The sequence below is a fragment of the Limulus polyphemus genome, unplaced genomic scaffold (genome assembly GCF_000517525.1).
Source record: "Limulus polyphemus unplaced genomic scaffold, Limulus_polyphemus-2.1.2 Scaffold1855, whole genome shotgun sequence".
In the NCBI taxonomy this organism is placed as follows: Eukaryota; Metazoa; Arthropoda; class Merostomata; order Xiphosura; family Limulidae; genus Limulus; species Limulus polyphemus.
The window spans coordinates 121,541-188,776 of NW_013667465.1; the positions used below are offsets into that span (position 1 = coordinate 121,541).

The 67,236-nt window shown below is 33.1% G+C and overlaps 1 protein-coding gene across 12 annotated transcripts; it reads left to right on the forward strand.

Moving 5' to 3' along the window:
- The first annotated feature begins 14,196 nt into the window (after nt 1-14,196).
- On the forward strand, nt 14,197-32,598 carry LOC106465170. 12 transcript variants are annotated; one of them, XR_002611911.1, is made up of 4 exons: nt 19,610-19,709; nt 20,423-20,484; nt 21,450-21,486; nt 30,564-32,598. XR_002611911.1 is itself a non-coding variant. In XM_022393006.1 (2 exons), exons 1-2 carry the CDS (start codon nt 14,469-14,471, stop codon nt 30,582-30,584), a joined length of 2,877 nt encoding a protein of 958 aa, XP_022248714.1. In that variant the 5' UTR covers nt 14,197-14,468; the 3' UTR covers nt 30,585-32,598. The 12 variants fall into 12 exon arrangements, 2 of the variants coding, with proteins under 2 accessions (XP_022248714.1, XP_013780821.1); XR_002611912.1 differs by lacking the exon at nt 19,610-19,709 and adding an exon at nt 19,741-19,823; XR_001291183.2 differs by lacking the exon at nt 21,450-21,486 and having other exon boundaries at nt 30,559-32,598.
- Nucleotides 32,599-67,236: the final 34,638 nt, after the last annotated feature.

A 67,236-nucleotide genomic window follows, 5' to 3' on the forward strand; every position in this document is an offset into this window, starting at 1 on the left:
AAATAATTCGTCCTGTCAATTGAGTTCTAAAGTAACTGAATTAGCATGTGTGGACTTTTGACAAGAAAAATAATTATTTAAAGCTTTAGTGTAAAGAATTTTTGTACATATTGTGGATTGTGTACATAACAAGTGAATTGTGTGCTGTCCGTTTATTGTTCGAATTTATCGCCAACAAGTCACAGCCATCTAGTATTTGTTGTATTAATGAGAAATCAAGGATTGAGTCAGTTGAGTGCCAGTTAGACAATGAGAGTTCTTGCATTTGTGATCCAGTTAGAGTTAGATAACAAAACTTAGTGTGTTTGTGATTGAAATTCTGCAAGTAAGTTTTACTTATAGGAAATAGAAAATGAGAATGCATTTATTTGAGACTAATTTAGTGCCCCAGTGATATAATGGTAAGTCTGAGGACTTATAACACCAAAAACTAAGTTTTAATATTCATGGTGGACGCAGCACAAATAGCTCGCTGTATAGTTTTGTGCTTAACAAGGAACAATCAGACTCGGTTAATTAGTCATCGTATTTGTTATTGGTTGATTAGCGAGGAATTCTACAATTTAGTACAAGTATATAATTAAGTTTTGCATGCATTAGTTTCAGAATATTTGTTGAAACGTTATTTGTGAAGTTAGTCTGACATGTGAACGTAATTTATATCAAATTGTATTATCTTGAAGATTTTCAGTTGGGTGCATTCATCAAGAGTTTATCATTTTCAAGCAGTTCGAGTAGTATCTGTTGTGTGTCAGAGGTTGGTACAGTAGTGAATAGGTTGGAGACATCGTATCTGATCATTGTGTCTTGTGATGTTCTTGTGGATACTAAAATGGACTGAGTTCTTAAAATGTGAAAATGTTTTACTTATTAATTGTAATATTACTACCAGATATCTTATTAACAGATGGCATAGTGAATCTTTGCAGTTAACTACAAGACAAAGAGGCTAGCCTTGTTTGTGAATCTTAGGTAAACTAGATGTGTGAGGTGGCGTTGTGGTGCACTTGTATTTGTTTGATGTTTCTGTTCCAACTTCTTACTGACGTTCCTTGGCGAGTTGGTTAAGTCCCCCTCCCTTTCTGCTAGCTATTGTGTTAGAACTCGTCTTCTGTAGAAGCCATGTTCAGCTAGAATTTGTAACCTGTTAGTTTATTCTTCTTTGTCCATTATCACAGTGGCATAACCTTTGTATGTTGGTAGAATTTTTATAGTTTTGTCTTTAAGTTTCTAAGGAAATGTTTTATGCTAGGTTGACATCGTAATAAGGTTTATATTTCATGTCTTTCTAGGCTGTTGACTTTCTTTTCATTCTGATCTTTTTCTTCTTCTCCTGGTAGGTTGTAAATTATAACCGTCTATGGTTGTAGGTGTATATTTAGGGTGTATATTTTGCTATGTGGTGGAACGATATTTAGTTCTTTACTTAGTACACTTTTTTGAAGTTCTGCTAATGATTTTATTTAAGTTTATTATTGTACGTTTAAGTGTGTCTGTAGTATTGTGAGTATTCTTATTTTGAGAATCAATGAATGCATTCAGTTTCTTTACGTAATGTAACATGACGTACCTATAACAAAGGATCATTTGTACTTCAAGGATGTCCTTGCACACCCACACTTTACTTTTGAAGAAATCATCGATTTCTATTCTGTAAAGTGCTTGCTTCAACTGCTCCCGTCAGCAACTCATTCCATAAACCAAATATCTTGGCTAAATTACAGAATGTATTAACAGGAGCCTACCATATCGTTTCCATATCTCAAACTTGTGTCGTTTCATCCTATTGTCTTCAGAATATAGCACAAATAAATCAGAAGACCTTATCCTTCGATCCTCCAGATAATCTTATAAACTTCAATAAAGTCATCTCTTACCTTCCTTTTCTCAAGTTAAGAAAGCCCTTTCATCCCTGGAATCATCCTAGTAGACTTCCTCTGAACCCTTTCCAATATATCAATATCGTTCTTAGATAAGGAGACAAAACTATACAAAGTATTCCATGTGAAGCCTAACAAGTGATTTATATAAAGAAATAACTGCTCCTTTTGACTTGTAATCAATAAGCCTATAAATACATCCTAAAATTCTATTGGCTCTTTAACTAGCAACAGAGCACTGCTTTGATGGTTTGTGTGATTTAATTATCTTCCACTATGCAAAAATTTGCTTGTACAGTCATGCTATTGAGTTCCCATTTATATTAGATGTTTGATTTAAACTTTGGTAACCCAAATGCATTACCTTGCCTTTACTATAATTAAAAGTCATTACCTAAATATTTGTCCAAATTGCTAATTGATTAAAGTCATTCTGAATTACAACAACATCCTCGATACAGCTAGAAATACTCAAGAATTGAATGTCATCAGCAAAAAGAACAAAATTATTAGTTATACCCTTCTCAATATCATTAATATATACAAGAAAGATCAGAGACCCAAACACAAACCCCTAAGATACTCCACTAGTAACAAGGGTCTAATTTGACTAAACTTTAGTAATAAATGAATTTCCTTAGCGCGTGTATGCGTATGTTGGTAAACAGTTTGAATAACCGTGCGTACCTTGATAAGAGTTTGTAGTGTCCATTGTGTAACCTATCTTCTGCTATAAACTTTTGTTGTTATGCTTTGTCTTGTGTTTATTTACACGGTGATGGACTTAGTGTTACTAAGTTCTGAGTTAATCTTTGATATCATGGGGTGCTAGTACGTAAGTTAACCTTAAGTCCTTTAGGAATTATCTTAGGCTGTCTACATTTATGGAGGGAGGTTGGATGGTTATCTATTTCAACTAAATTATAGTTGAGTCTTTCTAAATTCATAAATTACTTATAACTTCCAGGACCTTACTGGGTCATTACATACTCACGGTCAAAGGCTTCTGTGAACACATACAGAGTATATGTAACTAGCTTAAAGTCTGAATAATATTCAGTAACCACAATAAAATACGGTTGCAATTACTACACACCAAACCCTCTAAAGAACCAATGGAAAGCAAAACATCACGTACAATATATCTTGTTAATGTGTACTTCAATGCATTGGAAAAAACAAACAAAAACAAAGTTAGTATTGATGAGCATAACAATTATAGAAGACTTCTGTAATACCGATCTATCTGCAAAAGCCCATTATGACAGAGAAGAAGACCACACAATAAAATGAAATAATATGAGAAAAAAAAATTCAAAAGAAACCTTCTACATACAACTAGCTTTTAATACACTCAGCCAACCTAACACAAAAGTAAAAATCAAACAAACCTGGATACCTCTCCTGAAAGCATTATAATAATTAGTTGAGTCAAGTCATATTAGGTTAGACCAGGGGTGGGAAATGATTTTCGTAGGGGAGCCACTCCATGAATTTTGGTTAGTTGTCGCGGGCAGCACATTTCTACTGCATTAATTGAATTACCCGGGGCCGGATTTAGCTGTAGTGTAGCCCTGGGGCACTAAACTTGTGAGAGGTCCACTATTATACTGAGCAAAATTTTTGTTAATGTATATATATATATATATACAGATAGATATATTAAAATAACAAACATAATGCTTAATTCTGAATTTATTACAGTTGAAACCCACCAGTGGCACAGCAGTATGTCTGCAGACTTGCAACTCTAAAAACTGGGTTTCGATACCCGTGGTGTGCAGATCACAGATAGCCCTTTATGTAGCTTTGTGCTTTCGTTGAGCCACCGTAGTAGAGAACTATTGTTCGGAAGACTAGTATATTTAAACAGTTCTTTCGTTCAGGAGGTTACCGAGCAGGTAAAGAACGAAATGAACGGTTCCATAGAGCTCGCGTGACGCCATATCCTCTTAATTCTGAATAAAGATTGTCGAAATACATCAGTAGAGTGTATATGGTGAGTGGTTCAGGTAAAAAAAAAATCTTCAATCTGAGCCAAACGATGTAAAAACTCATTCTACATATTCAAAGGCTAAGTGACTTGATCGAATATGCTATTAATGACCTAGTTTTGGCTTCTTTTTTTTTCGTTGTTTTTGCATTCGTGAACGTCATAAATTCAGAATCGATTAACAGACTGACGTCACTCATGCGTAAAGCCATCTTACTTAGAATCTTGTGTGTTTTGCAGAGAACCCCTGAATTTGTTGGTGAAATTTCTTTGCTTGAAAGTCTGTGTAAGAAATGGAGATTTATGGAATTAGATAGATTAACTATGGGAAATGTAGGTGAATGGGAGTAAAATTAAATACATGATCAGTTTCTGGAAATAGAAATAGATAATTATATCAACAGGAAGAGAGCGAGAGAATAAATAGATAGATGAATAAATATTCAGAAGGGTAGATAGGGAAGTGGAAGGAAAAAATAGAATATAAAATAGCTAATTAAAAAATAGAAAATCCGAAGGTTTGTTTGTTTGAAGTTATACACAAAGCTACACAATGGGCTATCTGTGCTCTGCCCGCCACTGGTATCGAAACCCGGTTTCTAGCGTTATAAGTCCGCGGACATTCCGCTGTTTCACTGATGGGCCAAATCCGAAGGAAGAAACTGCAAGAATAAACGACCAGATAACTAAATAGAAGAGTGAGAGGAAGAAATAGTGTAATAAACAACGAGAGAAATAAAAAAAGAGAAAGAGTATTGGAGGCATAAATATCCAAAGAAATAAACAGAAGACTAGGAGGAAGGAGTAGATTAGGATTGTTTTTGTGAATTACGCGGTTAGCAACAGCATTTACCTGATCCGCTATTTCTTTAACAAATACCTTATTATAGTTACAAAACAAAAAGCTTGGACCCCAGAATTTCATATCTGTCAAATTATTTTTGTTTGAAACTACTTTTAGGACAGCTTGTCCCATTCTAGATAATTCTTCAGCTGCCCCAAATACATAAAATCCTTGCAACAAAAAAATAGCTATAAAAGATCAAATCTTAACAAGTAAATCGACTAGACGTCCAACTGTGTCAATGTTTTTTTCCCCCGAATGAGAAGCAAGCATAAGTTAATTTCAGAGTTTCATTGCCTTAATCAAACCTTCATTAGCCTGTTCTGAATCACTCAGCGAAACGTTTCAGCATACTGGTGAGAAAGTTTTTTGAATAAAAACCTGTGTTAAGCACTGTGCCCTGCCCATCACTGGTATCGACATCCGGTTTCTAGCATTGTAAGTCCGCAGACATTCCGCTGTGCCACTGGGGTGGGCATGCTCCCTGAATAGACCGATTGTGATTATATAAACTTTCTTCTATTTCGGGAAGTATATACATTGAACGCATACAAACCTGTGCTTTTTATTTATATAACAATATGTAAAAAAAAAAAATAATAATCTCCAAAGCACGCACATTTAAGTGGCCAATATACGCATTTAGTACCTAAGTCGTCAAATTGAATAATATCATAACCTCTCCCTTATCCTGCATTTCAACTGGAGTTAAAACGTGTGCGTTTGTCCGTCTTAACACTTTTATACTGCTTTATGACGCATTATCTAAACCATTATTTGACAAAAAATCTATGTATGTGTGTCCGTTTATAACGGACGAACCGCTGGACTGATTATCACCAAACCTGGTATCTACCCTCAAGAAGACCCCCCTCCCCGTGGAGTGACATACAGGGACGACGTTCGAGTCTATTTCTTCGTGTGTTGAATGGGTAGATCAGCTAGTGTTGCTTATAAAACAAATTAACTTCTAATATTAATATATCACCCAACATTTCGCATGAAATTAACTATCATTAAATAAATAGTGATATGCATAATGTAAGCAAGAGAAAGTTTAGTTAAATATCTCAACTGAGAAACGTATTCATTTAATGTTTCATTTCAAAACTGTAACTTTTATAACGTCTTTTAGAATTTTGGTTTTTTCTCGTGATTCTCCACATTCTTTCTCAAAGTCACTTTTTGTTTGTCTCTAAAGAGTACCTTAAGATGGTATGAGGGTTTTATTTGAACGTGGTAGATATTCAGTTTAAAAGTTCAGACTGATTACGTTCTAGCAGACAGATACAGCGGTCAAAGTTTGGAAGTCTGTATCTGGAGGAGGAGAGGGGGGGGAGGCGACAGTGCCTAATAGTAAATGATTTGACCACACAGTTCAAGAGTCCAAGTAGGGTCAAAACAACAGATCAAATTTAGTCTTCAGAGTTTATCATATCACGTTTGCATGGTGAAGAGTAGATTCTGCACAGTCCAGGACAGTAGATGTATCTATCGGTCTTCTCAGACCTCACTAGCTGTCCCAGTTCTTCCTCCTTACTTATTTGACCTAGGATGTTTTTCCATTAACATTGTCTTCATATGAGTTTTCGTTATTTTGGAGATCTGATGTTTAATTACCATCGGTAAAAGGTTCACAACGCCCAGATCCACCTAATTGTGGAAAGTTAGCTGCAATTTCAATCTTGTTCTGCGAAGATGACTTTTCGCGTATAATCGTACGCTCCTCATCTTAGTTCCCCCACAAAATTTTAAATATCTTATATTATATACCCTTTGTTCCATATAGCTAGGGGAGGGGGCTCTCCTTAGCGAATTTCTTAGTTGGGGGTTTGGCCCCCCTCTTACTTTAACTACCGGATAGGTATATAGATGGAGATAAGGGTTTCGATGTATGGAAAATATCGGGTTGTGTTTATTTATATAAACAACGTTAATCTGACACAAATTGCAATAGAATTCAATAAGGTTAAGTTGGAAATTACTCTGTTTGTTAAATAAAAAAATTAAAGTACAATAACTAACTGGATGATAATCAATGATCAATAATAATTTCAGTATATAACCAACAATTTAATTATATGAAATTGTAATTATGTATGACATTTTATGGTTGATACACAAAACTAAATAAATGTTTCATGACATTTTGTATTTACGAAAAAAAACTAACCTTGGTAACTTGCGTTTCTTTTGGGGGACAAAGTGAAAAATGTATAAGTGTGTTTAATTAATAACTTAAGTCAGTACATGCGATATCCTGTTTGTTGATTCTTGAAAGAAAGGACAAAGATCAAGGTATCTAGGAGAGGTTTGTTTGTTTGTTTCCGGATATTCGCGCAAAGCTACTCAAGGGCTATCTGCTCTAGCCGTTCCTAATTTTGAGCTTGTATTCTAGAAAGAAGGCAGCTAGTTAACAGAACTCACCGCCAACTCTTGAGGTACTCTTCTCTGACTAAATAGTGGCAATTGACCGTCACCCTTATAACATACCCACGGTCCAGAAGTGTGGATCACGATTTTTTTTGGCGGTAAGAGAATTCGAGCGCAGACTTACAGATCTATAATCCATCACGCTAATCACTGGCCACAAATCGTCATGACCTATTCTGTAATGAAAGTTTTCGTCGGGCCTATCTGTTAAATATGTTAAAATAATTGTTTTATAATTATATACACGAAAACACTGGTGTTGTGGGTATCATAAAGGAGTTTGTAAAAGAATGCTAATGAAATCGTGAATGTAAACACACCATGGATAAGAGAATTGCACAGCCAAAGTTGTGATGAATTGAAAGGATAAATAAAAAGACAGCAAGAGCAGCATACAACTGTACAAGTGAGACGAGAAATATAGGTGTAAGCATTGTTAACTATAATCTATTGGTTAACGCTCCCTAGCAGATGTTTCTAGAAAATTTGATAAATTGCTCATAGTCCGAACAAAGTCTGTCTCCCTCTACTTAGATGTTCGAATATTCCATCTGTAAGTATACACTAATATAATTTGTCAGCTTATAAAAATTGCACGTGACAAAGAAACAACCATACTGGTATATCATAAAAAACCTGATATGAAAAAGAAAAGACAAACAAACTTGCTACTTATACGTGGAATAAATATACCAGAGATAATGCTAGTATTATTTGTAAGATAAAATTAAAGGGAAATCGACAGCTCTCAACGTAAAATAATTATGAAAACAAAGTCAAATGATAATAGTGTAACAATGAAAATGCTCTTCCATATAGTCTAAGATATGCAATCATTAGGGAAAAAAAAAGTTTACAAAGCAATGTAAGATTTGAATACACAATATCTGTACCATACTAAACACTGAAAACAAAATTAAATTTTGAAAAATTATAGATGAAATACGTTTTAAATCCAAAATATTTAGTTTTTGTGCTAAAAAAGTAATGAGTGGCTAGTTTTACACTATACATCAAAACTATTATTTCACGTCCGATGATCTTATCTTATTATCCAAGCAAACTCTAAGAAGTGTTGTGCATTTAAATACGATAAAAAGAATTAGTAAAGGGAAAAAATACACTGGTACAAACTAGAACAGATTCTTGAGTATCAAGGAAATTTCAGAAGAAAATTTTTAGGTTGGATCCTAAATGAACGATAAAGAACACACAAGATTGAAAAATTAATTTCAATAATCAAGTAGAAAGACCTAATTTGTATAAAAGTCTATACTTTAGAATACTTAAAGAAGACACTAGTCTAGTGTTCAAAATTGGCTAGTTTGTACAGATGTTTAACCTTTTTATTGCTAAGAATCGTGTGTGTTACATAAATGTTAAAATTAATTGCTAGATTTAGGGTAAACAAATCTCTTATGCAGATGTCTAGTAAGTTTATGATTATGACTACTGTGAATATTTTTGATATTAAATTAGTTAGCTATATCTCCGCCCCCCTCAAATTTCCAAACTCAATGCACCATAATAATTTTGAGAAATTCAGAAAAATGTTTTATCTAATCTTAATGGTTATCAAAATGTTAATTCATAGGATGAAATTATGGAATAGTACATATTTAACTATTACAGATTGTAGGGAACTAAGCGCATCTTATCAGAACGATTTACATATTCTAATAAAATAACGTGTCGTCACACATACAAACTTTGGCGTAACTAGCGACGTAGCGCCTATGTATTTAATTTTGGCGAATTTCTGATAATTCAACAGCGCTAGAAGAACATTCGTTTCGTATGATTGTTAAATGATGTAGAACAAAAACACGATACTTCGAAGAAAAGAGTCTTGAATGCTCTCTCTTTGGAAGTGGAAAGATGCGTACAGCAGAGTATTTAGGACAGAAATGGGCTCTGTATTCACATCACAAACTAATCTTGAGCAGCGCCTTCATACAAAAAGTAAAGGCGTAAAGGCTATCTTTACGAAAAGGAATCTTCCGACTCAACAAGTCATTACGATGAGGCTGGAAACATTTCTGTACCATGCATACTTCGGAATCAAACATTGTTTTTAAGAGGAATATTGTCGAAGAAACTAGAGTCACAACAATCCCCTTAGACCACATAACTGTCATGTCCTCCAATGCAATTCTAGTGAAATTTTGCTTTTGATCTGCTAATTAAACACACATGGTCATGAAAGCCAACGTCCAGGTACAAGGCAGAGTAAGTTGAATGCTATATAGCCGTCTTTCGTGGAAGTTTTTTATAAAGGAAATTACAAGGTCAGGTGTAATCAAACCGAACACGTCCACGATGGAAGAAGTACTAAGGGCAGCACGAGTCTGGGTGAATCTCAACAGTGCATTTGCAAATTATTTTAGTGGCCCCAAAATATGTATTATTGTTATTACGTACAGATATCCAGCTTAGGGTTATTTAATCTATAAAAATCAAATGAAGCAGCTGGTTGAAGCATAAAGAATTTTAAATGATACCTACGAAAGTGTATGAATTACTGTTTTAGTTAATTAGACAGTTCATCACTTAATTAACCTAGTGTTTAAGTAGCTCATTTTAATTCCGATTTATAGACAGCTTACTATTCATTAACTTAATTGTATTAAATTCTTTGTGTATACAATCTAGTACTGTGTTTTCATTGTATTTATTTATTCGTGTACACAGTCTACTATATATTTATTTTATTGCATAGATACTCTACTATTTATTTACTCAAGTGCTTGGAAACTATTAAACAAAGTATACAATTTATTAGTTTCATTGTGTACATAGTCTATTATTTATTTGTTCCTATATGTAATCTGACCACTAATGGTTTCATTTCAGTGATTTTGTTGTATTGTTTAAACAGTCTACCATTTCTTGATTTCATTGTGTATACAGCCTGCTATTTATTGACATTTTGTTTAAATATTTTACTATTTTATTGATTCTTTCGTACAGAGAGTTTAAACTTATTGATTACTTTGTGTAGACGGGCTTCAATTGAGTTATATCACTTTTCACACCTTTAACTATTTACGCGTTTACTGCATGGACACTACTGTGTAGTAATTTCATTATTTAGACAGACTTATTTATTTGTCTACTGTATATTAATTGTTAGTGTAAACACTATACTGTTTATTGATTCCTTTGTTTTGAAAGTTCAGTTTATTTCCGTCACTGTATAAACAGTATACTATTCATATATGTACTGTTTTGAAATGTCTTCTACTCACATAATAATCCTATATTTATATAAGAATTGTAAGAATATATACCGTTAATAATGATATTAATCTATTATTGTGAATTAAACAGCCAGACAAGCTGTTTATAATACTATAAAATAAATGTGAAGCCAATCTACCACTATATTTACCACTTGTTAATGAGTTATACCGGTTTCGGGAGATTCTATCCCTCATCAGCAATTTGGACAAGGGCTAATAAAAAGAATATGACTAAACTTCATATAGTTTTGGAATAATTTTATATTTATAAAATCTCTAGAAAATACAGCATTGATGCTACCAACTTATCCTTGTGAATTATTCAGCTGACAAACTGTTTAAGATGCTAAAACATCAATGTGAAGCCCAATCTATCATTCAATTTACCACTTACCATCTTATGTGGTAAATTGAGTGGTAGAGTGGGCTTCACATTGATGTTTTCAAATATACGACTATTTAGTGACTTGTGCAGATCGTGTATCCACTACGTACCTAACTTTTTAGCAGTTTATTTCAATAAACAGTTAACTATTTAATAAACTGATTATTTAGATAGTCTGATACTTATTGTTTAGTTTGTAAACAACATACTTTATTTTAATATTACTGTTGAGGCAATCTACTTTTCATTTTATAGACAATCTCTTATATATATATGATTTTGTTATATATATGCAATATATTATTTATTGATTTCAATGTGCTGAGTGATAATTATTCAACAATTTTATTGATAACAGTTAAATATTTAGTAAATTGGTTTATGTACATTGCTTACAAATTATTGATTTCATTGTATAAATAGTCTATCATTTATTTATTTAATTATATAATCTATTATTTATTGATTCCGTTGTGTATACAATCTACTATTCTTTATTTCATTGTGTGTACATTCTATTTTTTATTTTTCTGTTGTAGAGACAATTTACTATTTATTGATTTCTGAAGAAATGGTGTTTATCAAAAAATATTTCATAAGGCCCAATAAAGAGATTAATGTAAAACACGAACACTAAAGTCGAACTCTTACAACTTGCTATAATTTGCTTTCGCTACAAAGATTTATAATAATATGATAATACCCTATTCAGGTAAATTAGCCACCATCATATAAACAATACATCCTTAATTCAAGCGTTCGTTTTGTTTTCTATATGTAGACGATGTTTGTTGTGATTTTAAAAACAAAAATGAACAAACATTATTCTTTCCAACACATAAAGGGAGACAATTCGCTGATGGAAGGTGAAAATAACTTCACAATACATTTTCTAAATGTAAACATCACACAAGTACGCTAAAGTTTCAACACAAAAATCCCCCCACCCCCATAAAAATGTATGTATAGTGGAAACTACATAAATTGGTTTTCAAACCATACAATTCACCAAAATATTTAGCACACTAAAAGGTCTAAATTTAACATATACCACATGCAACACCAACGGCATTGACAAATAAATCACACACTTAATCCAATGTTTTACTAACATTAACCAATTCCTTTCTAAAGTTGTTATACAAACAGTAAATTGATTTAAAAAACACATATAAGCCGATATTAACAGACAGACAAAATAAAAATAACCAAACCCACCGAACCTAACTGGAAGCACGAGTCCTTTTGTATAAAATGTTAGAATATCCCTTATAGAAGTCTGATAAAAGTTAACATGAAATCATGACGGCATAACAACTAGGTTCCTGTTCACTCCAGAAAGAAAAATCAAATACATCGAACCCAAACCTCCAGAAAGTTTACAAAATATGACGCAACAGATGTCTGGTCTTTTAAATAGGTAAAATGGGACACAAATTACACACAGTGATAAAAAAAAGCACTCTATCTAATGAATAAACACATAGGTAAAAACAACTATAATAATGAAACATGAACCAGAAGAATCAGGGAAATTATACTAAATAAAATTAAAAAATGTACTTTCAACAAACACCCAGGCATTCCTGTGTATATATCTTTTTTAATTACCATTTCCTCAGATTATTTTCAACCTAACCAAACTCCTGCTACACACACACACACACACATAAAGAAAAAAGTAAAGCATTTAACTTACAGGCGATTAAAAATTATATAGAACAACTAATTGTTCATTGATAGATCATTATGTAATATATAAAAATACGTTATGTTTTAGCCTACGCTTTGTGTACTTCACAATAATCGCACCTATGATCGGAACGTCGCACAAATGAACAAATTTTTCAGAAATAAAATGTACTGAAAAGTTGTGACTTCTTCATATCTTTACCAAGAGTGGAAAACCAAAAAAATATTATTTATTTATGTGATTGTGCAAACACTATTTTCGATTCCATTGTAAAGGCAATCTACTATTTATTGATTTCACTGTGTATACAGTAAACGCTAGGAACCTGGTTTCGATACCTATGGAGTGCAGAACACAGATAGCCCTGTGTGTAGCTTTGTGCTTAACTACAAATAAACAAACCTTATAAATTATACAGTATAATATTAGCGATTTTATTGCATAGACAATTGAATATTTAATTAATTCGCTGTGATCACAATCTGCTATTTAGTTATTTCGTTGTATAGCAGTTAATTTTTTAATTATTTTATTGCGTAAACAGTCTACTATTGGTAATTTAATAGTGTATACAGTTTACGGTTAGAGATTTCATTTTATAGACAGTTAGCTTCATAGCGATTTAATTATATTCACTATTTACTTTTAATTGAGTTAGTAACAAACTGTCAGTACATTTCGAAAATAGTCCTGAATGGATAGTCAGTCCACATTTCATGGAATTTTAATATTCGTTCTAGCGATGTATATTAATTCAGTATATAAAAATAGTGCTCATGGTAGGCGTAAGAATTATTTTATAAAACTAGAGAAAAAACAAGTTAAGCTCAGAGACTAGATAATAATATGAAACGACATAACATGACTGAAAGTTAAGACAATATTATTGGTTCAAATTTGGTTTCTAAAGCTGCAAACAGAATATGACGGAGTAACGAAATATAGTTTGGTTGAGTATGATGTATTGTTATATGATTAAGAAATAGCTGGTTTATTCATGAATATGAATTGTATCTATATCATGTATTATAATGTATCTCTTAGAAACATTACCTTAACTAATTTTAAAAACAAGTGGAAATTGTTTCTTTGCTTAACTGATTTTCACAGTAAGATGTTTAGCCCAGCTGTTACCTACTGGTCATGCGTCGGGAGACCGTATCGGCTAGATATCTGCAGTTATTAATATGACCTCAGGGGAGCATAAATACTTTGTGAATGTTAAGAAAGCTGTATTGATTTTTTTTTGAACAAAATAGTTGTTTCCTTAACTACAGCTGTTCAAACCACAGCTTCTTATGCTCTGGGTTATCAAGGTGTCATTTTTCAGGATGTTTCTATGGCAACCACGTCATAGTAGACAAAGCTGGAAGAGCTGGCTACTGATAAGAATTACCGTGCGTGAAACAAGGTGGAAACCAGTACACTAGCATAAGCCTCAAACGCTATTTGGCTGTCTGTTTCCATGACTACTTTTCTCAAATTCACGTGGCATAAGGCGAGACAGTTTGTTAGCGATAGTAAATATGTGACTAAGTGAGGGTATGCCATAAGACAGAAAAATATAATTTTCTGAATATGATAGAGCGTGTTGAGTAGACTCAGTTAAAATTTAAATATGAACAGTATGCATAATAGGTGTTTTTATGCACAGTATTTGACCGAGAGAGAAAATTTTATCTCATAAGACTTCAGTCAGATCTAGAAAACGAAAACAAAACTATTTTATCCACCATGTGGACACTAGAACTTTGACTTTCAGAAATGACTGGACCCTCGTTAAATATTCGTGACACACCCTCGACAACAGTGAACAGGAGCACTGCCATAAGCGCCACGCAGCTACGGATCGATGACAAAACATACCGTCCTTTCCGTTCTTCTCCTACACCATACTCTGTCGTTAGTGAAAGATGCTGAGGCAGCGCATGCTACAAGATACGGCTGTGAGAAGACAGGTTTTTAGGAAGCTTTAATAACCCGCCACGTGAAAACCTAATGTCTAATAATAACGAAACAGAAGGGGTGACGACAGAGCTCACCGTTGCCCATAGCGAGGATAAAGAAGAAGAACATCTTCATGAAATACAAATCACTCCTGCTTCTAGTTCTCCTAGAGAAGATAATGGACTTGATGACCATTATGTTAAAGGAAGTGACCCTCCTGCAACTGTCCAGAATAGTTATCCTGCGTCTTGCGATCATCCTGCTGTGAGTGTTCAAAGTTCTGATTCTAAATCTCATAATGATAAAATTAAAACTAACGATAATGTTAACTTCTATAGTTCTGATGATGATAATAAAATAAACGTTAGTGTTGAAGAAGTTAACCTCAAGTGTCATAATAACGTTTTTGCAAGTAGTGATTCTGAATATGGAGACAAACATCCTGTAAGTGCTGAGGGTGATGATCCAACGTATACTGGTGACGTTTTCGTTAATATTGATGATAGTGATCCACGTGGAACTGATCTAGAAGAGCAAGCCTTATTTCTTCAGTTACTGGAAGATGGTTTCAGCCAGGTTCCAACTACGTATGTGAAAGAGTCTATAGAATTAAATCAATCAGAATCAGCAGGCGTGATTGACACTACAAATTCTGGACAACTTCAGGAACATGCTGATCAAGGTTCATTTAAAACAATACAAAAATTACCCAAATCTATCTTGAAAAAGGGCCCGAGTTTAATACATAAAAACACGGGTCGTAGAGTAAAGTTCAGTGAAACTATGAAGGTTTTTTCTGAAGACTTTGATGAGCCACAAATCACAGCCATGAGAGTCACTGACCTCACTCTAGCAGAAATGTGTTTGATGTACGATCCTCCACCAGAGTATCAAGATTGGCTAAACTTTGAACCCCCAGCTGAGTATCGTGACCCTGCGGATGACCTTGCATTTCTCTTGCAAATGGAGTTTCCAGATGCTGTATTTGAAGTCACTGCATTTACCTCTGACCCAAGTAATGGGGCTGAAACAAAAATGTGGCATGATAGTGACCAAATAGATGAAGGAACATCAGATGACGAAGAGGTAGGTGGAAATATTTTAGAGGATTCTGTCACAGATAGAAATGCCCTGGAAGTGACACCAAGTCAGGGTAAACAAGAAGATTTTATAGTTGAAATTGAGAATAAACGACCTGAATCTACACGTGACATGGTTTTAGAAGAATCAGAGCATGATGTAGATGTCAAAGTTACTTCTGACCATGAAACCCCTGAACTTACAGAAACAAAAAAACAAGAATCTCTTGAAGCAACAGATACCAAGAGTCAGGGAGGTAAGTCTGGGCTCTTGTACAGTGAAATCATAAGAATTGAGGACGATGGTGTAGAATCTCTGGACGAACTGATGTCTATGAATACACTCAACCAAGAAACAGACAGTGACTCTGGTATCTCTTCACAAGACACAGCCATTGTCGTTCCTGGCTACAACCTCCTTAAAAAAGCCCACTCAGATGGCGACAGCTCTTTTTTAGAGTCAGCTGGAGACATTACTAGTCCCAGTGACTGGATGGATCCATATGAGGTATCAGGAGTTTTACGGAAGAACTCCCAAATCCGAAGGATTATCGAGATGAATGCTTTGCGACGACGTCTGATGACATCAGCTGAAGTGAGGAGGCGGAATCCACCTTCCAAGGGGCGCTTGCGGTCTCCAACACAGAGTGATTCCACTTTAATGGAAAGACTTCGCTGGTTAACTGCAGTGGACTCTGAAGAAGAGACTGAAGAAGATTTAGAAACAGAACTTGTTCAATCCCAGGGACAAACACTTCCAAAATCATCTCAAGATGATACATTAGAAACTCCTAGGACAGACAATACGAAAGGGTTCCTTGCCTCAATACCAAACTCCCTTGGAATTTCTAGGACAGATAGTACTGTTTCTCTGTCTACTGGAGTGATAACATGTTTAACACAACAAGTTAGCAGTCCAACATCTCTTCAAAAAACAGTCAAACGACCCACCTCATTTGGAAAGGATTGGGAAAAGAGATTTCTTCAGGGTAAAATGTTCCAACGACCAGCAAGTATAGCTTATATCCCAGGGCATTCTGAATCTTTAACCCCTCAAGCTGCAAACTCAAACAATCAACCATTATTGAAGCAAAAGACTAATAAGATGGGGCTGGACCAGAGAAGTGATAAAAGAGTTTTGAACATTCTAAATCGGCCCAGTTCCTGGGTAGAAACACACAGTAGCCATATAGAAAAACATTCCACCAGTCTGGAAGAACTGGCTCAGTTCGTAAAACAAGATTTGGATCGCATTGAACGTATTCGGAAACGATACAGTCTAGCTGAAAATGAGGACCCAACCTTTGGGTTTGCTAGGAGACCTTCAGTAAGAGGCATTCGAACACGTTTTGGATCAACAAATGAAATAATTCAACAGATGCAGACTCAGCTTCGGCCTCACTCTCTTGCAAGTTCCCAATGTGCTGGAAGTCACATGACCTGGCCAGGTACAGAAGTGGGACATGGAAAGCTGAAGCAAATTTTAAACAGTCAAAAGTCTACATCAGCTCAGCCTTCAGGAACAAGGGAAGAGGGTGCTAGAGGTGGGGCTGGTATTCTTCATGGAGGGCCAGCATGGAAAATACTATTGCGAAAAACTGCCAAAACTGCCGCCAGTGAAAGTAGAAGAGCACATGCCAGGAGTAAAGACAAAAAAGAAGGTCAGAAATGGTTCAGCGTGTGTTCTTCTAAACTGTCGCTTCGCCACAAAGCTAACATCACTAAATACTTGATGCCAAAGGATGAGCGAGGGACACCTGAGGGTGCAAGCTCTTCTCCAAGAGTATCATCTGATTCGTTATATCAAAAGGTAACAGCCAGTGACAAAAAACGGGATTCAGCAGCTAAAGGAATTGTCTATTACTCAATGAAGGTTTGAATTATATTGAACCTATGTATTCGGAAGTTCTGCATAGAGTAGTTTATTTAAATGTTTATGAAATTATCTGACAGTCCAGGAAATTGAAATGACTTTCCAACTGTGATATTTCGGTCGTGGTATGTAGGCTAAAAAATAAAAAGTACTGGTATAAGGGTAAGTTTTATTATCTTAATAGAAACAAGTATTAGTGTCTTCAAATGAACTAAATACAAAGATGTAAATAATAATTTGTATATGTATATATATATATATATATATACATTGTATAATTAAAAGTACGACATATTTTTGTTGTTTTTTTTAATGAAAATTTTACAGTACTGTGTAGTTAAACTGTTCAAGTTTTACTCTGTACTTGTTGTTGTCACTGTAGAGTAACTAAGAGTAATACTTATGATCTTGAATCTAAAAAGATTTTGAATTTACTGTAAAAACATGGAACCTTATCATACATAAATAGAACCACTTTCCATTTTTAGTTAATTGTTGTTTTAGCGTAAAGCTACACAATGGGTTTCTTGTACTCTATCTTCTGCTGGGAATCAAACCCTAGATTTTAGTATTGTAATTCCGTAAACTTACCGCTGACCCACCTGGAGACATTTTTAGCTACATAAGAAAATAAACAAAACCACTGAACAATTTTCTAGAATAACCTGCTGTTTTATTAATAAACATGTAGAATCCTCCCACCCAGAAGGTCAACAGTAAGTTTAAAGAAACTACATACTAAAATCAGGGGTTCGATTCCACACAGTAAATAGAGCGCAGATAGCCCATTATGTAGCTTTGCGCTAAAGAGAAGCAAGTAGTGTAATATAAAATTTATAAAGAATAATATGAGAAGTTGAACACTACATCTCTAAAATTAAAATTGGATCTTGAAATAAACATTTTCATCCCGCCTCCACTATAGCTATTTATTAGATCTTTGATAATCAAGTACTTTTTCTTCAGAACAGCCAAAAACTAAATACGGTCATTGTTCTCGGGAAATCTTTTTTTTCGCTATTTACACCTGCTACAGCAAGAACAGTTTTAACACGTAATACTTTTTTAGTGATGTAAATAATTAGAAAAGCTTATCACAGAGGGAATGTAATTTATTAACCCGCATGGTAATATAAACAACAAAGCACTCAAAGGCGGATTTACTTAAACAGTGAGCATAATAGTTAAATACAATACAACCTTTCAAGATTTATCAAAATATAAGAACACACGGTGTGTAAGAGATTCAGGCTGAGTGAAAACGAAATGGTTTGTTTAGATTTCGTTATTTGTGATTTAGTTTAAATCTCAGTATTTTGTAATACATTTAAGGTTTCAGTACTTGTGTAATATTATGGTTGTGTTTCAGTACTTTTGCTATGAATTGTTTAGTTTGTTTTTTGTAATAATATGACCGAGTCTCTTGTGTAATATTTTGATTGGCTATAAAACTCGAGTAATATTATGTTTTGGTCTCAACACTTTTGCTCTATTTTGATGGAATTTCACTACTTATTTCGCATTTTGTTTGTTTCACTTGTAATATCATTGTTAAATCCCCCCCCCCCCAAAAAAAAAGCATAACATTTTCCTTGGTTTTCACTATTTATTTATAACGAAATTGATTCTTAGCACATGCGTAATACGTTCTTCTACTTTCAATAATTGTGTAATATTATGTATGGCTAATTCTTTGTATTAAGTATTTTGGTGCGTATTTTCAACCTATACTCACCTTGAACTTTTAGTAGGTGACCGTATTTTGTAAACCAAAACCGTGGACACTTGTATATATTAAATGTACCTTTAGTCGCCATAATTCCATATGCAGGTAGTACTGGAAAAGCTTGCTGTATTACTGTTAGTTCAACTCTATTGCTATGATGAGTGTATCTAATTCTAAGTATCTATTTAAAATATCATTGTCCTAAAAACGCATAAGAAAATGTTATATAAGCCAGGGATGAAATTCTCAAAAAATAGAGGTACTCAGATTGGTAAAGTAGACCTGTTTTTGAAAAAGAAAAGTCTACGTGTAAGCATAAAAAAAAAACGACAAAACATCTCAAATAACTCCCGGTACTAGTTCCGAATTAGAAAATAAGTTACGGTACATAGTACCGGTGACTACCGACAGAATTTCATCCCTTATATAAGCTAATATTAATAATAGTAACTGGTTAATATTTCTAGTGCATTTCTGCTGCAGATTTCGCAATTATCAGAAATGATATTAAAGATATTTCATTTTCAGTGTGATTTTTTTTTTTTACTCGGGTCATTTTTCTCCCGGGGAAAACATCTATTTGGGGTCTGTCGTCTCTGGAAATGGGGCGTATGGTAACTACTATATACTTATAGTTATAAGGACAGCTGTTCAGAACAGACGGAATAGTTTTGGGAATTTAGAAATATTTGTACTTGTAGATTATAACGTTTACCTGCAAAAGAAGGGTAAACTTGCTATTAATAAACCTTATGTTAATTGGTTGGATATTTTTAGGTTTTCTTATTGCAGTGCACCTAAGTTACGAAATTAGGCTTAATACTAAATCGTTAGGCTTATCATACTGTCGTGATTAGGTCGTAGAACTCAAAAGTTTTCATAGATATATAGAGGGAGTTACGTAGTTGCTATTACCACAGGGACAGCGACATGCGTCATCCAGCCTCCGATTGGCTCAGAATAACATACTTAATAGAGCTCTATAGTGACGTGTAAAATTTGAATGAGCGCCCTCATTTGGCTAATATCTTGCTCGAAAAAAAATAACTGTTGAATTTAATTGACCATATTCATTTGCAAAATCAGGCTTTTTTTTCTTTTTAGTTTAGAGACTAGCTTTTAAGAAAAGTTGTCTATAGGTGATATTAATCTTACTAATTTTAACCAAATCAAATAGATGTAGAAATAAACGTATTATATTCAAAACCTTGTGTGCAATAAATACTAAAAAAATAATGATAAAAAATAAAAGAGAGAGAGAGAGACATATTTTAACAATTAAGTTTTAAATAATTACAACATCAATGTGTTTTATTATTAATTTTAGACTCCAATGAAAAGAAAATTTTATGTTACATAGAAGAAGATAAGCTCCCCGGTGGTATAGTGGTAAGTTTGTGGACTTGTAACTCTAGAAACTAGGTTTTGATACAAATGGTGGACACAGCACAGACAGCCCATTGTATAGCTTTATGCTTAATAACAAACAGCAAGCATGAAGATAAATCCCTTCCTTTTATTTCTACAATGCAGTGTTCAACATTTCAGGTAACATCTGTAATGCCTTTGCATTTTTAAAACAGATTGTATCATACATTCATCAATATTAATGAATTAAAAATAACTAATTGTCATGCAATTCACATTTAGTAGACCTTATTACAATCAGAGTTTATTGTCCATTGTGACCACTTTTTATTACTAAATAAAAGCTGTGTAATCTAATACAGGTACTTTATAAGTTAATGATGCTAATTTGATCTTTTTCTCTCAAACAAATGTTACTAAACAGTGATAATTACACTTTCATTACAGTATTATTAAAATTTTATTTCAAGATGTTGTGTACAAAAATTTAATAACTGCATATAAATGATCATGTTTGACATTAATCAGGTATATTTTATGGTTATTTGATAATTACTGTTTGATTTATTACATAAAACAGAATCTTCATAAAAGAAAACCACAATTCATGCATGAAAATCCAACCTGCTCTGCTTAACAACACAAATGCTCTTGGAATAGAACTATATAAGGAATTATGTATAAAACAGTTAATTAATAACTGATTCGTCTAAGCCTTTACCCTGCACATTGAACATTTATAGTTTTCTTATCTTTCACTTATACATCACTGGTACTGGTAGCATGTATCCATCTCAAACATACTGTGCATTCCAACCAATGAATGCTGTCTTCATGTAGCTGGTCATTTTCTTTATAAGAGATGGAATATACTTTTAGTTGTATTTTATTATTTCTTTCTTTTTAAATGTAGGGAATGATAAACATTCCTTTAAACAACTGGATACATTTTTGTATGAGCTGAATTATTGTCTTCTTATTTTCAGTTTCTTGAGCCATCCAAGCAGTGTGCTGTTAATAATGGTAGGGAAAATACAATTTTAGGTTATATCTACAGAAATACTGAATACAAGCCTAAACAGACTATACTTTCATTACGTAAGTCACTGGTTAGGCCCCTATTCTTTGGAGTATTGTTCTGTCTCAGATTCTATACCTCATGAAGGAGATTGAAGTGTTGAGAAAATGTTCAGAGGAGGGCTACTAGGATAGTACCTAGAATGTAGAGAAAAAAATCACAATTTGAAAATTTACGCTTATAAGTTTTTAAGTTCATAGAATTTAAGTTATTGACTGATTCCACTCATTCATATGATGATTGACCTCGTATATGCCTGACTGTATTATAGATAAATACACTTGTCAAGTTAACAGACTGTATGTAGATTGCTGGTTGATCAAAAAGCATGACAAATGCTTAGATTAGATAATGTGTTAGTAAAATCAGTATATAACGTATGAAATGTAAGAGGACCTATTCAAGGTCATAATCCAGACTGTTCTCATGTGAGATCAGGTTAGGCACTACGTTCCTCAGGTCAGATGTAAAGCTATGTTCTTCATGTAGTATAAGTCAGGCAAGTAGCCTTGTTCCACATTTACTTTTATATATATCTCCTTGTATAACAGTTATGTAAGTTGTGTTATTAATGTTCTGTATGTCATGTGCTTTTCATATAATGTTACATATCATGTTATTATTGCAATAAATAACAAACTTAATGTTTTTTGTTGTATTACTTTACACTGTATTTAAGTATTAAAAAATTTGTGACTTTTTCCTGTGACTTCATTTCTGGCTACTGGTACCTGGGATAGAAAGGCTGTTGTATGAAGATAGGTTATGATCTCAGGAAATTTTTTCTCTTGAAAAAGAAAAGTTAGAGGAGATCTAAATGAGGTGTTTAAGATTGTTAAAGGAATTGATAGTTTGATACATAATCTTTTTTTTTTTCATACTTAATGTTGAGAATGATAGGACTAGAGAACAAAAATATAAATTTTGGCAGGGTAGGAGTCATCTTCATCTTAGACAGTTGGACTTAGCTAATAAGGTGTTTGGTAGTTACCTTCAGATGTGGTGGATGCAATAAATTTAAGGGAGTTTAAAGGAAGGCTTGGTAAGTATTTGAATGATAAGAGCTGGCTTTTTTTTTGAGTTTTTTTTTATGTTTAGTGGATGAGTTGGTTCAGATGGATTAACATGTTCCTCATTTACGTTAAATCTTATATTTATGCTCATAATTCTTGTTATCTGGGTCAGATACTTTATTTTCATAGTCATGATCTATATGAATATTTCCAAGTCCATATCCCACTGCTGCATGAGATTTAAGATGACAATGCAATCGTAGAACATAGTATTTGTATTAAGGGCTTCCTCTATCAGCTTCATAATATTTACCTTCTGTAATAGTGTACTTTGTAATTTATGCATATCCAAACTGTCAACAAGGTTGTTTTCATTGCATTTCACACTTAAAAAATCTTTTGTGATTGGTTATCAGTTTCTCTTGCTGACAGTGGAGCTGTCAAGTTGCCAGTCCTCAATCTTGCTGCCCACAAATGATACTTATTTTTATCTACATAACTAGACTGAAAATACTCTTTAGATATTGAAGATATATTTTTTAAAACAACCAGAAGATGCTGCATCATTTTTCAGAAGGCAGGTTCTGTGGTCTTTTACTGTGCAGTTTTCAGGAATGCATACTTTTTAGACTGCTTCTGTTAGTTTTTTATATGAATTAAAATGTTTTTTTCCACCAATATTTATCTACATGCCAAGAGTGGTAAAGTTTGTTCTTGGGTTTTGTGATGGCTCCTTCAAATGCAAGCATCATAAAACTTATTTGCTAAATCATGCATTTTGCTTTTAATGCTTCTACGAAAGGACTCTGTAATTATGCATGTTCTGAATTTGATATAATCCATGTTATAGGAATCACTTCTCCATTGTCATCTAACAATAGGAGTGAGGTAAGAAGAAAATTATAGTGCATAGATAGCATTATGTTGAGTCTGCACAATCTATTTATTTACAATACTTTCCTTTGAAATAATGTTTGCTTTCCTAGGATAAAATAATTTTTATCCAACTGCTAGTCTGCCTCTCTTTGTGACTTGTAGATTAAGATTGTATCAATATCCACATCAGCCTGGAGTTACTGAATCCATATATCTACACTAAGCATCATTCAGATGTCTCTGTACGTTTGAAATATTGTACTGTTTCTTAATATTCAGAATGTCCATTGTGTGATTAGGCTATCCCTGTCAAGATTTGCTGTCTTACTACAGTTATCATCTAACATTTTAGTAGAGTCAACACCACTAGCAAACTATCATGTTGCTCATGTCCTCTGACAGATGTAAATGTCTTAATTTTGTAGTGTTCAAGGTAATACTCAACCTTTCTTGATCAAGTCAGCTTATCTTGCTCTTTGACAATAAAAACACAAATGAGATCATTTTCCAGCTCCTTTAGGTTTACAGGAACCCAAATGATTACAATAGTAAAAACCATGTCATATGACTTTTATATTTTTTCTTCCCATGTGCCAAAACAAACAAAGCACAATTCTTCTTTTCCATGTTTAACTTCCAATCCTGAAACTTTTCATCTGATGTAAGTTCTGTGAACCCTCAGGTTTTGACTCACAGCTTTCATTGTAGTGATGAAGCAGTTCTTTTGTTATCATGTACCTCCAGTGGAAATTTGTTGTATTGAACGAAACTTTTACTTAAAATGTCTACATTTAACAAATAAATGCATCTGTATTTAAAATTTTAACCCGTTACTTTTCTGTGTCATTAATGCCTCTTGCTAATTTCCCATTCTGATTAAAGATATAAAAAACAGAAGACTGCTGGTTTTTAAAATGCATTCAACATGCACCTGAAAATATTGATTGGACTTGTTTGTCATAAGACAGCAGTATTGATTAGACATGTTGTATTTTGTAATAATAAATTCATTATTCAGTCCCTTAAGGTTTTTCTGATAAAGAGAGTGCATAGTAGTATTTCAACCACACTAAGTCTACCATATCCATTGGTGAAGATGCATTTCACTCAACACCAGAACTCATCAGGCTGGCTTACATACATCTTCTTTCTACTTAATAGCCATCTCATTCATACAAGATATGGCTATGTAGACTTTTTGCCTGTACCAACACAGGGATTTTTATTGTCAGGCATTCTTAAACATTATAGCAGTAACAGATCATGATAAGCCAAATGTACAGTAAGTAGTAACAATGATGTAACCCATGTATATGTTAATAACTGATATCTGGTACATAATGTGCTATGTGTGCTGTGTCTGTGGTGTGGTCTTTTACTCCATATTTTAATGCAACTCTTTAGCAAAAAAACTTGCCATTGTAAAACCCAGGGACTATTAATCAATGTGAAAAGCACATCCACATGTCAAATCTCATTACAAGTTCTACAAATAGTAAATTTACATGATTCAGCTTTAGATTTTTTCCCATTTTACTTTTTATACTAAACATGCTATAAGAGTTTTATTTCTTTACACAAGAATTGCTTTATCTATTTACATCTTCTCCACATAAGGTACGTGTGCAAAAGCTAAACTTTGCGGACAGAAAATTTGAAAGTCAGAGTGGTTTTTGATTTGCCTTGCTCTACTTCCAAAAATCAAATTATCAACTCTAAAGATAAATGAAGCAGTAACTTAAATTTCACATACAAAAATAAAGTAACTTCCAGAATGAAAACCAAATGTTGAAATTTGAGCATAAACATAATATCCAGTGCCTGCAGACTGTCACTATCTGCTTGTTTAGTGTAATTATTAAATATTAAAGAACTATCACAAGTGTTAACTAAGTCCAAAAGGAGAAGTTATTCATCTTAAGAGTTGAAATTACTCTTTCTTTGAGTAGACAGCTGCTGATAATTTGGTACATTAGTTAGTTATGATTAATAATTAACTGCTAGTTAACATATGACAGCAAGGGTCTTGTTGATCTATTGAGGCTGTCCCATCCAGTTAAAAAAAAGAGCATATCCAGTAATGATTATTTAAGTATTTATCAAGCCTACTGTTAAATGTTCTGTACCTGCCACATCTGAAAGCAACCCATTCTAAAGGCCAACTATCCTTTTAGAAAAATAAAACTGTCTAAGCTGAAGATGAGTCTTAGTCCTACCTTCCCAAGAATTATATTTTTGTCTCCTTGTTTACCATTCTCACTGTTAAATACAGCCCAAAATCTTATACATACTGCCACCAACAATACCACACTGCTTGGATGGCTTAAGAGACTGGTCAACCAAAAGACCAAGATCCTTTTTTTTCCATAACACTGCTAAGGTTATTCCCATCAAACTTATACTTATAGTGTAGTGTTTGTTTGAATCTCGGAGCTGGTGAAATGATTTTTACTCGATATTTTATATAATGTTTGATGAATTTCAGAATTATTGTAATGGTTTTGTTGAGTCTTAGTACTTGCACAATGGTTGGTTGAATATTAAAACAGATGGAATGGTTCTGCATGTTTATTTTGCTTTATAAAATGTTATTTTTTTTAGTTTTAGAAATAGTTTAATGATTTTTGGTGGGTCTCTAAACAAATGTGATGGACTGATTGAGTCTCAGTAATCTTGTACTTTTGGTTTAATCACAGAATTGTTGTAATGTTTTTTCTAGTTCACATTAATTCTGTAATGTGCACTTGATTCTCAGAACTAGTTTAAAGGTTTTGCTAACTTTCTTGAATTGAAAACAATATTTACTTATTATCAAACTAAGCTATCTATGAAAAACAGAACTAAACATATATATGTAGTAATGAGCATGGCTAATTAGATATAATATTAAAGCTTTATTACTTATTATGATTAGAATCAGAGCTGGGCAGTTAGTGGTATTTGCTGATTTATTAATCAGTTGGCCATTAATCGATAAGTACAGTCCTCAAAACCATAGTATGTGTTCCCTAACATGAGCAAAAACAGATAAACATTTGCCCAAGAGTTGGTGGTAGGAACTGCCAGACAGTGGACTTGGCCTTCTAATTAGCAGTTCAAAATTATATACAGTGGTGAATAGCTTTGCCATAATAAAGACACGATGTGCAAGTTTAGTAGCAATGGGAATGAAACACAAGACTCTGGAATCATGAAGCACCCTCACGAACACATCCCTAATCACCAGACTATGCTGGCCCAAAGTTGAATAAACTTATAGTAAAAGAAAACTTATAATGCTAAAATTAAATTTTAATACCAACAATGGGCAGAACACATATAGCCCATTTTGTAGCTTTGTACTTAACAACAGACAGACATAATGGCAATATTTCAATTACTTAGATAGTTGGGAAAATTGAAAATAGTAATAATTGGAAACCCTAATTTCAATGAGTTGATTAAAATCATGACAGTTGATTTAATTGTAATTTGAATTAATCATTTGTTGGAAGAATCAAAAATGGTAATATTCAAAACAACATACTTTGATTAGTGAAGTACGTTGGAAAGGAAACACAGAATGAAGCAGGAATTTTATTCACTTCTCTTATGTTTTGACACAAAGCCTTCTTCAAAGAGAATGATACAAACAAATACAGATTGCACATTATGTATCCTATCATGGATTACTTTGTTGGTTGCTGGGAATGCATCATCCTGATTGGTTGATAAATCTGCATCTGCCCTTCTCGCTGCACTAATCACCAGTGACACAGTGACTATTGTAGTGATGTATGCAGCTTCAATGGTCCATCTCAATCTCTTATCATAACCTTTATGCAAAGTTTTTACGTCTTGCCACTTTGGCAAGTGTCCATGACTGTCTACGTGTAACACTAACAAGTTTGATATACGGTGTTTTTTTAAGTCATTTTTATGCTCATTAATTCTTACATCTACTCCGCATGAAGTTTCACCGTAGTATTAAATGGGACAACTGTTGCATGGTATTTTATACATTGCACTTTTTCTTTTCTATTATTGTTTTTACATTTCTTGTTCACTAAATCCATGATTTTTAGCCCAATGCATATGCTATTTTCATTCCTGCTTTCAGCAGAAATCTGTCTATATTTCCAGCTAGCTCTGAATGTGGCACTGTAACAAACTCACCTTTTACATCTTCTATGTTTCTTTGTCTTCCAGCTATCTTCCAGGCCTTTGTCCTTAATCTATTTATTAACCCTACTGGATACATTCATTTCTTAAATGCTTCCGTAATGTAAACAAATTCATCACTTATATATACTCTTCACTACAGATACCTATAGCCTGAATAAAGAAGCCTATCACCACCTGAGATTTAGTTCTTTCACTGTGTGCTGATAAGTAGTGTATGAAATCATCTCTATTAGTGGGCTTACGATATACCAAGAATTTTATCTGTCCATCAAACCTATGAATTACCATATCTAAGAAGGGTAGCTTGCCCCCTTCCTCCATTTCCACCGTGAACTGGATGTTTTCATGCACATTGTTTGTCATCCTCAGCTTGTTCTCCATTCTGGTTTTCTCTGGAATCATCACTAGCACATCATCCACATAACAAAACCATGTAGATCCTCTTCCCATGATTCTCACAAATCTATGTGTCTAACATCTCCATGTATAAAGAGGCCATAACTGCACTCAATGGAGACCCCATAGCTAGCCCTGTGTGTTGCTTGAATTCCTGTTCTTCAAATACAAAGGCCCAAAAATTGACACACAAAGATATTAATTTTATATAGTCCATCTTCCTTAAGGGTAGGTCACTTTCATCGACACCTCTTAGGGTTCTTTCCACTTCTTCAATTGCTCCTTCCACTGGTACATTTGTAAAAAGCACCTTCACGTCAAAACTTGCAAGTTTCTTACCTTTGAAGTTTAATCCCTTCAATCTTTTAATCAAATCTGATGCGTTTTTTTGGGTGCAAATTACTTATTGTTCCCAGAGTGCCCAATTAGTTGGTTACTTTTGTGATAATCAGTTTAATGATAATTTCAGTTAATCAATTGTTAGGATAATCAGAAACATTAATTTTGAGTAGTTGAGTATTTTCATGACATTAAGTGGTTTAATTATAAGTATGATTAATTGATTAGTGGACATGAAACTAATCAATGTAATTGCTGCTCATAGGTAACCAATTAATCATTTAAATTGTCCATTTGTAATTAGAATACATTGTTCCAACATTTGAATACCCTGACTGTTAATAGTATTTTTTACTGTAATGGATTTATTAGGTGTTTGTATTTGTGAAATGCTTGGTTGAGTTTCAGAATCAGTGAAACTTTTTTGCTAGATCTCAGGTCTTGATAATGTTTGGTTGAGTCAAAACCAATGTAACAGGTTTGCTGGGTCACATTACATTAAGTAAAGTTGGTTGAGTCTCAGAATAAGTGTAATGGTTTTTCTTGGTCTCCCTACTTATATGATGATTGGTCATGTTTTTGTAGAATTAATGTGATTGTTTTACTGGCTATTCAAATTTGTGTAACATTTGATAAATTTCAGAAGTTGTGTAATAATTTTGCTGTGTCTCAAAACTTGATGTAATGTTTTGTTTAATCTTGCCACTTGAGTAATTATTTTGTTGGATCCCAGTACTTACTGTAAAGTTTGATTTTCAGGGTCAATGTAATGGATTTGCTTGGTTTCAATACTTGTGCAATCTTTCAATTTTTCATTGACTTACAGAAATAATGTAAGAGCTTTGTTTGGTATGTTCATATTGGTTTTGTCTTAGAACAAGAGTAATGGTTTTACTGGGTCTCATTAATTGTATAATGTTTGGTTCAGACTTATAACTAGTACAGTAGTTTTGTGGTTTGCAGTACTTTTATTATATTCTTTTTTACTGTCATAGCTGGTGAAATAGTTTTTATTTGTTTCAGTTACTGTTAATCATTTTGTTTATGGTCTGAAATAATGCACTGTTTTGGCAGGGACTCTGTACATTTGTAAAGCGTGGTAGAGTAATAGTTTTTGTGGGTCTCAGAAGTATTCTGTTGGTTTTTCAGTGTCTTACTACTTGCTGTAATATTTGGCTGAGATTCAAAATTACTGTTATGGGTTTTACTGAAGGGGCAATACTTGAGCTTCAGTACTTGTATATGTTTTAGTTGAGGCACAGATTTAGTTTAGTAGTTATTGCTGTATCTTCAGACTTGTGTCTAGTGTATGTATTTAATAGATTTGGTGTTTGGTTGAACCTCTGAGTTTGTGTACATACTTTAGTAGGGTCAGTAATTGTTTAGCATTTGGTTGAATTTACTGAACAAGAGTAATGGTATTGTGGGGTCTTATTAGTATGCTTATTTTATCGAGTCATGGTACTTGTGAAGTGTTTGGTTTTGTTGGGTCTGAATAGTTGTTTAATGGTTGATTGACTGTTAAAACTAATTATCGATTTTTTAGGGTCTCAATGCTTGTATGATGTTTGTCTGTTGTTAAAACTAACATATTTCTAAAAACCCATAAGTGAAAGCAAAGGAGAATATATTATAATATGTGAACCACATTTTATCTGCCATATCCAGTACCATTGAGGCCTTTTGCCAAATACCAAGGCTCATCAGGCCTTCAGAGATATGTATGTTTGTGTGTGTGTGTGTAAGTATATATATACTTACATATCACCAGTTTTCATAAACAAAAACAGTTATGGTGTGAACCAGGTTAAGTAAATGAATTGTAATTATTTTCAATTTTATTTAAGTAATTTACAGATCAGATTTTTAGGGTAAGAATTAATAATATAACACTGATTATATATTTATTATTATTATTACTTTATTTGAATTAATTTTACTATCAGTTACAAGCCAGCATGTTCCCGGAGTAGGTCAAGCAACCACAACATCAATGGGGGAAAAACTACATTAGCTAATAATTCTAAGAGCTCATGAATGAAAGCAAAGGAGAATGTATTATAACATATCAACTACATTACATATGCCTTATCCCAGCACCAGGGATACAACAGATGTAATAGTGGTAAATATTGCCAAGTATGGAAAAGAGAATTGAGTTGTGGTTTTTAAGATGCATCTTGAAAGTATGTTGGGCAAGTCTCACATAAATGAAGATTTTTTCTCAAGAGCAGGTTGCAGGAGAAAGCTGCTGACTAACATCAGAAAAAGATAGTTGGAGTTTCTAGGACACATTATGAGGAAAGAAGAAATTGGCAGTCTGATCATAACTGGAAAGATTGAAGGAAGGAGAGACTGCGGAAGACAGAGGTTGACATAATTGTGTCAAGCATCTATCCAAATGGATGAATGTATTATCACTGGAAATTCTTTGTGCCTCAAGGAGAAGAGATCTGTGAATGAACATCCTGTTCAGATATGGTACATAGAGGGAAGGAGTTGTGGTCTAGGTGCTATATATCATCAGTTTTTGTGAACAACAACTTTTATGGTGTGAACCAGATTAAGCAAGTGAATTCTGATTATTATTTTTATTTAAGTCATTTAGAAATCAAATTTTTAGGTTAAGAATTAAGAACACAACATTGTTTGTTATATTTTATTTGTCAGAACTAGTGGAATTTTTGTATTTTGTCTAAGGACTCATGTAATGTTTAAGTCTAAAACTAACATGCTAATTTTACTGGATCTGTGTACTTATACACGTATAATGGCTATTTCAGTCTCAAAATTAATGTATTAATTTGAAATTTTGTTGAGTATCTGTATTTTTTAATATTTGTGTGATCAAATCTCAAACTTGTACAGTGGTTTTGTAGATTTCCAGTACTTGTATAAGTATTAGTTTAATCTCAGAACTAGTGTAATAGCTTTTCTGAGTGTCATTATTGTGTATTGATTTCTATTACATTATTGTAATAATTTTGAAGAGTTTCAATACTTGCATAATAAGCAGTTGAATCTTTTAACTAGTTAATTGTTTTTGTTGGTCTAAGTGCTTTAATATTTGTTTCATACCTGGGGTAAAATTTTTGTAATAGTTTGGTTGGATCTCAGTACATTTGTAACATTTGGATGCCTTGTATGTAGTTTGGGTGAGTCACAGAAATTATGTTATATTTTTTGATAGGTCTCAAAAATTTGATAAAGTTTCATTGACTCAGAACTAGAGCATTGATTTTGTTTCTTTTTAGTATTTGCTTAATGTGTGGTTGACTCTCAGAGCTTGGTAATAGTTTTAGAGGGCTTCAGTACTTTTCATTGTTCACCTGAGTCTCTGGTCTAGTGTATTGGTTTTGATAGGCCACTGTACTTGTGTAAAGTTTGGTTGATTGTCAGATTTAGTGTATTAATCATTCTGTTAGTGTCTACTTGTTGAATGTTTAGTTGTAGAAATATTGTAATAGAGTTTCTGAGTCTCAGCTTTTGTGTAATGTTTTGTTGTGTCTCAGATCTCATGCACTAATTTTACCAGATCTTAGTTGTTCATTAATATTTTTTGGGTCTCTATTGTAGTATATATATATATATATATATATATAGATGAGTCACAAAGTAGTATAATGATTTTGTATGATTTCCATACGTGATTAGTTTTGTTGACATTCAGAACTATTGTACAGGTTTTGCCAGTTCTTAGTATTGTAAAATCTTTGGTTGAATCTTAAAGCCAGTATAAATGTTTTTCTAGGTCTCAGTATTGGTGTAATAATTGGTTGAGTTTATACAATGTTTTGGGATTACTTAATTTCATGACTTATGTAATGTTTTATTTGAGTATCAAAGCTAGTTCAATGGTTTTGCTGTATTCCAATACTTGTTGTAATATTTGGTTTAATTTCAGAACTAGTGTAATGATTTTGCACTTTTATAATGTTTAAGTCTTCAAGCCAGTGTAACTGTTTTTAAAGGTCTGACTACCTGAATAATGTTTGGTAAAGTTTCAGAATTAATGTAATAGTTTTTCTAGGCCTTAGTATTGTGTTATTATGTTTGATTTTATCTCAAAATTATTATAATGATTTTGCTTAGTCTTAGTACTGGTGTAATGTTTTTTTGAGCCTCAGAAATAGTTTAATGCAGAGTTTCTCAAATTTGGGTCCATGAGAGAATTCCAGGAGTCCACAATTCATGTCTAAAATTTCATAAAAATAATTTAAAAAATAAGATTTATAGAATAAAAAATATTTTTCATAAAATTGAATTTATATAAATTGAAATATTTAATTTTGGAATACAGCTTTTCATGCACACGGTATCTTTTTTACAAAACAAAAAACCTTGATCGGTTTGGTGGTCCATGAATAAATTTTGAATTAAAAAGGGGTTCTCAAGTTACTAAAGTTGGAAAACTTCCTGTCTAATGGTTGTGATCTGTCATAAAACCTCTATAATATTTGGTTGCATCTTAGACTCAAGTTCAGTAGTTTTGCCGAATCTCAAAACTTGTGTAATATTTGTTTAACTCTAAATTATTGTCAAGGTTTTGATGGGTTTCATTATTTATGTACTATTTTGTTGTGTCTTCTGTGGATCATAGTACTTGTATAACATTTTTTTGAGTCTCAGAAATAATGTAATGGTTTTTCCTGGTTATCAGTACCTTGTATAATATTCCTCTGAATCTCAGAAATAAAATAGTGATTTGGCTTTCTTTCATTACTTGCTTATCTTTGGTTGATTCACAGAACAGTGTAATGGTGTTATTGAGTCCAAGTACTTGTAATAATGTTTGGTAGAGACTGAAAGCATTTAGTGATTTTTTGGGGTCTTTCTATTTTTGTAATGTCAAAACTAATATAATGGTTGGTTGTGGATCAATATTTGTGTAGGTAAAGTTTGAGTGTGTTATAGGTCTAGTTTAATTGCTTTGTACAAAATGGGCCACAATGTTTCTACAGTGTTTTGATGACACTTGATGTAGTGTTATTATTGAAACATATTATATTTGAAATTTTGGTTGCTTTTGAAAATAAGAATAATAGTTTTGAATTTTTGATGCCTTTCAATGCTTGTTTAGTGTGTTGAAATAAGTATCAGAAATAGAATAATACTATAATATTCATCCTTGTGTAATATTTGTTTTTGTCAGAACTAATGTAATGTTCTTCTAGGTCTCAATACATGCTGTTATGTTTGGATGAGTCTCAAAACTTCTGTGTTTGTTTAGACAGTGATCAAGCCACAAATCTTGTGTAATGGCTTTACTGGATCACACAACCCATGAAAAGTTTGGTGATGTCATAGGACAAGTTATATGGTTTTCAAGATTTCTGTAAGCTTGGATTGAAGAACAACTCTAACAGTATTGAACAGTGTTTGGCTGAGTCCAAAAATAGTATTCATATAATTAATATTTTTTATTTGCCTCAGAAACAAGAATGTAGTGAACCATACAAAATAGGGGTGGGGGTCTGTTTCCAAAAGAAATGTGTACCTTTTCTTCTGCACAAAGAATTTAAGTTTTTTTTTGTATTCATAAAGTTACTGCCATAATAGATAACCAACTATTGAGAAAAAATAAAAAATACAAAAACAACTATACACAATAATTATCAATATGTTAAACCAAACACAGAGTAATTAAAATATACATATTTTAAATAACTTAGTGCTGGGAGTTAACCAATCATCTAATGGAATTTTATTTAGAATAATCGGAACCAACTAATAAAAGTACCTGGAGCTCAAAACTGAATAACTTCGTGGACATATATATAGTTTTTTTTGCTGAAAGGAATATAAACTTTTTCCAGAGGGAGTTAATAAGTTCATATAAGGATTAAATATTGTAATATCCTTTGCAATACAAATGAATCGGAAAACACAGGCTTGATAAATTGTTAAAACTCCATATTCTTTAAATTTACTAGTCACAGATGCTCTATATGGAAGACCAATCATTAGTCTTAATATTCTCTTTTGTAATAACTAGGGTGGTCTTAATGCATAGAAATGTGTACCCCATACACTTAAACAATGAGTCATCTGACAATAAAAGATGGTGTAGTAAATTTGATAAAATGCTCGAAATGGAAACACTTTCTTACACCATGTCATAATATTCTAGCAATTTAAAAAAAGGAGAGTAATTAGTGGACCTTTAGATTTTGTGTTAACCCCCACCACCACCATGCTTCTGTAAGAACTGGTGTAATGCTTTGTCAGGGGCTCAGTACTTAAGTAACGTTTGACTAAGTTTCAAATTTAATATGTTGATTTTGCATATATCAGGACTTCCATTTGCCATTTTGATCAAGTCTCAAAGCTAGCATAATGGTACTGTTTTAATATTTTATTGAGATTCAGAATTAGTGTAATTGATTTGCTGGCCCTCCATATTGTGTAATGTTTGATTGAGTTTCAATATCTGAGTACTTGTGTAATGTTTCATTTAGTTTTAGAACTGGAATAATGGTTTTCATAGGTCTAGGTCTCAGATAACATTTGCTTAACTTTCAGAAATGGTGTACTGGTTTTATAACATAACACTACAAGACAATGATTGACCTTTTGGTCCATCTAGGTTGTCCTATCTACTAGATTAAACTAACCCCTAAAACAAACAAAAAAACTCAAAGCAAGCCCTTATCATTCAAATATTTATGAAAGTTTCCTTTAAAATCCTTTAAATTAACTGCATCTACTGCATTTGAAGACAACCCATTCTGAGGCCAATCATCCTGTTAGGAAAATAAAGCTGTCTTAGCTGAAAGTGACTTCTTCTCTGCCAAAATTTATATCTGTGTCCCCTAGTCTTACAGTTCTCACCATGAAATATGAAAAAATAATAATGCACAAACATTATTAATTCCCTTAATCTTAAACACTTCGATCAGATCCCCTCTAACTCTTCTATTTTCAAGAGGAAACAAGTTCAGAAAGCTTAACCTTTTGCTCTGTCTCATGACTTTTTAAATTTTTTATTGAGTTACAGAACTATTATTTGGAATATTCTTTTTCTCTGAACTAGTGAAATTATTTAGTATGATGCCAGTACTTGTGTAAGATTTTGTCAAATCTCACAAGTATTGGTTGGTCTCAGTATTTTGTAAAGGTATATTGTATTGATAATACAAGATGTCATGGCATTTCTAATATTTGGTTGAGTCTCAGAACTAGTTTAATGATTTTACTGGGTCTCTATGCTTGTAAAATGTTTAATTTCCGGCGTAATAATTTTACTGGATAGTATAAGGACTACTTTAACGACTTGACTTGGTATCCGACTCTCAGTAACTGTATAATGTTTGGTTTAGGCCTAGTGTTTACATGATTATTTCCACACTTTTGTAATAGATTGAGTTCTGTACTTTTTTATATTAAGTGTTAATATTAGTATTACATGTAATATATTATACTGGTTTAACTTTGTAATATAGAGTAAACATACAACCCCGATTCGAAAAAAATCGCCCAGACATACCCGTACATTTAATTTTTTTTATTATAAAGTCTGTAGCAGAAATATACGAGAAATAAATATTTTGCGAGTTTTTATTATTATTATTAGCTTAGGTATAGCATCGTCATGTGATAATATTTGTGTAATTGCCATAGTTACGATTTTTAATATGTAGTAGAACATTTTCCTGTTTTGTTTTTGTCTTGGAAGAATAAAATCCTAAATCAAATACTCTCAGCAGAGACAAATGACATTAATACAACAAGTTTATTCGATACTGCCTGTATCTGGGATTATGATGACTACAGGTAAATTTTTTTATAAAAGTGTCCCCGACTTGGGTTTAAACAGTATGTTCACCTTAGGATTATAAGCTTTCGAACTAGGTACAATTTAAATACGCTTCATTCATCTCAGTGTTAACCATTTTGGTGTTGGCAAGTATAAAGTCGTTTAACTTATTGGCATAATTTGTTCTAATACGTAATAAGATGTGCTGTTAATACAGAAAAACGTTGTTACTTAAAATACAACAAACAGTTTCTGATTTTACAATGATTTAAACTTGAAGCAGTCGTAAATCATGGATAGAAGTCATTGGTATATGGTCTGCGAATCCGCGACACTTATTGCTATTACCATCAGCTGTGTTTGCACAAGGTTAGCATATAACTTTACTTTATTAAAGGAATACTGTACACGAACGATTAGTTTAAAATTAACAAGATAAAATACACCGTATTAATGTACTTGCAGTATTTCTAATATGCCTCCAAGATGCACATAATATGATATAAAATCTTATTTTTGCTTATTTACTCATTCCAAGGATATCCAAAGTATGGAACAATGGATGAAAGAATTATTTGTTAATGATCTTAAAACGGATCATTAAGGTATAATATTCTTCGTAATACATTTAGATTTCGTTTCGCAAATTTATGGGGAAAAAAAGTCTAACGTTTATAGGACATTAATAACACCACAGGTAATTCTGATGGATTATGAAGTACGTCACATCGTCTTGCATGTTAGTAATAATGCTAATTTACATTTTCTGTTTGATGTTTTTATTTATTTTCTCGTTCGTTTGGCACGCAAAATGGAACAAAAATTTAATGCGAGGAAGAACTTATACGTAATATTTAAAATACTGTCAATTAAAAAACTGGTCTTCAAAACCTTTTTCCCGAAACGATTTCACAATTCGGAAGGTAATTTTAAGTTTGCGATATATGAAATATATTCAGTGTAATAAAACATCCATTTCAACATTTATTCTTTACTATTATTTTTACTTATTTGTATCATATGCACCCTTACTTTGGATTGGTACTATATTTTATAACATTAATTTGATGAAATGTGTTTAGAAATATTGCGTTGCGACAGCTCTTTAGATAGTTTCCACAAGTCATAAAAGAAGTAAGAAGTAAATTTTTATAAAAGTAGTGTTACGCCTCCAGTCGTTAATTAATTTTCTGTAACTTTGTTCCCACGAAACTTTAGCGACACAAGTCCTTTCTTAATAAAACTGGTTTATTCTTTCTGAATATAACTTTACCGATACACTTATTTTCAACAGTCGCTCTATAACAAACGCTATAACAACGAACGTTAACTTCAACAATACTTTCTGACTGCAGTTCAATTACTCACTACCTACACACACGTTGTGACCATGTTATATATACTAGCTACCCCCAATCTAGTAAATGCTAGGGCATTCACGAAGGAACAGGATATTTCTAGAAAATAGGTGGCGTGACACTAGTCACGTGACCTCGCTGACGCAACAGTAGTATAGGTTATATAGAATTTTAAAGGAAATATGAAGGCAGAGAAGGAAATCGAATTTAAGCCGACTGTATGAACTACAGCTGCGCAATACTTGACACCAGCCCCCTTACTATAATATGATTAATTTCTTACTAAAAAGAAAATAACATATATGGCTTAAAATTCATACTTTATTGAACTTATGATGGCAGATTAAAAGTACCATGTTGTATTCACGAGTAAAACTAGAACTGACAGGAAGCACTAAGTACCATAGGATTAAAAAGATTTGACCTGCAAGTAATAAAATACTAATACTTGGATAGAATAAATAGATCTTTATCATACACAATTGACATGAATTACGTTTTACCGAATTATTGGTAAACTTTATGTTGGCATGAGCTAATTGAAAGATTGTGCTCACACCAAACCATTAAGCCAGACCAAAGCCTAAATGTGGTATTTCACAATCCTAGATTATCTACGTCAAAGACCATTCCCATTTTACAGTTAGAGGGGCGATTCACTCTCAGCTCAACCTATCTTACACAAACTACTGTACCTTCTATCCAGAGAAGTATTCAGAAGAAGATTGACCTAGCGAGTCTAAGCTCTTATAGCATTGCCAATGTTATGTGTAACTTTAACCCAAGGCGAGATTTAATGACTACTGACATTTTCTTCAGAGTGACGTTAACTAATTGCAAGAAAAGTATAAAAACGTACACAAATATACCTAGCCGCAAATAGAAATATTCTATAGTTATAAAATACCTACCATACCATAATAGTTAAATTTTACTGAGCTTTCCAACACGGAATTTTGTCATAAAACAAAGCCATGTTATATTGGGGTAATACTCGTGGATTACTGAGCTGTGAAGCTAGAATTTTTGTCAGTAAACACACACACACACACACACACACAAAGATCATGTTTTGTGGGGTAATAATCATGGTTTACTGAACATGTTAAGGTAGAAATCTTGTCAATGGTCAGTTATTAACCAAGCTATATAGGATAGTATTAACTTTTTATTGATCTTATGAAGACTGAATTTTTGAAAAGGATCACGATGTATGATATCATATTACTTGTTTGCTGAACATATGGAGGAAGAACTATTGACAATTGAAAGAAACCATTTTATATTGGATACAATTCATAGTTTTCCTAACATAATTCTAATAGATTGAAAATCAAGTATACTATGCGGTATTATGTTCATACTTTTCTCAGCTTTGAAAGGTAGAATTGTTGTGAAATAAAAATTGTTAGGTTATACGGTAAGATATGAATAATTCTTAATTTAAAAAAGTATCACATTAAATCGGATAATATTTATATGTCTCTAAACCTGTTAAGACAAATTTGTGTTCATATGTAAGGCAGAAGTCTTATCGTTTAAGAAGTACCATATTTCATGAGATGTTATTCAAAGGCACGTTAATAATGTTTATCTTTTGCGAACACTGATGGCTGTTTAAATGCTTTATATAATCACTGTGGTTTTATATATACCGCGCATTGTAACTCTACAAACCTCAAAGGTGAAGAGGCTTTTTTCTGTAGTTTAAGTCTTCCCTAGTTTCAATATTCATATTTGTTTATCAAGTTTCATGAAGCTAATTAACTTGCCAGTTATAAAACATTATATTTTTAGTCACTTTTCTATTATTTTGCTTTCTTGTGACACAAACAATTGAAGATTTGTTTTTTCTTAGTCTCCGAGCATTAAAAAAATGTTTTAGTTTTCATCAATACATGATTTTCATCAACAGAAAGTTAACATCCTAAGTCTCCAGTAAGTATATATGTTTCGTGTGGAACGTAACTAGAAACTAACTACGAAACAGAGGATGCAATTTAACCAATATTTTCAACTCAAGTGTTAATAATTTTCAAATTCAGAAGGAAACTAGTTCAAGAAAGTTACAAAAACAGATAAAAATTGTTACGTCTTCTAATCTTGATAGATATTAGTAGTAAAATAATATATTCTTCATAAATATTGAATCAATAAAAATAATAATTATAAGTTAATAAGGTAAAGGAATATGATTCATTTCATGATTGTATATAAACTAATATCAACAATTGTAAATGACACCAGTTAAGAAATATATCAATAAATATCTGTCTAGAACGTTTGTTATTTACTGACTCTGTTTTAATGTTGTAAGTCTCTTGTGACGTGTGCACAAACCAAATATATACCTAGAAGAAAATGTAAAACTGAAAGTAGTTACTTATTCAGCTTAGAGTGTTGAACATATTTCTTGTTTAGTTCTCAGTACTAAACAAGTAAATAGTAGGGTTGCTGTAAAAATAAGTAAACTTATTACCTTGTTGTTAAATTCTGACAGATCTTTATTTAATACTGCTCTAGCATATATATTATTTATTTAAAATACAATTCAAAGTACACCGTTTTGCACAGAGAACATACTGCCCAAGTAGTTGTCTTTTTCACAATAACATATGTAGTCTCTCTTTCTTTATTTTTTTTTTACGGTAACATTACATTCTGACCCTGTCTGTATTAATAGTTTATCAATTTCAACCCCAAATGAATATATACACATATCTGGTGCTATTGTTACACTCTCTGAACTTGGCCAGTAATGCAATATTTTAATATCTCTTTACATTTTAAAATCGTTATGGTAACCAACTTGTGGCAACTGCTTTGTCAGTCCTGAAAGAACCATTGGATTGATACCTACAGTTTGATTCACGTTATTATACGTGCGAGAAAAAAAAATACATGAGCAGAAGAATAAGAAATAATGGAATATGAGAAGAACAGTGTTAGTAAGAACAAAATGAGAGAACCAAGATAGTGAGTGAAAGAGATAAAGAAGAATTAAAATTAAGAAAAAAATGATAAAGGAAGAATCTCCCCCATCCCCCGAAAAAAAAGATTCACTGTAAGTAAAATAAGAAGGTGATGAAGACAGAATTATAATATTTGTTTTGGCTACATATAAAAATTGCAAGAAGGAAAGTTAAAATATAAAGGATATACAAAAGAACGATTACAAATATGAAATGGATGGATGGAAGAAGAGAAAATAGAAGGAAAAGAGTAACTAAAGCGATAATTAAACAGCGATAAGCACCATAGAAGGAAAATTATAAGGCAGATGGAGAAACATAACGAACGATGAATATAAATACAGAACTAACACAGAAAGGAAAGATGAATCATTCTAAATGAGCAAAAAACGATAGTATGGAAGAGGAAATGTATAAAAAACATTAGTATTGAGATATTGTACAGGACTCTTTGTTAGTTATTCAACTACGTTACGAAATAAATCACTGGTTATAGTTTACCTCTCTTCGTTACTGATGTTTATCAGTTTCTGTTTAGTTTTATAACTAGCTCGTTAATGTTATTGCATGGCCCACCCCTACAGTGTTTGATGCACAGCGAACTCACTCTCTGTTTAACAGAATCTCAGTGCGGTCTCCTTACATTACCATCGGTACTGCAGAGAACAGCTGTAGATACTGGTTACAATCTCTATCGATCAGCCACATGAAGCATAGTATACATTTTATTTGATGCCCCTCTGTAAGCAAAGGGAAAGAAAAGCGAGCTTGTAAACATGGTGTTGTTTAACGCGCGGAAAAAGAAGATAGAATTGACACAATATTTTGTAGAATAATACGAAGAAAAATTTATGCAAGATTTCGTAGTAAAGTACCGAGGAAAGGCTTTCACGAAATGGTAAGTTTTTCTTCTAAGCAGCAAGTGCACGAGTTAAATTGTATGCAATAATTTTACTTGTTAGGCATCGTTCTATATTGACAGTGTTGGCTCTTTATTAAGGTTCAAACGACACGTGTGTAAAATTGAAGTAATACAGACGTTAATAGAAAACCAAAGTTTAATGGTACACACTTTGTTGACGACCTGTCCGTCAATATTGGGAGTCACAGAGCCACATGTCGTTTTCTTTGTAGGTTTAATAACAAAAAATAGAACTATCATCAATCAGTCACAGTTGTTTGTTCTCTGGTTAGTAACATATCTTCCAGCTGATTTTTAAGTTATTCTGCTGAATAATAGTAATTTCATGTTATTTAAACTTAGTACGGTAGGGATTGACTTGAGAGTGTATTCTGTAATAATATCAATTGCACTTTCAGAGTTTATTTCAAAAACGTGAATAAAAAGTTAGATTTAAATCAGAATCTCAAGCAATGCAGTCTAGTTATGGTTGACTTTATGGAATATAGTAGTATTCAGCGTCAGAACGAAAATAATCACTTTATGACAGACTAAAGTATTTGGTGTTCAATATCAGTTGGAATGTGGTCACAATAAGTTCACTGTCCAAAGTACTTTATTTTTTCGTTATCATTTGAAATGTAATCACATTTTATGTATGGTGTTTTCAGTTTCTCATTACTCACCACTTTAAACCTATATTTGTATAGGATATGAAGAATATGTAGTATTGGTGCTACTAATTTATTATTCTAAGTTATTCACCAGACAAGCTGTTTAAGACACGAAAAATAGATAAAGCCGAAGGACAGATTTGTCACTTGGTTATACTGGTTTCGTGGAATTTTACCCCTCATTATGAGAAAAAAATATATAGACTGGTACTGTTAAAGCTCTAGATTGTATATTATTATTATGGTGTTTTTTTAATTGACGTCTACTTGCTACAGTAAACCTATATTTAAATAGAAGTTGAAAGATATGTAACATCGTGCCGAGATTCGCAAGTCGGTAGAAACGAAACGCAATATGTCGTGATGCCGTCAGGTGGAGCAGCTTGAGCCTTGACATAATTCGGCTGATATTGTAATTTGTCAGGGAGCCTTGCTGGCTGGCAAAACATACTGACGAAGCCCCATGACCGCGTCCAATGGCGAAAATGAATGCATAATATGATAGACATATACCTACCTACACATTATACCATTCTGAAAAATACTTTGCCCGAAAATGCCAAAGTCATCAGGATGTATGTATATTCAGATTTCTGGAAGATGTTAACCTTCCTTGATTGTGCAAAGCTTCTAAGATTACATCAGTAAAGAAACTGGTAATAGGTACCTATCGGTATTACCATTTACTTATAGAGATGAGATAAAACTTTCTAGTGCTCAAGAGGATTTGAAATATTTCCTCGAACATTTCCTGATGTTTGGACGATAATGTTCAGATCCTGGTCACTTTGCAACAGTCATAGCTTTTGCATCAATAGTGCCAATGAAACGTACAAATAGTGACAATTATGTTTTTAGATGGACATCGTGAACGAGCAGTAGAGAACTTTAGAAGGAATAACTTGAGGATTCATACATAACAATGATGTTTTTTTGTTGCTGTGCAGTATTGATGCACACAATATGTACCATTCTTGTGGGCAGTTACGAGTGCAGGATTGAATATAATACTGTCATTATTAATCACTGAGATGTGATGGCCAACCTGTGATGCAGTTAGTTGTCCCCAAGCTCTAAGAAAGGATATACTTCAGACTTTGCATAATACCACAGAAATACACTCATAGTATGATTGCCTGTACTACTAGGAATGTAGTCATATTTGGTTGACAGTAGAGAATATTGTATAGTCACTTCAAATACAGCCGCATTGTGTTTTTCTGTAGGGAATATTTTAGCCTTCAGCATCGTTAGGAATACAATTACATTTTTTATTGACTGCAAAGGCTATCCTACTGTTCAGTATGACCAGAATCATTATGATATTATGGCTGACTGTTCGGAATATTTTAATTTTTAGTGTCTCTTGTTATATAATTCCGTTATTGTTGACTGTTCAGTTATTGTGTCTCCTAGCGGGTTAGCAGTAACTTTACAGACTTACAACGCTAAAATTCGGGGTTAGCTTCCTAGTGATAGATAGAGAGGGTGTAGGTTTCCATTCAGAAAATAAATTCAGTTATTGTAATATCTACTACCTCTAGGAAAAAAGTCGTACTGCAATTAATAAATATAATATTTTAGTGTTCAATGTCTCTTGGATTATTAGTATTGTTGACTAAACAGGTTATTGTCGTACTGAGGTTATTAGTAGTGTTGACTAAACAGGTTGTTGTTGTACTGAGGTTAACTATGCGGAATATCCTCGTGTTTTTTACGAACCACCCAGTGCTATATTGTTTGTAGTACGAAATATTCATCTTTGCTGAATATCACAGAAAACATTTTAGTATATATTTTGATGACGATGTGAATTATTCAAAGGCTTTGCAGCACTAAGGGACACAGTAGTGTTCCTTAGAGTTTTTTTTATATAATTATTAAGAACGTGATGGCATTGATGTTGAGTACAAAAGTTATTTTTGGAATTTTATGATAGCATTATATCACTAAAAAACCCACGTAGTTTTGTTTTACAGTTATGTTTATTATATAGCTCCGTAGAAGCATGTATTTAAAAGCAAACTTCTAAGATCTAACTAATGATAAAACGTACAACCATTGAAGAAAATTAGCCTTCACTGCTACACTTGTTGTTTTAGTAAAGACCTCGAAGAAAGTTAGTTATCATTCTCGTATCCGGTTTGCAATTTCCCTGACGTTGAAGAATGATACCTTCATTATTAAATCGGTATGTTGAGTGTATAAGTATGAAAAACAAATAATTTCTAATGTTATTTTTACGATTGTATAGATTTTGAAGAAAGCTAGTCGTTGTTGTTACGCAGTGCTGCGTTTGTATTAACTTTGAAAAAAGTTAGATTTAACTGTTATTAATAGGTGTACATTAGCCTTGGAGGTAGCTAACCTTTATTTTTCGTTATATTAACTTTGAAGTTGTTCGTTTTGTTTGTTGCAAGCGCAAAACTTCACAGCGGGTTATCTATGCTTTGCCCACCGAGGGTATCGAAACCTGATTTTTAGCGTTCTAGAGTCCAAGACTTGCTGTTGGACCATCGGGAGATGGGGGGGGGGGCATTCGTTTTTTTTAAATGTTAGATATGACTGTTGCAGTGATTCGTAGTCTTTGGCATTACACTATGTAGTGATTCTATATACCTCCGGGAAGCAAGGCTTCGCTGTTACACAGTTTTTGCCAAAGTTTATATCGTAGCGACGGTTTGTTTGTTTTGAATTTCGCGCTAAGCTACACGAGAGCTATCTGCGCTAGCCGTCCCTAATTTAGCAGTGAAAGACTAGAAGGAAGGCAGCTAGTCATCACCACCCACTGCCAACTCTTGGGCTACTCTTTTACCAACGAATAGTGGGATTGACCGTCACATTATAACACCCCCACGACTGAAAGGGCGAGCATGTTTGGTGCGATGAGGATTCGAACCCGCGACGCTCAGATTGCAAGTCAAGCGCCCTAACCACCTGGGCATGCCGGGCCGTAGCGACGGTAGCGTTATGTTACTAAAGTATAAATCTTGACGAAAGCTATTCATCACCGTTACATTGCGTTACGATTATTTGGGCCGCAACACAAATATAACCATTTTTTATTGTATTTGTAGTAAATAGCAAAAAATGTCCGCGATTCTGGATCAGAATGAAGGAGGGAATTTTTGTTATTGCTCTGCGGTTTTTCCAGTTAGTTTCAATGACATATACATACTCTTGTCATTATTTTATCGAATTTACCCTAAAGTCACACTTCAACAATCAGCCGCAAGGAAAAGTGTTGCGCTGTCCATACATACTGAGCACAGAAATCGTGAGCAACGAGTATGTGGTTGTAAAACTTTTGTCCATTGAGTACCATAAAGAGTAGATAAGACAGAAAGACAAGTAATTGCATAAAAATGATTTATTTTTATTATGAGCTGTTGTGTTTCTGATTTCGTTAATGAACAAAAAAAAAAGCCACTGAAAATAAAATTGATCTTTTCTGTATTTCGCCTTGCGCATGCGTGAAGCAACCTGTTTCCTGTATCTCCCAAACTGCAGGTCATCCAATTAGAAAAGAGTGACTGTTGCCTCCTATACAGTGAATGTGAATTTTCCTCCTGGTTGAATCACAACAATAGAAAATATTTCATTATTTTATCATTGTATGTTAGTAAACTATATAAAACATCTTCAGGCGGTTTAAAATGGGTTTTCACCAACATTACAGATTTAACCATTCGTCAGATTTGTTAGTCAATATTTTTGTTTTCTTGAATACACGTTGTTTACTGTATAACAAACACTTAAGTTATACCAATACTGATACGACAATTGATGTGATGGGTGCCTACCGACACGACTATTGACATGATGGGTGTCTACTGTGTGATGGGTGCCTACCGACACGACTATTGACATGATGGGTGTCTACTGTGTGATGGGTGCCTACTGATACGACTATTGATGTGTTGTTCGTTTGATCTTCGCCAACAAATTTTCGCGAACATCTTTAAGTTTGTTTATGCTGATGATATAGCAAGACACTTTATTTCTGCTCTACTGTTCAAACGATTCAAACATCCGTGAACAAGAAAAACATGAAACCATCTTACAAGTGAAAAACCACAACTTGCTTCACGATGCTATAGTCTACTATATCCTCGCTTCGAGTAGATCTAACGAGTCAACTCTGACAAAACGTCAAATATTCTGTTCTGATACTAAAAAGAGGGTGAAAAAAGATCACTATTTTTTGTGACGTTAAATTGTCAGGTGATTACTTTCAGTATGAACGAAAAGGTTTTTATTTATATTTTCTTCTTTTATTTATTTTGCACATTTAACAATCGACGTACGCTAAGTAAAACGTATCATGATATTGTATTAGACTACTAAAAATATGATTGATTTTCGTCTGAAGTTTGAAAAAATCTGAGGCGGGCGCTTAATTTAACATTTCATTACTTTTTTAACTTAATATTGGGTGTAAAATTAGTGGACAAGAAAGATCTTTATTCCAATTTGCTAACGTTTTTAGTCTAAAAATGATGGATTGCATTATAATGGACACCAAAGTATAAATTCTGGTGCTGATAATAAAAATTAAAATAGAAAAAAAACAAAATAAAAACGAGGCACGACGTCTAACTAGGGTCAAGCAGGTACGAAAACAAATTATACTTTTTTAGTTGGCCTTAGATGAGTCAGACCCTCCAAAGGCTTGAGTTGAGTAACAACTGATCTACATATGTTTACTGCTCTACCACCAGGTTCGTGGTTATCGTAAACAAAAAGGTTTGGTGTAAGGTTGGCAACCCCGATTGTGCTTCTTTATAACATAGGCTATGATTAAAGCTAGTATTTTTTGTTGCACTGGTACTTCGATCCTATTAACCTTAAGGAGAGCCAGTCTTTGTTGTTTCTTGTATAACAAGTGTTTAAGGAGGGCTAGTCTTTGTGGTTTCATTATGTAACGATTGTTTAAGTCTCGAAGAAGTTGTGGTATTCCCAATAAAACGGTCTTCCCACTAACTGGAGGTTCGGAGAATGTCAGACTATGGAGTGTAATAATATGTCTAGTTTACAACAGGATCGTATATGGAAAGGATTCAACACCAATAGTTTGTCAAATATAAAGATCATATTTTTTCACAAAAACACAATTACAGTATAAAACAAAAACAAAACGAGAACAAGTGTTTATTGGTGTGTGTGTATGTCGAACTGATAAGAGCGAAATAAAGACTTTACTTAAAATCTCTTAACCTGTCGGTGTGTCTTCGTGTAAGTTTAACTGAAACCTCAAAGCTTAAAATGAAAATATACCCTCATTGAAGATTAAAATAAAATAAAGTTTAAACTATAGTTGAAACATTAGCTAAATTACATGTTCAGACAAATTCCAAATAGTTAATTTCCTATCTCACTAGTTTAAACAAATAATTTACTTTACTAAGTGAAAGCTAAAAGCAAAGTTAAAATACTGAAACTACTCACGTTAGTTAACTCAAGATCCTTCAAGATAAAAGAAAAGTACGCTAAAAATAAAATTTAAAAGGAATATCTGTTATAATGTGTTACAAAATCTGTCTTACAAGGGCAAACCCAGCTTTACATTCTAATGCAAAAACAAAGTCAACTTTGCACATGAAACACGTATATCACAAGATCTGTGTTCACTGAAAGTTAAACTCTAGGGCTCGACTGCCCCAGACCCATATTCGTTTCACCAAAAAGAAATATACGTTTTTTTGCTATTTCTGGATGTCATGTCCTATATTCCTTACAATAAAATTGGTTAATTGCCATGCAGTGAATCCACATCTTGCACGCTTTCGAAACAGAAAAATTTAAAGTGTTAAATGAGTGGTTATATACATCCAAACGAAGAACTCTAAAAAACACAATAAAAACATTGTCTTAACTAAGGGGGTGGCAGACACATAGCACTATCCTGTACAACATCTCCTCCCCCCTTTACCTCCAGACCAACCTGGCCATTCCTAAATATAGAACAAAAATCAATCTTTAATCACACATCACAAAAAAAGTAGAACTATCTTCATTTCAGCAAAACCACTTGCCTACCATACTATAAAGTACAAAGGAAAAACCAACTCATTCCCTTTTTGTAGTGGTATTCTAACAAAATATGTATATATGGAAGAAAAACAAAAAGAATAAATAGATAAATATGTTAAAAATAACTCTTTTAACAAAGATCTCCTACTCCCTTCTCTTAGAGGGAGTACTTTAACAAACTACACATGTATACAAGACAGACCAAAATGAAAATATTTTAACATCGAAAGACAGTCAAAAATAGAAACTCTCTAACATAGAATATATAATATTTTACATTAACTTCTAATATTTAGTCCTATTCTCGAACAATAGTTCTATAATTTTGATTTTTTATTAATCTAAACTTACCATGTAATAAAAGCACATAACAAAGTTTATTCTCTTATGTACAAGAATGCCATTTCAGAAATATTAAGTATAGTATATAACTTAGATAAATTTACAGATCAAAGTAAGCAACAAGTAAATGAAACACAATTAGAGATTTAGAGTAATAAGTTAAATCCTAAAACCTTTAACGAAGACTGAAAAATTACAAACTGGACTGTTCATAATATAATAAAATACTCGGAAGAAATCAATTTATTCTAAGAAACTTACAAAATGGTAAAGATGGTACACCTTGTTAAAGGTAGAGCTAGCAAACTTGGCTCTGAATGTAAGAAACCTAATAATTAAGCTTAGGGTAAACTTGTACAATATAGAGAACGAAAGAAATGTTACCAGTCTTGTAAAGAGCGAATCTAGGACTTGGATTTTGTGAAAATGAAGGAGCCTTGAACTAAAACCTTGTGAAACAACAAAAGGCCTGATAATACAAATATGGATTGGCATGGCCAGGTGGTTAGCGCGCTCGACTCACAATCTGAATGTCGCGGGTTCGAATCCCCATCCCACCAAACATACTCGCCCTTTCAGCCGTGGGGGCGTTATAATGTGACGGTGAATCCCACTATTCGTTGGTAAAAGAGTAGCCCAAGAGTTGGCGATGGGTTGTGATGACTAACTGCCTTCCCTTTAGCTTTACACTGCTACACTAGGGACTAGTGCAGATAGTCCTCGTGTAGGTTTGCGCGAAATTCAAAACAAACAAACAAACAATACGAATATATTAACATTCTGTGATCGGTTTGAATTATTTTCAATATTTTATAAAAACTGTTTGGTTATCACGTTCTGTATCTTATTTCCTTGAGGTCGTTAGCTTAAAATAGTTTCAGCCCCTATGAAAACCAAGCACCAGCAACTAAGTTAAATTATTTTGTACCGTCTAGAGACTCTAAAAAACGTTACATTTATGTAAGTTATATTCATACACTCACTGTTTAACCTCTTCTTTTTATTCTACACTGAAATAGGCTATCTGTCTCAAAAGTATATCGTTAAAAACCTTATCCTTCATTTGGTTGCAATATGTTATTGCTGTTTTCATATCATTTCTTACTGTTAAAGTTAATGGTTATTAAATTATTTTTAATTGTTAATTAACCATCTTGTAACAGTTATGGTAACGTGGTTGCTGGATGAATGAACACTTATTGAAAGATAAATCCCAGTGCAGTTCTGATGATCAAGTGCGCAATAAAAAAGCAGAAAAACAACAAAGAATAGCTTTTGATTTAACGTAAGATAAATTTAAAGAATAGTATAGTAATTGTACCCACCAGCATTATCTCAAAACTAATAAATCAAAGAGAAAAGACTAATCTCTTTGTAAAAATAAATAAAATCCACCAGCAGTTCTAGTTAGATCTTCTCGAGTGGAAATTGAGTGCAGAAAATATTTGTCTTTTATCACCAGCAAATGTTCACAAACATAATAGTTTAATTCGTTCTTAGAATGAAAAAGAATGAAATTGATAAATCATCAAATTCGCTTGCAATAGTTAGAGATTCTCGTAATTGAGAAAAATCAATGAAAATAAATTTCGTTTCGTTTTCGTAATCGCCAAAGAATACTGTTTCATCCAATAAGCAGAACAAAAGGCACAACAGCCCTTGATAAATGTCTAAGTTGTTTATCAGTTCACGTATGATGGATGTTTTGGTGTTAGAAAACTATACGTTGAGATTTATGCTAATGTCGTTTCGTGCGGAAGCTTTCGTGCTTATTTAACATAACACTTCTAGTTAAAAATAACCTCACAGCAAGATCTCATTGATTTTCGTGTTTTTCTAACAAAGGCCAGTTTTCCATGTAACAATACCTCAAGTTGGTGCTCCTTTTGTTCGAACTGGCTCGAAATATTTGCTACAGGGCGAGATTAAAGTTTTCAAGAGCAAACAGACTGTAAGGTTTTTCATTCAGTTTTTCTCTTCCTATAGAATTTGATCGATCTGCTCTTTCGGGGAGATGGGAGGAGAGCTCTTTGCTAAGTCATCTCTCTAGAAGATTTCAAAAATAGTTTTCTTTAATAAAGAAAAGAAAAAAAGAGGTCTTGAGTCTGTCTTTTATTAAAAATGATAGCCGAATTTTTCGGTCTTTAGTAAAGTAATATAAAGTACCTGAAATACCGGAGCTCTGGTTAAAATGTAATATCTACTGGACTAAACTCAACGATTGTCAAATAGTACTGTATAAATAATATTTATTTAAATACGTATGTCTATCATGTCGAAAAAAGATATATATAACATGTAGTAAGAGGATGGAAAGTTGTAGTAAGTATACGAATTCTTTGGGTCTGAAAGTTCCCGCTAATGAAATAAATAAAAAAAAAAAAAGAATCTGCTAAGCATATCGATTCAGCTACACTCAGTCACGTGGCGTTGTTACTAATGCCCGGAAGTAGGTATTTGCTGCTTCATGACTACCACTGCATCTGTAGTTAAACATTCTTGTAGGAGTATTTCATGACTCCTTAAGGGCGATACGAACTCCGTATGTTTTTATAGTTTCACTTCATGCACTTGACAACATAACTTCCAGAAATACAATAACCACTTGTAATCTGATTGTGATCTCAGCCTTTATACAGAATCCATGTGGATGAAAAAATAGTAAATTTTCTACTGTAATGTAAAGTTTCAATTATTAAACGTAACTGTGATAACACTTTAAGCTTAATAATAAATGACATGATGAATAGTTAAAAAATATGAGTACAGGAAAATAACATGAACTACACTGGATTTATTATTGTATAATACAATCCATAACATTGGTGTGATTACTTTCTAACTAATATTTATACAAAACATTTAGATGTGTGATGATTGTTTCGTGAACACGTTTTCTAGTTCACCAACAAGTTATATTTAGTACTCTGTGTAAATTACTACGAAGTTTAGAAGATTGATCAGCCAATCAGTGAGGTAGTATTTCTCACTACAATTCTAGTAAACATATATCAGAACTTACGATACCTCACGAGTACTGGATGCTATTTAACACTGAGAATGCCCAGTACAATCAGTTGATATGTCAGTTTCATACTCAAAGTCCCCATTAAGTTGTTCGTCACTTGAAATCAGTCTGTATATGTGTAATTTCGAAGGTTCAGTGCTCTACTAGCAAGATCTGGAAGACGTTAAATGTATTGAACGTTTTACAAGCTTACGCCTTCCTCTTGTAAAGGCGGATTGTTACGCAAATTTTGTGACATATTTCTTTATTTATTATTAAAGCATCCTCATAAAAACAAGTATCTGAATTTCACAAAATTATGTTATTAACATTTTACTTATCTGACATAATAAAATTCAGTAACTTGTATTTATGTCATATAGTTACGTCATCAGCATTATCCTTAATTGGCATAATAAGGCGTGTAAGGATTTTTCACTGGCATTTTATATAAATACTAGCAGCGTTGCCGGGTTTTCGAAAAAACAAGCGAACCCTACTCTCTCTGTTCCCCCGTTCCATATTTCTATAGGAAAAAAATATTTTGTGAATTTATGAAAAAAAAAACAACGAAGTATACTACGAACCTGTTTTAAATCTGGGCTTCCTTATGAACGAAGTGTTTTGTTTTTTATTCACTGGCAAAGATAAATAGGTCCTTGTTGTTCCCCACTCTTGAGCATCCAACGTTGAGAAACATGGTGACGTCAATTCAAGTCCAACTACCGTTGTACAACCGAGGTTGGTCAAGGTTTCGTATTAGCATGATGGGAGCGCCTTTTTTCATTTGATAAAATACATTCGCTGACTTTACTTTAATTTCATTGTACACAATAAGTATTATAATGTAAGCCTTACTTTTTTTCACGTAGTCTATTTTATGGTATACAGCATAATTTTATTTTATAGGCTAGGCCTACTGTTTGCTTTTGCACACAACATTCTGATTCTGCATATATTTCTTTTGTATGTGAGGTTAAATATATGATGTATTAGTAAATGTATAATTACTAATCTATTACTAAATAGGCCTATCTATTTTAATGCTAATAAAAAAATACAATTTCCACATTCAATTCATCTTCCACCTTATGCAAGCACTCTACCAGTAACAGTTACGTTGATTTGACATTAATCTCATTTTACACAATAGTATTATAATTTAAGCCTTACTCTTTTCACGTAGTATGTTTTATCAATTTATGGCAGACGACATAATTTTATTTTATAAACTAGGCCTACTGTTTGCTTTTACACACACAACATTCTACATACATTTCTTTTGTGTGTTAGGTTAAATATATGATATATTAGTACATCTATAATTAATTATTTATAACTAAATAGGTCTAATTATTCTAATGCTATATTTTAAATTAAATGTTAACTCAAACTTACCCAAAAACGTCAAGCCTGCGTAGAATTACAACCATATAAAACAACTAACTTACAGTGTCAGAAGCGGATTAACGTACGCCGTATGGTCCAAATGTACCGCCCCCCCTCCCACCACACACACAAAGTAGATTATATTTTTAAAAAGGGCTAGGAAGTAAACCATGAGATTAGATGAAAGAACAAAATTAAAGATAACTAATATAAGTAAAAATAAAAAATACCTATGCACTTTTAATTCACGGTTACCTTTGGAGACAACAGACCAAAAGCTAGATCGGAAAACATATTAATTCCTTATATAACACAGACGTATTTCGTTATAATATAAAAAAATGTTATATTATATTATAAAGACAAATTTGCATAGTTATCCCTTAAATCGTTTTGGTAACATCTTCTTGATATGGGTAGAATCGTGTCGAAAATTCTCGTATTGCTTTCTCGCACATCCGCACAAATCGCACTGTACATATGGTTCGTGATGGTATAGGAGTTATAACAACAGTGTGAAAATATTTACTCTACGTATTGCAATTATTTTTGTAAGTATAAATATATTTTTGTAATGGAGCTTTAATAAAAAATACAAGTGAGTAGTTTATATATATTCACAATACAATAATATACTAATAATACAATATTATGTCATATGAGCTTTAATTTTTCAATATTCACATTATGAAATATTCTTTACAATGGAACACATATGTACCACTATTCTTCAACGGTAAATTGTTACTCCCCGTATTTTATTATTATACTCTTTGACGACCACAAGATTTCTGCATGAATATTTTAAAAATATAGATTTTTTTGTCCCGCCTTGGCCAGGTGGTTAGGGTGCTCAACTCACAATCTGTGGGTTGCAGGTTCAAATCCCCGTTCCACCAAACATACTCGCCCTTTCAGCCGTAGGAGCGTTATAATATGACGGCCAATCCAACTATGCGTTGGTAAAAGTGGAGCCCAAGAGTTTGCGGTGGGTGGTGATGATTAGTTGCCTTCCCTCTAGTCTTAAACTCCCTAAATTAGTGACGGCTAGCACAGATAGCCCTCGTGTAACGTTGCGCGAAATCCATAACAAACAGGTTTTTAAATGCATATAGGTCAATCCTAATATTTCAAGCTTTGCCCTTTGTGAGGGTTCCACATAAAATATTTGTCCCGGGTCCCCCACAATCTTAATCCGGCCTTGCACAGTGTATTCATTATCATATGAAATTACTCTAAACTGTAAATAATTATTCGTGTAATGTATATGTTAAGGATAAAATTGCTGGTTTGGCTAGCAGACGATAGACGCGTATATCAACGAAAAATTGTATTGCGCACCTTTATGTGAGGTAAGTGTGTCCTGCGCAGTGAACGCGGCGGGCAAACAAACAGGGGGATTTTGAGTTTTATTTATAGATTGGAATAACTTATAATACTTGACTTAATTGCTAGAATACGCTTTCTTCTTTGGCATTTTGGTCTGGGTATGGTCAGTGGTTAGCAGTCCTAACCTATGAACACGATTAATGAACCGTGGATTTGCTAGACAAATAACGGTTGAAATTCCACTACTCTGTCAGACAAACGTAGCCCAAGAGTTGGCGGTAGATGCTGTTGACTAGCTCCTTCTCTCTAGTCTGTCTATTCAAAATTAGGGATGATTCAGTGCAGATAGTCTTTGTGTAGCCTTCTGAAACTAGCGAAAACCTCTAGCATTTTACAAAAACTGTCTTAAGTAATTTCAGTACAGGCTGAGTTCACAGGTTCTCTTGGCTTACCATGAATCCGGTGATTCTTGATTCGCATTCCGTTGCCGCGACAATAAACTCACTCTGTTAACCTGGGTATGTCGAACAATAAGCTTCATCCTTTAAAGAAGGCAACGAAGAACCACCCAAACTACTACTTCCCATGATAAATACAGATTTTATATGAGTCACTGTGTCCGCCTACCGTCGGTTTAGAAAGTTTACTGCTTGTGATTTAGTTTAGTTGGGGTATAACGGTTTCGTATACAAAAATGGTTGTTCTTAAACAAAAAACCTCAGAGGTTGCCTGATTCAGTATCAAAGTAAAATCATAATTAAGTAGCATCGTGGAATGCTGAGAACAACTGCCACTTTCAGTGGATTTTCATTTTCAAATTCTTTTAACTTCCAAATATATATTTGAATTGTTCGTATCACAAGCTCAGTACATTTATTAGGTGTGTACCCTAATATAAAAAAGAAGCTAAATAAACATACTTTATTTTTAAACTAAAATCATAGATAAAATTATTTTTCACCAAAGAAGAAACTTTGTGATGAGGCAGCTGTTTAGCAAAATACACAATAGATTAATATTTTTCGTTTTCAAAACGTAATGTTATTGTTGTATAGTTGTTGTAGAATGCGCCTAGTCCTAGAAAAAGGGAGAAGATGGCGTACAGATTTTTTTTCTAATAACTTAAGTATATGTAATTTTTTAAATCTATTGGTGTTTCTGAAAATTAAATTCCACAAGTGCCGTGAAGAGATATTAATTCTCTCACCAAAGTTCAAACCACAACACACACACATCTTTGGATACTATTACGAAATTGGAGGGACAGTTTTGGCTTTGTAGGGGTAATGTATAAGAGAGCAGCTTTATATATTTCATTAAGAGGTCCCAAAATAAGTTCAGTAAGGGGGATTTATTTACTCAAAATGACTCCTGATATAGTCTTTACTATTGTGGTAACCATCATACGAACTTAAATCTAATCGTAGGGTTTTACTGCATCGTCACATCGAAATGAGAATTTGTGATGGTTTGTCGTTACATGGTTAATTTATAACCCGATTTCGGTTTTACCTATCACTAATAGAAAAATATTCAGCCATCATTATTATTTTGTTCAGACAAATCACATGCTTTAGTTTATCGAATATCGCCATTGAAGAGCAGTATTACAAAACGTAACATCTGACTCTGCATAACAATGTGTCCTCACTGAATAAGGTATACAAACAAAATAATTATTTTTTGTAAATGTAGATTTTATCGTTAAGGGATACCAAATACAAGCTTACCCACTGCCACTATTAGTGGCACGAATATATTGATTTAAAAAAAAAGAATAAAAAATGTAGTTGTATAACATTACAAGTCAACAGGCAAGTTTTGAAATAACAGAAATTTATTAAATAAGTTCAACTTAAATCCAAACAGTTCAAGAAATGAATTTTCCTACATTTTGATGCACCATGCCATGAAATCTGCCTCTTTGAATTTCCAACGTGAAAATTGATAAGTGTATCACTTTATAGTTTATAACTTCTTAAATTAATGTTTTATATTATTATTTTATTCACAGAACGAAAAATAACATTTTATAAACTTTATTTTAAATAATGAATACAGATATTATGCACAAAGTAGAAGTAAAAAAACAACCATAATATTAAAAATGGCGACCTATTATGGAAGTCTTGAACAAAAGAAAAATTCAAATATAAATGTTTGAAGTTATGAAGGTATTCCGCAAATGTTAACAATAATAAGATACAAAATACCTAAAAATGAAATGTAAAAGAATAATGTATAATAGTTCATATAGTTGATGTCTTATCAGAGTTAATCCGGCATCATCAGGACGAGACGATTACATCAAAAAGGGTGTGTGTGGTATATATATATATATATAAATCAATAAATATCATACTATGCAATACATTAATTGTTCATAGGTGATTAAAATCAGCATTATAAAACCATAATGAATTTAATATAAACCAAAAAGATTACAATATAACTGAAATTCAAAAACACTCCTCCGCTATCATTCCTTACTGTCATCCTTAAATCATGAAGGATAATGCGTGTGGTCACAGCATCCAAATGCGTTGGGGAAATTCCATCTATCAGGTAAAATCTAAACGCTGATGAAAAACTTGCCAGCAACTAAGAGGAATCAGTTAGGAGTTGAGTGCTTGAACCCACAACGTCTCAACCCCAACTGCCTTTCGCTGTCTGCAGCCAATTGTGGGAAAGCACTAACCCTTAATACTTAGAAATAACTTTGGGTGTTTTACTTTGTAGAATTTTTATCAGGTTGGTTTAATTCTACATTAAAGTGTTCATAGAAGCTTTTTGTACTTTCTCTGTTACTCTAAATTAAGACTGTTTATTACTGACTGTACTTATTATTCTAAAATTTTAGAAGCTCTTCTGGTATAAGTTATTAAATAACTTCGTTTATAAAAGTTTGTATTTACTGCCCGGGAAATACGCGGCGAAAGCACTGTTTATGCTTTTACAACCGACAAATATTTCTTTGACTATTAACGACCATATCTTACAGTTTTGAAGAACATCAGTCTGAAATTAAGAAGTTTTGGAAAAAGTGAACATGGAAAATTGTCAATGATTAGTAAGACCTGGATGTTCATAAATGCGTACTATTTATTCGCACCCTCAAGAAAGTCTTCTTGCTTTCTGTATTTTACCTGCACCCCCCTCCCAGCAGCTCAACAATAAGTCTGAAGCTAAAAATCGGGTTTCGATACCCACGGTGGGCAGAGCATATATAGATAGTTAGCTTACTGTGTAGCTTGACTCTTAATAACAGACAAATAAACAAATACCTTTTATATTCTTATGCTAACAAGACAATGTATAAAGCATGTCTTTAGATACGCAAGTACGATCAGGGTAAATATTAACTAATGGTATTAATGTAGAAAACATATATATGTTTACAAACCTGTTATAAAATATAATCAAAGATGACTTGAAAAACACTGATGTGTAGAAATATTAAAATAGGCAAAACTAATTTTAATCAAAACGTACTTTCCAGAGAGAAAAACCTGACGCCGAAACGCAAAAGAGAAAACAAGAAGAAGATTATTTTATATCTCTTTCAGTAATTTTTGCTTGTGAAATTCCTTGGCAGTATTGCTGGTATCTGCATTGATGGTACTATTTTTCTGTTATGCAAGGTGTGTATGTTTAATGTAATGTTTACAATGGTGACATAAATGCTCTATTGTTTGTTTGTTTGTTATGAATTTAGCCCAAAGCTACACGAGGGCTATCTGCGCCAGCCGTCCCTAAATTAGCAGTGTAAGACTAGAGGGAAGGCAGCTAGTCACCACCACCCACCGCCAACTCTTAGGCTACTCTTTTACCAACGAATAGTGGGATTGACCGTCACATTATAACGCCCCCACGGCTGAAAAGGCGAGCATGTTTGGTGTGACGGAGATTCGAATCCACGACCCGCAGATTGCGAGTCGAGCGCCCTAACCACCTGGCCATGCCGGGCCATAAACGCTCTAATATGCATTCACGTGAATTCAGCTATTTAATACAAAATAAAACAGCTTTATGCACAACAGTCGTCATGAACTTCATAAAAACTGAAATTTGGCTGAAAACGTACAAATGAATACTACATGCAAAACATATTAATTTATAAAACGGCGATTTTACGCATAAAATAACCCATCCATAGGAAGTGCAGTTTTAATTTATAATTTCCACCTATTTTCACAAGGGTGCGCCCAAGCATGCATCCTTAACGCGGCCTCTTCTTAAGTAGTAATTAAACTCACTGAAAACGTATGCTTTCATAATTAGGCTTAACATACATAACTCGTGTAAATAACTTTCTTTTTAGGCGCTAGCATCTTGAATTAGATATGGACGTATCTCGCATAGCAACATCACCGCTTTGCGTGATGTTTCTCCTAGACGTATAATTTCTAATAACATTCTAACATCAAATAAGAATATGTTCATTTCAAGTAATAATAAAAAAATAATAACACACTGCTCGCTGGATATCAATGTAACAAAAATTATCAGGATATCTTTGTTAATTTCACATGCGATAACAATAAAATGTACGTTTTCTCATTTTTCACTAAAGAAGGCAAATGCATTTTAGCAACATGATATGAAATAATAATAAAACTAGATGTACTTTCGCAGGGTCCCCGAAAGTGATCTGTTTCAAGAGTAAATAAAAACCAAAATTAAGAGTAACAAATATTTTTATTTCTTGCTTTTGAAGTTCATGTGTCATGCTGTGTTATAGCCTTCAGAGTGCACAATTCTCGTGATTCATGACACGCGCACGCTTAACTGACATTACGACAGTACAAATTGCAATGTCATTGTAGTGTCTATTGACTGACTGATAGACAAAACACTACTGTGGTTAAAACAGATTACCCCTCCAGGCGGCCTACGGCCCCTTTCAGGGAATTGAACTAGTTACCTTAACATTACTACTGAAAAAACACTAATTAAAAAATATTCACAGTGTTTTATTTTTTTAATTTCTAGTTCCCTCTAACTTTTAACAAACAACTTCAATACCTGTAAGTTTTAAAGTTTTGTATTGTTTAGATTCTTCTCCAGCATTTTGTCTTAAGCTTCTTTATAAGATCTAAAACGCACGAAGTCTTTGAAGGTTTTTAACTTTCCCATTTCTTACATTTGTATATCTTCACCAATTAATTAAAGTTAGATCCTAATCACTTGTATAACTTAGGTCTAAAAAGTCTATATATCTTTATACTCTGGTGTTCATCAAGTATTTTGCTTTCATATTAATTAGATTAATATATTCCAACGACTCGAATGTTCCACAATTTTACTTTTTCTTAATTTAAATTTATTGATATAAATGTTATATACTTTAGTTACTTACTGTTCATAACATTAAAAAGTGACGAAACAAGACATAAACATTCCTCTTACAATATTCAAATCAATAACACATTATGGGCACCACCTTTGCCAAATAATTAGAAAACCTAACTTTGAATCCTATTTTCGTCATGTGTTTTTAGGTTAAGGGCCGAAAACACCGCTATCAGCGAGGATACCCAAATGGTAATTTAAGAGTGGGCACACGTAGAAGCTTCTTGTAGAGTTTTAAGAATGACTAAGCTTCAATGGCGACACTGTATACAAATGATAATTTTTTTTTCTTGCTCTTAATGTTTGTTTTATGTAAAGTTATTGTTACATCATAATTTTGATCTAATTAGTGACTAATCAATGATTACACTTCTTTCGTTACATTTATGGAGTTCCCCTTGCTAGGAAGATGCAATTCCACTCTTTCCTGTAGTGGTTTACACTTTATGATCTTGGTTTTGTAAAGCTTATCATAATGATACGGTCAAATCTTTTCTGGACTTTTTGACTGCAATGAAATCATACTGTATTGTACAATTGTTCCCAATATTTTCTTACTGTTAATTATTTTTTAATAATTTTTAATATCATTTACATTTAATATATGATTTTTTCATGTACGTTTTTTTAATTATTCATTTGTTGTACGTTCAGTTATGCGTGTTTTAGTTACGCTTTTGGATTATCTTCGGTAGTATGTTAATTGTCAAATACTAAGCTGTCCTCTGCCGTGGGTGTAACTTTTAGATCACCAACCTTCGTATCTTCACGATTTATTATAACAATCAGCGACAGTACATAAATAATAATCAATAATACTAAAGTAACTGTAGCACAGACGATCTTAAGTTCATGTGATCGGTTGAGAGATGTCAAATATTGTTGAAATCCTATGTACTGGCACTAAATAAAAAAACATATCTTCATACAAAAAAGTAGGCGACAGACGAACACGTTTTAATCATGTAGAAGTAGATACAGACTTTTCTCTACGTTAAAATACTGTTCTTTTATTTGCGAGCTTTCGGTCTTTTATCAGAGCCTTCATCAGGCAACAATATACTGAGCAATTAATCAATTAATTTACCTAGCTATAAATCTTTAAAAAAAACGTTTTATTTAGTCGATTATCAGTCCCTCATCCAAGTGTTGCCTGACCCGATTTACGTATATAATAAACCCCCCACGAAACATACTCAACTTACTAAAGTGTCTAGTTTTGATATAGGTCAAAATCAACTTGTTATACAACAAATTCTAGACTCAGTTGTAGCTCAAAGACAGTATTAATTCGGTGAGAATTATTGAAATAATTAGTAAATTTAATCAGTAGCAGTTTAATTAGTAGGCAGTAATGATCTTCTTCCGCCGCAATTAATTATTAACGCAGCAATAAAAGTTCAAGCTTAAGGACAATAGACGTTGACAAAATAATCTATTATCATAGGCATGTATCTTTGGTATATAAGCAATTAATTTTTCATAAAATCCTGAAACAATAAACAACATTCTAATTAGACAATATAGTGAAAAATAAATATTTATTTGCTAAAATCATAGACGTAGGTGTATACAGACACCACAACAAGGAACTTTTAAAATATATAGCTATACAAGTATACATGTACAGGATGACTTAGATACTTACTTTTTACACTTGCAAAGAGAAAATATAAATACTAAACATTTCATGTCGTAATTATGCAGTAATGTTACCACAGCATCATTGAATTTCATCATTTTATCCATTTTTTTTACATGTAAATGTTCAAAGGTTTAATAAAATGTATTACACAAGATATTTTTTAAGATTTCATATTTCTTCCTGGGAATGTATAATTTCAAAATGTTATTATACAGAGGATGAGTATGTTATATTAAAACGATCTTAGAGCCTAGTCATGTCGTTACAGTCCATGTCGCCACGACCAGTCATGCTCTATCTGGCGACCTTGCATCTTGACAATAGCCCTACAGCGGAGTTTCCATTGCAAAAAACTTCGTCGAAAGGTTTTCATGTTCAAAGCACATCACTCATCTCTGCGTGTTTTCCATAATCCATCTATTGTACGAAGACGACGGTTTCCCTGCCCACGTTTTCACAATCTGATCGCATAGAAACGCATAAATTCTGCATCTGGCGACTTCAATGGTTATCTTCGAACGGAATAGCATAAATAACAATTCTAAAGCTGAAGTATATGACGGTTGAACGGATATGTGGCTGCTCTTCCAGATGGAGATTCTTCTTGATTATATTGCCTTAGACGTGTAGATGGCTTTACCCACTGACCTTTGTGTTCATGGATTCTCACCTGTTACAATACACCACACTTTGCTTACCACAACTAGGATACGACTTGTTGCAGGTCTTTCTGGATGGTCCTGCTTCTCCAAGTTGATCCATATTCCCGTTTTCCAATGATGTTAAGTGCAAAAGATATACCTGTCGTGTAAATTCTAAATCCCCGATTTGAACATAAATTAGAAATAAGAATGTACAAATATTTTGCAATGGAAAAGGATGTAACATACCCTTTCCAGTTTTCGGTGGAATCAAACTATCACTGAAATACCAAGCAATATCAGAATGTAGTTCTGATACATATCGTCCCACTGGGACTCTATATAGTCCGTGCTTGTCATGTTACTTGCTAACTTGCATATTCAAAATCGTTTTAATATAAAGTACTCAACCCTATATACTTTTATTTTTAGACCAAAGTGTTTACTAAAAGTGAACTACAGTAAAATAATTAAAAAAAATTTAAACTAATACTTACGTACCATAAAGAAAAAGAAAGACACGGGCAATATTTCTAGTAAATAATGTCAGGGACGTATATTATAGATCGACTTTGATAAAGTACAGAGCATAATGGAGTACATAATATCAGTTAAAATGTGGAGCAAACACACACGTTAGAACTCTTCACGACATCAAATAACTTGTTTAGACAAAATGCTTTGGAGTTTTACCGAAAAGAAATACAAGATAAGGTTTACACACGCAAGTATATGATACACATAGAAGTTGATAATCGTACCAGAGTTTACACAGTTTCGTCATAAAAAAGTAGCTAGCTGGTGGTGTCTTAGGAGGCGACAGAAAGCGAATTGTGGAAGTCGTAATTACAGTCAAACGCAGTTCTATTTCCAAAGAAATGCTTATTCTATATCTTTTAGAAAAATCTTATAAATAATTATTAATAGATTACTTAAAATACTGCCCCCCAGTGGCACATCGGTATGTCTGCGGACTTATAACACTAGAAACCGGGTTTCGATACCCGTGGTGGGCAGAGCACAGATAGCCCTTGTGTAAAATTAAAAACAAACAAACTTAAAATACTAAAACCTTATTCTTAACTGACTGAGGAACACTATTTAGTTGGACGAGTGTTTCATAGCAGACCACAAAGACAAAAGGTGATGTGACCCACCCAGCCAAATACACTCGTTAGCCACGCCTACAACCAATAAAAAATAAGGTGAAATACTAGGAGATATTTCTGTTTCTTTTGCTGAAACTTTGTATTACGTCACTTTTATCTATCTGAATGATTTTCTAAAGTAAATGACTAAATTAATATAAACTATATAGTTTAACCACACGATATAATAACGAAACGCCTCCTTGTAGCTCAGCGGAAAGTCTGAGGTCTTATAACGCTAAAGGTTTTGTTTCAATACCAGAGGTGGGCAAAGCACAGATGGCCCATTGTGTAGCTTTGTACTTAACAACAAATAATATATTTATATCTAAAAAGTAAATTGCGATTATTATTTTGGAACTTGACAGAATGTTTCAGTACAACTTCAAATCTTATTTTGTCACAGAGCTTTATTAAAGAAGTTAGTGTAAATATTATAAATATCTAAAACTCTCATTAAAAAAATCACAGATTCGGCACTTCGTGTACATTGTGTGTGTAACTTAATAATCAGATGTGCCGATTTTCGAGTTTTTTTAGCTGATTTAAGTCTAAAGCCAAAACCAATTTTGATACTAAAATGTTGTTTTTCTTTATGTTCTTTCTGTGGAAATATAGACAAATTAGTGAATGGCAACTCTGATTGCCTATCGTATCTAGAATACAAATAAAAGACACTAGGAGATTACTGCGACTTTACATGGTAATTATACGCAAAGAATGGATAAGAACTGTGATTTTTTATGGTAGTATACAGTTAGATGACTCTATGACAGTTATGATGTTGTATGGTAATTTGTACAAAAAATTCTACAAAGTCTCGTGAATTTCTGTGGTACAAACTACAAAAACTCTATTAAAAATTGTGACTTTTTATGAGGAAAGCAACAAAAGGCTTAACTAGAATGGTGACTTTCCTTGGCTGTATCTTAACAAATCTTTTGAAATAGCTTTGAGTTGCTATCATAATTGAAAATGTAAATCTTAAAAGAATCTTATGCGACATGGACTAAACGGCCAGGTTATAGACCCCTGGAGCGCAGGTATAACTGTCCCTAATTTTGAATTACTAACCATATGAAAGCCAGAGAGCAAGAAGAACCCGCCGTCACAAGAGTTTTGTCCGGTTCTTTGAACCAAATAGCGAGACTTAGTGCCACTTTTATAACGGGCCCACAGCTTAAAATGTGGAGTGTGTTCAAGGTACCACATCTCAAACTCTGAATCTTTCGATACGCAGCCCGATACGCTAACCACCGAGTGTTTACAATAAAATCTAGAAAAACTTTAGAAGATAACCGTGGCTATCCGATGTAACTTCAACACTCTATAAAAGACAACTGTGACTTTATATGATAAAATCTACAAACTCCCAGAAGATAAAGGTAATTTTTAACTACAATATTTACATGTCTTGGTATGTTACTGTAGCTGCTAAAAGTATTATCTACGGAAGCACTGCAACATTACGATGACAACCATGATAATATATGCAATTAAAAATATCTCAACTACTAGTTGTCATGACAGATGCAATGGCTTCATTAACCTGTACTTCCATAAGGATCGCAACATCACACGGCATTCTATGAAAAAAAATATTATATACTTAACCCAAGAATTAATCTGAACCCTCATAAAGATCACAACTATCACATGGCGTTCTGTTTTTTTTATAATTTATATCTGATGAAACGTATCGGTGTATTTCCTTTTGCGTCGCTTTGTTACATTGGACTCTCTCCAAAATATTTTTTCTCATTTTCTATATAAAAATCGATAAACGTTTACAACTTCTTTTAGCTGATTTCCATGGCAACCTTAAAGGGCAGTGCCGTACTTCTCAAACTTGAGTAGTAAATTGCAGAACACGTTGGAAGACGTTTATCTAAAGACAAAATTATAATTGTAACTTATGGTAATTAACGTGAAAGAACAATCATATTAAACACGTTTAAATTTACCACGACTTTTTAAACTGATAAAAAAAAAGTAAAATGTAATTATTCAATATCGTTGTCTTACATTCTTTGATCACGGATGATGAACGTAGGTCGTCGAATACATGACGGAATGAGGAGTAATTTTTTAAGGATGGTATTCTTATTGAAATTGTATAAAATAATATTATGCTTAATACACTTGTACTTCAGAGAATAATGATGACCATCCCGGTAAGTTCAACAGATACTTTAGAATGTAATGGTGATTTTCCTGGTTGGGTCAACAAATAGAAGGTTTGAGTTTGTTTTATTTTGAATTTTGCGCAAAGCTACTCGAGGGCTATCTGCGCTAGTCATCCCTAACTTATCAGTGATAGAATAAATGGAAAGCATCTAGTCAACATCACCCACCGCCAACTCTTGGGCTACTCTTTTACGAACGAATAATGGGATTGACAGCCACATTATAACGCCCCCAATGGCTGAAAAGGTGAACATGTTCAGTGACGGGGATTCGAACCCGCAGACTTAGAGTCGAGCGCCCTAATCACCGGGCCTACTTTAGAAGGTAATGATGACTTTTCTTATAGGGTTAACAAATACATTAGAAGAAAATCGGGATTTTTCTGGTAAGTTTAACAAAGACTTTAGAAGATAAAGGTTACTTTTCCAATAGTGTCTGCAGTAGCTGTTAAAGATAACTATGCCTTTCCTCGTAATCTCTCTAACATCTTTGGAAGCAACTGGTATTTAGTCTGGAAATATCTATAACAACTTTGAAAAATTATTATGATTTTTTTACCCACTAGTATCTATAATAGATTTAACAGATAATGGAGACTTTCCTACTATTGTATGCAATATTTTTGGGACACAATTGTGACTTTCCTGTTAGTATCTATCAATGAAAGCTAGTTTCTCCACACGATTTGGAAGACAATGACTGATAGTACCTAATGTAGATAATAACTCCACAGATAAATCACATAGCTCAGTAAATAACGTACCTAATTCGACATAGCAGTATAACAAAGCGTACGTAATATTACAATACAGATTACACACAATAAAAATTTATAAAGTCTTGATTCATTAGTTCGGTACCCTCGCTGTTATGGATATTTTTGGCTGTAATCTCAATAATATCTCAAGAGGTTCGGCTAACTAAGAAGATTTAGTTTAGTCTTAAAGTCACTTGCTAAGTTTACAATGAAAATAGTCTGCAGTAGTGTAAACAATAATATATTAAACATTATAGCAAATAGCATTAATAAAATTAATTATAAAAATATTTATAAAAAAAAAAGAAATAACTTTATTTAAGAACTTAAAATGTATATAAAACTAATTGTTTTATTAAACTACTTTCACCGATTTCTTGTCCCTAGAAAAGCGTGACGTCAGAAAATGTAAATATTTATACACTCTCCCTAACCACGACTAATGAAAAATGATAGCCCGTTAACCGGCTCCGACAGTTTGACTTTAGAGCAGATTAATACTGGAACGAATTACTACGTTATATTCATGATGTTAGAAAAACACGTAGGTTTAAGAAATAAATTTACACAAAGATACGATGGGATCTTGGCTGCTGATGGGTACCATCAGGACAAACTGGGAAAGAAACAAACCTTACTACGATACTTGTTAAACCGTAAAGCCGGATAGCAGGGGGTGAAGATAGTAAAGCAGAAAACTAGTGTTTATAAAGGTAAAAATAGCAAATTAAATTACTAACACAATTTTTTAAATAAATATATATATAAAAGCTGTATTTAAAATAATCAAAATAATATACGATAATCTACCTAGCTGTAAGTACAGTTGTGGATGTTACCCCAGAACAGTAAAACACACATTGGCATGAAGTGGCCTCAATGGCTGTATAAATGCTCAAAAATACAGCTTAAGAGAGATAACCAAACCAAAAGGCTGAAATAAGCAACAGGTTTAAAATAAAAAGATAAGCAAAGCAGGAAGAATGTGCTTTTAACAGGTGAATCCAAATTAAAATTGTTTGGCAACAATCAACAATAGTATCAGGATCAATGTACAACATCTAAAATGAATCATGCTGGGGAGAGGGAGGGCAATGAGAGTGTGGCCTGCAACTCGGCGAATAATGTTGAAAATATAAAAAATCTGATGGGTCCTTAGCTGCTGATAGGTACAATCAGATTATTATCCATTATATCATTATCCAGGAACAAAACCTGTTGGGATGGGATTCGTCTTCCAGCAAGACAATGATTTCAAGCATGCAGAAGATGTCGTACTAAAATACCTGGAAGCATATATACACCTGGAAAAAAGTTAAGCACCCCCGTGTTTTTTCAAGTGATTCAGATTCGACGTTCTTGTGACTGATTATAAATTACCATTCAATCTAAACGTGTTTATCAAATGAAATTATG

What these genes read in the sequence shown, in the direction of transcription:
- LOC106465170 (XM_013925367.2), top strand. Translation starts at nt 14,469, where the DNA reads ATGTCTAATAATAACGAAACAGAAGGGGTGACGACAGAGCTCACCGTT.